The sequence below is a fragment of the Castanea sativa genome, chromosome 6 (genome assembly GCF_040712315.1).
Source record: "Castanea sativa cultivar Marrone di Chiusa Pesio chromosome 6, ASM4071231v1".
In the NCBI taxonomy this organism is placed as follows: Eukaryota; Viridiplantae; Streptophyta; class Magnoliopsida; order Fagales; family Fagaceae; genus Castanea; species Castanea sativa.
In genome coordinates this window covers 61,734,418-61,806,506 of record NC_134018.1, presented here as the reverse complement: position 1 = coordinate 61,806,506, position 72,089 = coordinate 61,734,418, and the positions used below count along the sequence as shown (strand labels likewise).

General features: G+C 32.6%; 4 protein-coding genes and 2 pseudogenes across 4 annotated transcripts; 2 read left to right on the top strand and 4 right to left on the bottom strand.

Moving 5' to 3' along the window:
• LOC142638882 (uncharacterized) overlaps positions 1–3,325 on the bottom strand; it is a 5,005-nt pseudogene extending 1,680 nt beyond the window's left edge.
• Positions 3,326–31,261: 27,936 nt separating this feature from the next.
• On the bottom strand, positions 31,262–38,313 carry LOC142640317 (MDIS1-interacting receptor like kinase 2-like; annotated as a pseudogene).
• A 1,910-nt stretch (positions 38,314–40,223) lies between these two features.
• On the bottom strand, positions 40,224–46,097 carry LOC142640316 (uncharacterized). Its single transcript, XM_075814378.1, has 2 exons — positions 43,202–46,097; positions 40,224–40,591 (listed from the first exon to the last, which is right to left on the bottom strand). Exons 1-2 carry the CDS (start codon positions 46,095–46,097, stop codon positions 40,224–40,226), a joined length of 3,264 nt encoding a protein of 1,087 aa, XP_075670493.1.
• Positions 46,098–53,867: 7,770 nt separating this feature from the next.
• LOC142638404 (phosphatidylglycerophosphate phosphatase 1, chloroplastic/mitochondrial) lies at positions 53,868–60,026 on the bottom strand. Its single transcript, XM_075812439.1, has 5 exons — positions 59,322–60,026; positions 59,154–59,231; positions 58,809–58,882; positions 58,615–58,722; positions 53,868–54,110 (listed from the first exon to the last, which is right to left on the bottom strand). The coding sequence occupies exons 1-5, from the start codon at positions 59,977–59,979 to the stop codon at positions 53,994–53,996; spliced, it is 1,035 nt and encodes a 344-aa protein (XP_075668554.1). The 5' UTR covers positions 59,980–60,026; the 3' UTR covers positions 53,868–53,993.
• Positions 60,027–65,346: 5,320 nt separating this feature from the next.
• Positions 65,347–66,643, top strand: LOC142641197 (xyloglucan endotransglucosylase protein 1-like). The gene is made up of 3 exons (XM_075815601.1): positions 65,347–65,638; positions 65,890–66,083; positions 66,205–66,643. Exons 1-3 carry the CDS (start codon positions 65,363–65,365, stop codon positions 66,599–66,601), a joined length of 867 nt encoding a protein of 288 aa, XP_075671716.1. The 5' UTR covers positions 65,347–65,362; the 3' UTR covers positions 66,602–66,643.
• Positions 66,644–70,005: 3,362 nt separating this feature from the next.
• Positions 70,006–71,410, top strand: LOC142640904 (xyloglucan endotransglucosylase protein 1-like). The gene is made up of 3 exons (XM_075815220.1): positions 70,006–70,362; positions 70,575–70,768; positions 70,868–71,410. Exons 1-3 carry the CDS (start codon positions 70,066–70,068, stop codon positions 71,271–71,273), a joined length of 897 nt encoding a protein of 298 aa, XP_075671335.1. The 5' UTR covers positions 70,006–70,065; the 3' UTR covers positions 71,274–71,410.
• The last annotated feature ends 679 nt before the right edge of the window (positions 71,411–72,089 follow it).

The window sequence follows — 72,089 nt, the reverse complement described above, 5'->3', positions numbered from 1 at the left end:
AAAAATTTGTGAGATATTTAGTTTACTGCTGTGAAAAATTTTGTGACTCTTCTATTGTTTCAGTGACTAATTAGTTTTATAGTAAAGTTTAATTATCATAAACTTGGTTGATTTTTCATACATATTGAAGATGTTGTAAGGTCTTCATAAATTGATCACTTAGCTATTAACTGGCCCATAAACTAAACATAGCGATATTAGGACTGAACCATGATCCTCATGTGATATATATATAAAAGACCTCTTATTGTGATACCATGTTACATTACTAATTCTCCCAAAAGGTTAAGTAGTTAGGAGATGGTGAATTTATTCATTTAATTTAACAACCACTATGCACTTTGATTGGCACATGATTACATGAACTAGAGGCAAATATTTCAAGAAGAATATGCATGCCAGTAGGAAAAAATTAGGAAAAGGTACAAATGAATTACCTGGAGCTGTGTATCCAAATGTTCCGGCAAATGAAGTCCAATTCAATGAGTCAGGATTTAAAAACTTAGATGTGCCAAAATCCGAGATGTGGGCCTCATATTCCAAATCCAACATGATGTTCTTGCTTGATATGTCTCGATGAACTATCGGAGGTGAGCAATCATGATGCATGTAGGATAAAGCATCAACCATGCCTTTTACTACATTCACCCTTTTAACCCATTCAAAATTAACTACCTCTTTTTTATTGCTCAATATCTCTTTCAAGCTTCCCCCTTCTAAGAACTCATAAACTAAAAATGAGTGTCGTGGATGTGAGCAGAAGCCATAAAGCTTTACTACGTTGCGATGCCTAATTTCTAGTAGAGCACGAATCTCATTTTCAAAAGCCTTTGCATTGGCAATACTATTATCTTGTATTGAATGAAATTTTTTCACAGCAACAACTTCGCCTGTTTGTAGCTCCACTTTATAAACACTTCCACACCCTCCCACTCCAACACAATGTTTGGAGTCAAATCCCTCTGTTGCTTCAATGATACCTTCATACACCATTTTCCCATCATAGCTCCAAAGTTCCAACATATCACCATTTTGAGCTTCTCTTAGATTGTTTCGCTTGTTCCTCTTACCTTGGTGCTTGAGAACATGGTAAAGAATCCCAAATACAATCAATGATAGAAACATTGTGCCTAAGATAGGAAAAATAAAGAAAATTACAACTTTATTTTGCCTTTTCTCACCATAATTCTTGCTCCAAGTAATAGAAGAGGGGCAGGCCTTCAAGCCACTATTATTTCTTAATGCTCCAAATGGAGCCTCACAAAAGGCTTTATTGTTGGGAAGAGGACCCTCCAATCGATTGTATGATATATCAACACTGATCAAGCTTGACATTTCACCAAAAGTGTAGGGAATGGGGCCAGACAGATCATTGTGGGAGAGATTCATTGTTTCTAACCTTTTCATATCTCCAAGTTGAGGTGGTATTTTCCCGATAAGTGAATTCTCACTTAAATCGAGCATTTGAAGAGAGTTTAAATTTCCAATCTCAGAGGGAATAGCCCCCCTAAGTTTATTTTTGCTTAAACTTAAGTTCAACAACATTGAGCACCCTTCTATTTGTTTAGGAATTGATCCGGTTAAATTGTTGGTTGAGAGAATAAGATATTGTAGATTGGATAGCATTCCAATTTCCAATGGAATACTACCTGAAAGTTTATTATCACCCAGATTAAGTAGAAACAATGACGTCAACCTTCCTAATTCCTTTGGAATCTGCCCGACTATATGGTTGAAGGAGAGATCAAGCAAATGTAGCTGGATGGATCCTCCAAGCTGAGGAGGAATTACACCAGAAATTCTATTATTGGAGAATTTCAAGCTTTGCAAACTTTGGCACTTCCCCCACTTTTGAGAAAGTTCTCCATAGAAATTATTATATCTCAAATCAATATATATCAAATTCGGGTAAATACCAAAATCTTCTGATATATTTCCTCCTAAATGGTTTCCCTGCAAGTTCAATCTTATTAAACTGGTGCAATTTCTCAGACTTTTATGAATGGAACCTATGAGATAGTTGTCAGCTGCTGAGAACTTTTGAAGTGATCCACCATAACAAACATTTTGAGGTATGGATCCAGAAAGTTTGTTTATGCTAAGGTGTAAGTTGGCTAAATTTCCCAAGTTTCCCATAGAAGAAGGGATAGATCCACAAAGATTGTTCTTCCATAGAAGAAGAGTAGACAAGTTGCTCAAGTTCCCTATAGAAGCAGGTATTGGACCAGAGAGATTGTTCCTGTACAGAGCAAGAAAACTAAGAAATCCCAACTTTCCAATTTCTTCAGGTATAGGTCCAGAAAGTGCGTTATTGCTGAGGCGTAAAACACTCAGGTTGCTTAAGTTTCCTATAGAAGTAGGAATTAAACCTGAGAGATTGTTTTTGCTTAGGCGTAAAACACTCAGGTTGCTTAAGTTTCCTATAGAAGTAGGAATTAAACCAGAGAGATTGTTTTTGCTTAGGCGTAAAACACTCAGGTTGCTTAAGTTTCCTATAGAAGTAGGAATTAAACCTGAGAGATTGTTTTTGCTTAGGCGTAAAACACTCAGGTTGCTTAAGTTTCCTATAGATGTAGGAATTAAACCTGAGAGATTGTTTTTATACAGATTAAGCCAAGCAAGAGATGTTAGCTTTCCGAGTTCTTGAGGAATAGACCCGGAAAGTTTGTTATCATAAAGAACCAGAGTGATTAAGTTGCTCAAGTTTCCAATTGCTACAGGGATTGAACCTGTGAAACCGTTACTAGACAAGTTTAGGACATTGAGCAATTTTAGATTTCCTACTTGATGAGGAATGGATCCAGAGAGTTGGTTGGTAGATAAATCAAGGTATATCAGCTTAGAAAGGTTTCCCAATTGGGAAGGAATGGTACCATAGAGTAAATTGTTGCTGAGATTAAGACTTATGAGACTGTGTAAGGATGAGAAGCTGAAAGTGTGGAGTGTACCTTTTAAACCAACACCTGGGAGGTTGACATGAGAGATGCTGCTAAAGTTGTTGCAAGAAATTCCAACCCAGTGGCAAGTGACGTTTCCAACCCAAGAAGACAACTGAAACTGGCTTTGGTTGTCAAGGCTGGCTTTCCATTCCAAAAGAGCCTCTGCTTCTAGTCCCATAATTGTTACTACATTGGAAGGTGAAGTTGCAGAGGAAGAAGAAATAGCAACATGGAAAGAAGAAGCCAAGGCAAGAATGATAATGAAAGCCGCGGTGAATAAGCAATGGGAAATCGGTCTCTCTATTAAGGACATCATGACTTTGATAAGTTGCATGCGAGGATATAGATTGTTGGTAGATGGCAGAAAGGAATTGCGTGATTAGAGAACAAATGGCTTTATGGTTATGTAGATCAGTAGGTGCATGAAGTAGTATATATAGACATTCTCCACATTAATTAGGAGAATCCTCTGAGGGCTTTAACGTAATTTTATTTGTTTTTGCCAGGTGTAACATAATTACTGTATACAGATGATAGAAAAGTTGAAAAAAATAGAACATATCTGTCTTAAAATAATAGCGTTTTAATTCACAAGGATAATTTTTGAAATCCACGGGAAAGGAAATGAAAAAACCTCTTATACAACAAATTCTGAATTATATATCATATAAATTATGACTACAATATAAATTTTAAGGAAATCATAGGGCGACTATGAGACCCTTGGGAAACCATAATAAACCCTAATTTACACACAATTATGCTAGAGAATAAGAAAAAGCTCCAAAAAGAAAAGAAAAAAAAAATTTGAGAAAAATTACAAAATCAATTCTCCCAAGATATAGGAAGAAAACTTATTATAAATAACAAATTCGACTAAACAGAACCCTAAATGAAACCAATTTGCTTGAAAAATCGAAGTAGGTTAATAAGTTTTGATGTTCATGACAATTTCCTCCATATTACTAGATTTCACAGGTTTCCATTGTTTGCTTCAATGGTTTATCTAGTATTTTTCTAGTTTTTGAACTCCTTAGCTCTAAAGAATTTTCTGTTTAAGAAAAGTCCATATTATCGTTTTCAATAATCACGATCAATCGGGACAGTCACGCTTAAAGACAATAAAGTCTGGACCCTATATACAACGCATTTGTTACGATACATAGACCCTTAGCTAGAGACTAAAATTAATGTCATATTCATCGCTGATCATAAACCCAGAATTTTGTACCAGGCCCTTCTTGCAGTTGTAAGGAAGCCAATAAATTGCCTAACAGTGTCTCAGCTCATTAATAAATCTGTAAGTTGGCTGCAGAAGTAGGTGGGAGCATAAATGGGTAGTTGATCTGGTTGGAAAGCATATTTTTCAAATGCGTACAAGGAATCGCAGAAATAGGTTAAGAAAAAGGACAATTATTGAATTCAAGTTGGCCCCTCTTGCAGTTGTAGCTTGTAGGGAAGCCAATAAATTGCCTAATATTATCTCAGCATTAAGACGAGTTTAAAGTGATACGATTTTAAAAGTCCAAGTTTCAATTTGAAACTAACAAAAGTATGAGTTTTAATTTGTAATAGTCCAAAACTTCATGGTTAGTTTAAAACTTTTAAATTCTAGAGTTTAATTTAAAACCACATTTATAGGATATGATTTGAAACAACCCTAAAAACATATGGTTTAAAGTGTAATTTTTCGTAATCTTATTCTTCACTTTTGCAACTTTAATCTCATTCTTGGATAATTTGTTCAAAATTTAATATATTGCTTAGAGGGTAGTTAGAGAAGAACTTTGACATAATTTCTGTTTATATATATAGTGGTGTCCATAGAAATAATTGAGTGGCTAAACTATCAACTTTTGAGCAAAAATGCACAAAGTGGCTGTATGTTTTTCCTACAACCACGCTATATGTAAAAAATACTTCGTCAATTTTTTTTTTATATATGTAAAAAAAAGCACGTAGTAGTAAGAATTGTTAACATTAAATATAAGGTTATCAGAAATAATATTTTCCATACAAAAATTCAAAAATTTTTTTAATCAAATAAATTGCACAAAGCTATTTTCTAGCTAGCTCAACTTTGTCAGTGATCGTGACAATTGAGACAGCCATGTGCTTGACTTCGTCAATACAATTAATGTGGCTCCTATCCTATTATTATTTGTAACGATGCATGGGCGAGTTTTAGTGTTAACCCGAGTCAGTACTCACTATTTCGGTCCCCTTGGACACTTCTAAGGGCCTTTGTAGCTAGTTGAAAGTCACATGTTTAGAACTTAGCATGGGTTACCACTGATTTTAAAATTTAATGGATAAAGACTTAAATCAAGTAGTTATTTAGTCAATATTCAAAATAAATATATACTGGATAATTAATATGGTAAATAAATCACCACCACACACACATAGAGACGAGCATATATTGACAAATAGAAAATACAACAGAGAAAACCTCTTCCAAGTCACATTGTAGTGGTGGAGCCAAGAATTTGTCTTAGAACTTTGAAAGGGCCAATAATATTATTGGCCCCTTCAAAAACAAATTCTATGAATTTGTTAATAAATGGGATGGCTAAATTTTTTTTCTTTCTATAAACTACAAAGACAATTCAATACAAAAATTTAGTACTTTATAACTTATTGAGTATTACAAAAAGTGTATTATTTGAAAGACATTAATTGGAAGTTGAAGTTTTAACATTAGAATAAAAACAAACAAAACCGTCCACCATTAAGATAGTTGTGATACAATACTACTTACAAAACCTCTAGTCTATCTCTCTCTCTCTCTCTCTCTAAAAAAAAAAAAAAAAACCTCTAGTCTATGAAAAAGTTCTTCTATGATCCCCTCAATAGGAACCACTGTGGCAGTAAAAGCATTCAAAATTCCCTCATCATCACTATCATCTAACTCAGTCTCAGGCTCGGTATCACTCAAGGTAGCATCAAGAGCCTTACTTTTCTCAATTGACTTGAGATATATTGGATATTCTTGTTATATGTGTCCGAGACCTTGACATCCAAAGCACTTTGGTCCGGAGAGAATAGTATATTGATCGCCATCCCTAGCATCCGTCTTCCCTTTGTCTTGACTTTTGAATTGAGAGGAACTTGATTGCTTACACTCCTTGTCAAAACTTTTCACATTGGCGTTCTTCATGAAATTCTCAAACTACCTAGTGATGTAGGACTTCATCTTAGAATCTTCATCATCTAAAGATTCATCAGTCTCATTGCTTTTGGCCTTCAATGCCATGCTCTTACTTTTGGTTCCTTTCCCAAGTCTAGTCAAACCAAATTCATAGGTTTGCAAGTTTCCAATCAGCTCTGTCAAAGGAATGGAGTCAATGTCCTTTGATTCTTCAATTGCTATTATCTTGGCATGAAATTTCTCAGGCGGAGACCTTAGCACCTTTGTTACAACCTTGGGTTCGGGAATGGTTTCCCCAAGATTAAAGGCTAAGTTGACTATGTCCTTGAGTTTTGCATAGAACTCATCAAATGACTCATCCTCCTCCATCTTTATCTCCTCAAAGTTAGTCGTGAACCTTTGGAGTTTTGAATCCTTAACAGCCTTGGTACCTTCATAGGTTGTCTGGAGGATGGTTCATGCTTCCTTTGCAATTTCAGTCGAGGATATTTTCTTAAACTCCTCATTCATGACCGCACTAAATATGACGTTCAATGCTTTGCTATTGAGTTTGCTATTTTGATATTTGCATCATCCCAATCAGTCGGCGCTTCCTTTGGCTTAATCCAGCCAATCTCCATAACTTGCCACACTTTCTCATCTAAAGACTACAAGAAAGATCTCATGCATACTTTCCAGTATGCATAATTAGTGTCATCAAATAAAAGAGGTATAATAAGAGACTGTCATCTATTCATGACAAACAAGAGTCAATAAATCTCACAGCAAATATTAAAACCTAATCAGAGTGTGCCCGCAAGTTAATTAATTAGTCAAATTACATGCAATAGTGTGGTAGCACAAACAAATTATCAAATAAAGTGATTTGTTTAAGAATGGGGAAAACCACCGAGGCAAAACTCCACCGGGTGAATTTAAGGTCACCACTCTCGAGAATCCACTATTATCAATCACAAGCGGTTACAAGTATAAGGAATCTTACCAAACCTTATGGCCTATCCCGAAATACCAACCTACAGTTGAACCCTTACCCTAATATCCAATTTGATGTGTATTGTAGTGGCAATCTCTCTGTTCAATGCACGAATCTCAGTACGTGACTAACCAATTATGCATGGATCCCAGTACGTGACTAACTCCTTTGCATGAATCCTAGTAAGTGACTCAGTCACCAACTTGAGGAAGATGTTGACTGCAAAGTTTTTCAGTTCTCAACAATGAAGATCAAGAAGCTCCTTGATCACAAAACCCTTGGCGTAAAACGCAGTAGCTTCTTCAGAGAGAATGATGAACTGGGTCAGCTTCTTCAGAGAGAATGATGAACTGGGTCACAATATGTTTGTATTCTATTCGCATACACTTTGCATATGTTGTGCATAATCCTATGCATAATGTGACGGCCTTTAAAATAAGCCTTATATATGTCTAGGGTTGTGAGAAAAGAAACCCTACACAAATATATTACAATATGCGTGTAATCAAATCTAGAAAACCTGATTTCGAAATTCTTAACAGATACAACCTGTGTCAAGCTTTTGTCGAGTTTCAACATTAAATCTCGATATAAAGAATTCTAATGAGATGGCCAAGTGCTATATCCTAACATCTATCTCAAATGTTCTATAGTATCAAATGCAGGATGTAGAACTAGCTTCGGACATAATGCTAAGTCTGAAGGAGATGTTTGGTGAGCAAAGCCGTTCTGTAAGACAAGAAATTATGAAGCAAATTTATAATACCAAAATGGCTAAAGGAAGTTCAGTGAGGGAGCATTGTCTTAGGATGATTGCTAATCTGAACACATTAAAGTTTTAGGTGCCGACATTGATGGAGAATCTTAAGTGGATATGATACTCTAGTCACTAACAAATTCATTCAAGGAATTCAGACTCAATTATAATATGAACAAAAAGATTTATTCTTTGTCTGAATTAATGAATGAGTTAGTGGCGGCGGAAGGCATCCTTGGTACTTCTAGTGTTGAAGTTAATATGGGTGAAGCTTCTACTTTTCAACCTAAGTCGAAAGGCAAATGTAAGAAGAAGAAGAAGAAGAAGAAGGTAAACAATTTGCCTTAGGAGTTGCCAACAAAGGAAAGAAAACCAAAGAAAAGTGTTTCCATTGTGATGAGAAAGGACATTGGAAGAGGAATTGTCCAATATCCAAGGCTGTCAAGAATAGGAGTATGAAAAGTTCCTTTGTTCTTGAAATATATTTGGTATAGAATCCCACAGATTCCTGGTGTGTGGATTCAGGTTGTACTAATCATATCTTTGCAGGGGTTTTAGGAGATCAGAAAGCTTAATGAAGGGGAATTGTTTCTTACTTTGGCTGATGGGAGCAGGATTCCAGTTGTAGTTGTTGGAGTATTTAATTTATGCTTTAAGTCTAGAGTTTTAATATTGGAAGACTGTTTGTATGTACCTAATGTTCGTAGGAATTTAGTTTTTGCAACTTATTTAGGTAAACATGGATATTGTGTTATCCTTAAAGACAATGTTGTAATAAAGAAGGATAAAATGTTTATCTGTTCTGACAATATTGTGGATGGACTTTATATTTTAACTCCTGACAAGCATGAATTATACAATTCTGAATTAGATAGTAGCTCTCATGTAAAATCATTAAAGAGAAAGTTCCCTTCTACTAGTGATGCATATCTATGGCACTTGCGTTTGGGTCATATTAATTCAAATAGGATTCAAAGACTAATCAAAGATGAACTTTTACAACCCATGGACTTTGATGGATTTCCAGTTTGCGAATCTTGTTTGGAAGGTAAGATGACCAAACGACCTTTTAATACCAAAAGTAGAAGAGCCCAAGAGTTGCTTGAATTAGTTCATACAAATGTATGTGGTCCTATGTCAACCCAAGCAAAAGGAGGTTATGAGTACTTCATCACTTTTACGAATGATTACTCAAGATATGGTTGTGTGTACCTAATGAGACGGAAGTCCGAAACCTTTGAAAAGTTCAAAGAGTTTAGGGCTAAAGTTGAAAATCAATTGGGTAAACACATAAAGGTCATTCAATCTGATCAAGGTGGCGAATACCTTCTTGGAGATTTCAAGGATTACCTAATTCAAAATAGGATTGTCTCCCAATTGACTGCACCTGGAACTCCCCAACAAAATGGAACGGAAAGAAGGAATAGCAATCTTTTGGAAATGGTTAGGTCCATGATGAGTTATTCAACTTTACTAATTTCCTTTTGGGGATATGCACTAAAAACTGTTATGCACATTTTGAATTTAGTTCCATCAAAATCTGTTCCCAACACACCTAAGGAATTGTGGAGTGGGTGCAAGCCTAGTATGAAATATCTCCACATTTGGGGATGTCCAGCATATGTGTTGAAAGGGATGTCTGATAAGTTGGAAGTTAAAATAGAAGTATGCATGTTTTTAGGGTATTCAAAGGAAACCAAGGGTTATTTATTCTATAATCATAAGAATAACAAAGTGTTTGTTAGCACCCATGCCAAATTTTTGGAAGATGATTATGTGAATAATTTTAATCCTAGAAGTAAAGTTTTATTGGCTGAAATAGATGAACCTGTAGTTGAACAACCAATGGATGAAACTAGGGATGATGTGACTGTATTAGATGCACCACAAGAAACTACTCATGAGATGTCTAGTGCACAGGTGCCTCGTCGTAGTGGGAGAATTGTTCGGCATCCTATAAGATTTATAGGTTTAGGAGAAACTTATGAAGTTATCTCAGAAAAGGCTAAATCGGATCCTTACACTTATGATGAAGCAATGAAATCTGAATTGGATTCTATGTATTCCAATCATGTATGGAATCTTGTAAAGGCACCTAACGGCATTAAATCTGTTGGTTGCAAATGGGTTTACAAGAGGAAGAGAGGGATAGATGAAAAGGTTGAAACCTTTAAAGCAAGACTAGTGGCGAAAAGATATACACAAAAAGAAGGTATTGATTATAATGAAAATTTCTTGCCAGTAGCAATGCTTAAATCTATTAGAGTTCTCTTATCCATTGCTGCTCATTATGATTATGAGATTTGGCAAATGGATGTCAAGACTGCATTTCTTAATGGCAATTTTGAAGAAGAAATATACATGTTGCAACCGAAAGGTTTTATAACAAAGAACCAAGAGCATATGGTATGCAAGTTGAAAATGTCCATTTATGGACTTAAACAAACATCTAGGTCATGGAACATCAGATTTGATCAAGGAATCAAGTCATTTGGTTTTGAAGAAAATTTTGATGAACCATGTGTGTACAAAAGACATCGAGATAAAGTAGTAATGCTCTTAGTGCTTTATGTTGATAATATTCTACTCATTGGGAATGATATAGAGGTAATGTCATCAGTAAAGGTTTGGTTGTCAAGTCAATTTGATATGAAAGACTTGGGTGAGACTAACTTTATTCTAGGGATCAAGCTTTGGCGAGATTGCAAGAATAAGATGTTAGGCTTATCACAAGCTGGATATATAGATAAAGTCCTAGAACGATTTAGCATGCAAAACTCCAAGAAAGGATTGCTTCCTTTTAGACATGGAGTTCCTCTATCTGATGACCAAAGGCCTAAGACTCAAGAGGAAGAAAATATGATGAGACAAGTTCCTTATGCTTTTGTAGTAGGAAGTCTCATGTATGCCATGTTTTGTACTAGACCAGATATCTGTTATTCAGTTGGCATGGTTAACCAATATCAATCAAATCTAGGACCAAAACATTGGCAAGTTGTAAAGCATATTCTCAAGTATCTTAGGAGAACGAGAGATTATTACTTGTTTACCGGTGTGAGGATTTAATTCCCATTGGCAATACAGATTCAGATTTTCAATCGGATCTAGATTTCAAAAAATCCACTTTAGGATGTGTTTTCACCTTGGGAGGTGGAGCCATAAATTGGAGAAGTGTTAAGCAATCTTGCATTGCGGACTCCACCATGGAAGCTGAGTACGTTACTGCTTTTGAAGCAGCAAAGGAAGCTGTTTGGCTCAAGAAATTCCTTTCTGATCTTGGTGTTATAAGAATGGAGAAAGTTCCCATCACATTATTTTGCGACAATAGTGGAGTGGTTGCACAATCCAAAAGTCCAAGGAATCACAAGAAATGAAAGCACATTGAGAGAAAGTACCACATCATCCGAGATATTGTTGCTCATGGAGATGTAGTGGTAGCAAAGATTGAAAGTGCAAATAATCTAGCAGATCCCTTTACCAAAACCTTGCCTCAAAGGACTTTCGAGTCACATTTGGAAGCAATGGGAGTTAGATTAGTGCACAATAGTCTTTAGGGCAAATGGGAGATTATTAGGATTAGTGCCCTTAAATCCTACTGTATGATACTATGTATAATATTATGTATGACATTGTGTATGACTTAATATTGTGATTAATAAAATTGTTTTATAAATTATCTAAAATAATGGTAACATGAATATTGGGACATTATCATATAATCCATGAGATGCATAGTATGTGATTTATATGATTTAGTCACAGAAGATATAAGTCACAAGTTCTTTGTAAACTCAGAATTTATAGTTCGTAGTCGGTGATGAAATTGGGCATTTCATCTGTGACGACTACAACGTATCAACTAAGATGATTTGTCTTGATCATGGAAGTGGAGACTTCTAGTTGATATATTGATATGTTTTAAGAGTTAAGACGTATTGAACTAGACCGCTATGAGATTTATTATTCTCCTAACAACTGTCAAATGAATAATAAATCTCACGATTTCTATTTGCATGAACTCTTAATCTTGAAAGAATAATGGACTTGATCATGAAGTGTAGGTTGCTTTGATATATCAAGAGTGAGATCTAAAGTAACGGTCAAATCCTCAGTATGTTGGGCTGCCACATTTAGTGTTGATGGAACATATATTCTCAAGATGGAATTCATAGTCTCTTAACGAAGATATAATATATTCCCTTGAGATAAGTTTGATGGGATCCGTTATTCAGAGAGTTAGGCCTAACCACTTTGGTAAGAAATTACTAAAGTTTATATTTATGAAAGTGGATTTCATAAATATATGATGAATAACTTTAAAGGATTAAACCGGGTACTCAAGGATAAGATGTAGTAATTTACAAAGTGGCAGTCTACATTCATGACTTTGTGTTACTACGAATATTTTATGAATGAGTTGCATGTATAATAAAGTCTTGGGATATAATTTATTAATAAGGCCTAGAGTGCAATTATATTTATATTGTGGTATTAAATATAATTAATGGTAACTTTGGACTTGTCAAGAGTTGACGAAAAAGCTCAAGGCCCATTGGAGCTAGTGTCTTATTGGTCCCTTTTGGCCTCACTCCAAGCCACACACTAAAACCCAATTAGAAAGGCCTAATAGGTCAGCCCAATTAGATAATCAGTTAGTTATAAAGGGAGAAATATACAGAATTTTTATGAGTAATATAAAAAATGGTGTGTATTTGAGAGTGAGACACACTTTTATTCTCCCTTTGAAACTGATTGAGAGATCACACTTCTTGGGCCAAAAGTGGAATTGAAGTGAAGATTAAAAGTGTTCCCAAGTGCTTTTAATCTTTATTTTGAATTTCTCCACACCAAGGTACGCTATCTTGTTCTTAAATTCTGAAATTTACATAGTGCATGTTATCAATCATGAATGAAATAGATCCTTGTTTGTTGCTTTCGCTAGGCCAAAATGGCCAAATACCACAATTTTCAGAAATTTGTAGCAAAAAAACACTGTTTCTTAACTAAATAGGGAAATACCACTTTTATGGTACTCGAGTTTGGCAAACTCGAGTACCATTTGGAACTTGAGTTTAAGATACTCGAGTTCCTAGAAGTTTTTCCATCGTGGCACTGCTGAGGTGGAAATTGGGCGATTAAGAAAAATAATGTGGTACTCGAGCTTGGTATACTCGAGTATTATGCAAAACAATACTCGAGTATGCCATGCTCGAGTACCTTTTATAAATAAAATGTTGTTTATTTTATTTCTACGGTACTCGAGCTCACCAAGCTGGAGTACCTTATAACTTTTTTTTTTTTTTGGATTATCGACAAATAAACATAAACATAAAATGGTGCTTATTTTTCTGCATTGATAAAATCTGTTTCTACATTAATAAAATTTGCTCTCTGCACATCATGTTTACTGTATATTCAAATCTGCTTACAATATTCATAAAATCTTTTTTTGGCAATAAGTAAAACTGTTCACTATTTTCTCATAAAAATTGTTCACTGTTTTCTGCATAAACTATTTCTAGCATTCTACATAAAATTATTTTCTGTTCAACATTATTTAAAAAATTGTTCACTCTCTTTTCTGCATAAATTATTTTCTGTTCACTATTTTAAAATTGTTCGCTGTTGTAAACACAAAATTCCCCAATTGCAGAAAATCAAACAATTGAAAAGAAATATGGTTTGCAAATATAAGTTTGTATTGATGAATAATGAGTACAATCTCTATTTCAATTCTTTTACAAAAGAATACCCTCTAATTCTATCTTCATTAAATTTGACTCGAACAATAAATCTTCTTGACTTTAGTTGGAAGATGGATTAAACGGTCTCCACAACAAATCTCTAGCTTTGAGCTTAATAGAGATTTATTGTTCTTCAAGTCTTCGAATGTGAAGGCTTTTGAGTTGAAGTTCTTTAGGGCTTTAGATGCTTGATCCGTTGAGCTTCAAAGATTTAGGGTTTGTTGAAGTTTATGGAGGCTTTTTGTAGCTTAATTCCAATAGAACTTCCAAGAACTTCTTTGAATGTTCTTCGTGTGTTCTTGAGGTAGAATTTCTCTAGAGCTTTGACGTCTTAGAAAAATTCCTAAAATGAGAGGGGTTGTCCTCTATTTATAGTGATTTCAGAGGATAAACTCCACTTTAAGTTGATATGCTTGAAAGTATGTAGTAGACTTTTGATTGGCCCAAATTCTTCTTAGAGATAATTATCTCTATTTATCTATATCATATTTTGATAAAGATAATAATCAACAAAGATAAATCATTATCTCTATTTAATTTATTTTAATAACGATAATTATCTATCAATTTTGAATAGAAAATTTATTTTTATTTATTTATTTTAATAAAGATAATTATCCATAAATTTTAAATAAGAAATTTATCTTTATCTTGTGGGCCAAATGACATGTGGCAAATTTTGATATGCCAGTGTGATGCCAATTTGGATGACACATGTCATCATCTAATTTAATTAATTTAATGACATTAATTTAGAATTTGCCACTAAATTTTGATGTGGCATTTAATAATTGGCTTAAACTTTTGCCTCTTACAACTGTTTTCTCATAAAACACCTAATGAAATCGTGTTTACGTCAAATCTGAATGCTTTTTAATGTTTGAATTTCATAATAATCGAATCTATTTTTCTGCATTGATAAAATTTGTTTCTACATTAATAAAATTTGCTCTTTGCACATCATGTTTACTGTATATTCGAATCTGCTTACAACATTCATAAAATCTTTTTTTTTTGCACTAAGTAAAACTGTTCACTGTTTTCTCATAAAAATTGTTCACTATTTTCTGCATAAACTATTTCTAGCATTCTGCATAAAATTATTTTTTGTTCAGCATTATTTAAAAAATTGTTCATAATCTTTTCTGCGTAAATTATTTTCTGTTTACTATTTAAAAAATTGTTCGCTGTTTTCTCATAAAACACCTAGTGAAATCGTGTTTTCTAAATTTAAACGTCAAATCTGAATGCTTTTCATGTTTGAATTTCACAATAATTAAATCTATTTTTCTGCATTTATAAAATCTGTTTCTACATTAATAAAATTTTCCATTGAGTTTACTTAATTTGGTATGTTCTTCAATTTTCATTTGAATTTTCACGATTTTACACACTCAACGAATTTGAATTTTTCAACAAATTCGTATTATCTGTACATCCAATGTACACTATTTTTCCTTGAGCTTTCACAGTTTTGTACATTCAACAAATTCAAATTTTTAAACAAATTCATACGATCTATACATCTAACGTACATACTTTTCTATTGAATTTTCATTATTTTGTACTTTCAATGAAGTCAAATTTCTCAACAAGTCTAGACTATCTGTACATCTTATGTACACCTTCACGATTTGGTACGTTCATTGATTTTCCATTGATTTTTCCCGAATTTCTACATTCAACTAATTCGAACTTTTTTAAAAATTTTAATTATTTGAGGCACTTACCATTAGGTGATTTATACAAATCACTCATTTTTCTTTCATGGAGTTTGTCCATTATTCATATGGTTACATATTTTTAAAAAAAAAACACAAAAACCATTTAAGTGCAATAACCACGCCAATGCTAAAACAGTTTATGCAGAAAACAATGAACAATTTTTATGAGAAAATAGTTAACAGTTTTACTTAATGCAAAAAAAAGATTTTATGAATGCAGTAAGCAAATTCGAATATATAGTAAACATGATGTGCAGAGTGCAAATTTTATTAGTGTAGAAACGGATTTTATCAATGCATAAAAATAGATTCGATTATTGTGAAATTCAAACATGAAAAAGCATTCAGATTTGACGTTTAAATTTAGAAAACACGATTTCACCAAGTGTTTTATGAGAAAAAAGCAAACAAATTTTTAAATAGTGAACAGAAAATAATTTACGTAGAAATGAGAGTGAACAATTTTTTAAATAATGCTGAACAGAAAATAATTCTACGTAGAATGCTAGAAATAGTTTATGCAGAAAATAGTGAACAATTTTTATGAGAAAACAATGAACAGTTTTACTTAATGCAAAAAAAAAAAAAAAAAAAAAATATTTTATGAATGTAGTAAGCAGATTTGAATATATAGTAAACATGATGTGTAGAGAGCAAATTTTATTAATGTAGAAACAGATCTTATCAATGCAGAAAAATATATTCGATTATTGTGAAATTCAAACATGAAAAAGCATTCAGATTTGACGTTTAAATTTAGAAAACACGAGTGTCTTAAACTCGAGTTCCAAATGGTACTTGAGTTTGCCAAACTCGAGTACTATAACAGTGGTATTTCCCTATTTAGTTCCGAAACAGTGTTTTTTCTACAAATTTCTGAAAATTGTGGTATTTGGCCATTTTGGCTGTTCAAACCCCGCCTTCTTGACCTGATGATAAAAAACATGCATTATAGATTGAAATTTTATCTTATCTGTTAATTTTTTTTTTTAAATCTCTATCTAGTTGGAGGAATTTTCCTGCTAACCTATTTCACACATTACTTTTCGGGCTGAACTAAAATAGTAAAATGGTAGATCACATTTTCAAATACATATGTAAAACTTTTATACATGTAGTTATGTACCATGTAGTCTCCCTCACAAATTAATGAAATTTGCTCCCACCTCTCTGTGTCAATTTGTTTCATTAAATGCTAGCATGTCAGTTTGTTTGTTTGTTTCTTTTATTTATTTATTTTTGATGGAATGTCAATTCGTTTCATTAAATGCTAGCTTATCAGTTTGTTTCATCAATTAAGGGACGTTTTCTCATTTTTGTAGGAACGAAGGGGAAACGCTACTTTCACAAAACCTGACTTTTTACTTTCTATGAAAGGAGGCTTCATCTCTTGAAAGAGATAAGATACGGGGCCACGTGTCAACATTTTACAATTGCAAAGATTGACTTCTTTGTTTTTGTGAACATAAAAATCTGTATGGTTGGACGGAAAGCATGTAAAAATATTTTTTTTAAGGAAAATATTTTGTGTGTTTCTGAAAAAGCTCCGAAAAATATTTCCATTTGACTGATTGAGTTCCTAAAAATGTTATAGAAAACATATTTTTACTAAAATTTTTATGGATTTTTAGGTTTTGTTTACCCATTTTTAATTGTTTTTTAGTTTTTATTTAAGTTAAAATAAGGTTCTTATATTGTAGTATATTTAAGATATATATTCTTAGGAATATTTTTACATATGAATTAAGTTAATATAGCATATAAATTGGTCATAATCTTAGAAACGAAAATTTTCAATTTTCATATCAATAAAATTTTCAATTTTTTTTTTCTTTTCATATGGTAGATTTTATAGTTAAATTCTTCTTTTGTGTATTCGAGAGGATCCTTCATGACTCTAGATTAAATTTTTCCTTCAAATGAATATCAAACAAGTCATATGAATATTTAAAAAAAATATTAAAATCCTTTTACATGTATTATTTAAACAAGTCACATGAATATTAAAAAAATGTTATGTGACTAAAAGAACATTCAAATTGTCTTTTCAACCACCACATAGAGGGGTGGGCTCTATTTAGTTTAATTGGTAAAACCTTTTGTCATCAAATAAGAGATCTATGTTTCGAATCTCACCTTCTTGACCTAATGATAGGGAACAATCATCATGGAACGTGCATTATAAGTTGAAATTCTATATTATCTGTTAAAAAAAATTGAAAAAATAAAACTTCTATTTGGTTGAAGGATTTTCCTGCCAACCGATTTCACACATTTCATTCTAGCCTGAACAATAATAGAAAAATGGTAGATCACATTTTCAAATATATATGAAGAAACAAAGACTTGGTCCTACTGACTACAACTGCAACAATGTGAAACGAAGACTTCCAGTTTTGGTCATGAATTAAGGGACCTCTATCATTGTCATTTGATTGATGGGGAAACGCTCCTTTCATAAAATGTGACTTACGTTCTATGAAAGGAGCGATTCATGTCTTAAAAGAGATAAGAGAAGGGGCCACGCGTCAATATTTTGCAATTGCAAGGATTGATTTCTTTGTTTTTGTGAACATAAAATTGTGTTTGGTTGGATGGAAAACATGTTAAAATATTTTTTTTTAAAGAAAATATTTTGTGCGGTTTTGAAAATGCTCCGAAAAATATTTTTATTTGTTTGGTTGAGTTCTTAAAAATGTTATAGAAAACATATCTTTCACTACTTTTTCGCATTGTCTCATCTTCCAAGCAAGTTAGTGGGGGAAGGTGATTGCGTGACTAATAATGATTATTGGGGGTGGAGGATTAGTTGAGAACAATGGTTCAACATGCATAAAGCCAACATCATTCTTCTCCTTATACACACATGCAACAATGGAGGAGCCCAAAATTGTCTCTATTACACTATTTCTTTCTCTTTGTGCATATATCTCTCTCAATAATTTTTCTGAACCACTCAAACAATGAGGTTGGTTTTATTTTACCCTAATGCAGTAATGAGTATTAATGATAGGGGTGGGCCCTGCTTTGCCACGAGTTCAATTACCTTTTTAGAATCATAGTGGAGATGTGTCAATGGTCTACTGTTTAGGCATGTTATCTGATAATCCGATAAATGGACCCATGTTCCTTCCTTCTGACACGTTAAAACGTTATCTGATTATCGATATATGGGGCCAAAATGGGGATATACCCTTTTTGGTGAAAAGTTTTAGCAAAATATCCCCTTTCTAAAACTATTTAGGGATATGCCCTTGTTTTGAAATTCAATTTTCTAAAAATCGAATTTCAATGTAAAACTTGATTTTTAGAAAATCGAGTTATAGCCAAATTAAACTTTAAAAAAAAAATTGCTTTTGAAAATCTCCAAGGAACTCGAGTTCCATACTGGAACTCAAGTTCCATTCTAAAACTCGATTTGATAAAATCAAGTTTCAAAACAAGGGCATATCCCTAAATAGTTTCAGAAATAGGGCATTTTACTAGAAATTTTCATCGAAAGGGGTATATCCCCATTTTTTCCTGATACATGGACCCATGTTTCTTCCTTTTGAAAGAGTTACTAAGGTTATTCCCTTGTGATTAGTGTTATGTATTGGGTGACATGTTTCGCATACATGCTTCCCTAGGTGCACTTGCTCTTCGACCGAATACCTTAGACATATTCACCACAGCGGATCAAGTCTGCGTTTGGCATTGATTATTTTTGTCAGCTTATTTTATTATTTAACTTATTTTTGCTACTATTCATGAGTCTCACTACACTTTTTGATACTATTCATGGGTCCCACTGTACTATTTCAGCTAACTTTTACCTTTATCTACAGTACTTTTGAAGAAAGTTTCAATTTTATTTAAATAAGCTCGTTATTTCTAAATGGACACCAAATTAGGTGATATTCTCCTTGGCAAATGCACTTAGGCGCATTGACCCTTAGCTTGATTTTGGATTCGATGGGCGCGGCCGGGGTGGACCTCTCTTCACAGCTAATAGACGTGACAAACGGGCAAGTCGGGATAAGTAAAACAAATACACAAGTTTCATTTCTACACAATATCAACATCCCAAAACATTTTTAAAAAAAAATTACAAATGCCATATTGGATAACTAATTTGACAAAGAATAAAAACATGTAAGATATGTACAAACTTGAAAACTAATTTTATAATCTATTATCAATTGTGGTTGACGCTCTATTTCAATTTGAGAATATATATTAAAGTTTGGTGATAAGCATAAACTTGACTTATGTTCAAAATAGAATGAAATGAAATGAACAATTTTGAACTTTTATACTTGGCTGGGTTTAGTTTGGTTATAGAATTCAATCATGGCTATCTTATTAATGGGGTGTGACTATGGTGTGGTTCCCTATTCATTGAATAACCAATGTTTGAGAAATATATACAAAATTTTTATTATTTATTAATATTTGATATTTATATACACTTTATGGATATTTAGGGCTTGGTTTACTCATTTTAATTGTATTTAGTTTTTCTTTTAAGTCAAAATAAGGTCAGTATATTTAGGATATATATTCTTAAGAATATTTTTCACTTATGAAGCCAGTTTGTATAACCTATAAGTTGGTCCTAAGCTTACAAAAGAAAACTGAAATTTTTGTATCAATAAAAATTCCAACTATTTTTTATTTTCTTTTCATAGGATAGATTTTATAATAAAGTTCTTCCTTTATGTATTCAAGTAGGGACAAACCCAGAATTTCAAGCTGGGGGACCGATGATAAGTGAAAATAAATAAATTAAATAAGCATCCATATAGTATTAACAAAACTATCAATCAAGACAAATACACAAATCAATATTTCTTAATATATTAAGGTGTAATCATCTATAAACAAAGACAAAAGACACAAAACACTATTGTTTCTTAATACGTTATCTATGAAAAAGGGAATTTGACGCTCTTTTAAATCTTCAAAATTATCTATAATTGAATCCAAACTAAATGTGAAAGATATGTCCCATTCAGTGTATCACATCAAAGAGTCTATCAAAAAATCATTTTTCATTTATCTAATTAAAAATTATTAGTTATAAAATTATGAGTTAGCTATGTGGGCAAGTCACAATTTAATTTTGTTAAATTTGTGTGAAATTGTTTTTATATTGGATGTTTTTGTCTTTGTCTCTCTACCTCTGTCAAACAGTCATTGTTATGTACCTCACTACTATGAAATTATAATGCACTACTTTTCTACTTTTCCAGCTTTACCTTTTTTTTTGGGCACCTGTTGCTTGTTCCCTATTATTGCCCTACTACCAACAAATATTCTCTACAAAGTTGTGGGCAAGTCGCAATTTAATTTTGTTAGGTTTGTGTGACATTTTTTTTATTTTTATATTGTGTATTTTTGTCTTTGTCTCTCTATCTCTGTCAAACTGTCACCATTACGTACCTCACTACTATGAAATTATAATGCACTACTTTTCTACCTTTCCAGCCTTACCTTTTTTTTTGGGCACCTATTGTTTGTTCCCTATTATTGCCCTAGTACCAACAAATATTCTCTACAAAGTTGTGGGCAAGTCGCAATTTAATTTTGTTAGGTTTGTGTGACATTTTTTTTATTTTTATATTGTGTATTTTTGTCTTTGTCTCTCTATCTCTGTCAAACTGTCACCATTACATACCTCACTACTATGAAATTATAATGCACTACTTTTCTACCTTTCCAGCCTTACCTTTTTTTTTTGGGCACCTATTGTTTGTTCCCTATTATTGCCCTAGTACCAACAAATATTCTCTACAAACTCTCTCTCTCTCTATATTTTAACTTTATTCACAACTCACTTCTCACTATCTCAGACATTAGTAGCTGCAAAAAAAAATAGCACAAAGACTCCCAAACACACAGATCCACATATTTAAATTTAATTCACAATCCCACTAAGAAAAAAGAAAAACACACACACACACACACACACACACCACAATCACATATGACAGATTCACAAACTTTGTGTGGAGATTTCTAGTATCGATGTTCAATTTTCAGTATTGTGAAAATATGTATTTGAGTGTTATAAAAATACGTGTCAGAAGTGTTATTATTGTTTAAACACTGAAAATTGTTGTTTAAACATCAGTACCAAACAGCCTTGTAACAGTGGAGAGAAAATCATATCAAAATCAATGTTAAGTTTTGAAATTGAAGGAAAGAAAAAATACTTAGAGTGGATCGGGATTCAGGATGGAGATCGGAGTCTACAGCAGCCGGCATCAAAGGAGTAGTGGGCAGGTTAAGCACCACAATTCAAGAGAATCCTTTATGGCTCTCTTGTTGGCCTTTTTATATGTACTTCAAATTGGTTTTGAAAAATCCCCTCAAAGGCTCAAACCCATTTAAATGAAGATTTTTAAGATTAATCATGTGTATAATTTAAATAAATCATGTATCATTTGAAAATATCATGCAAATAAAAGTACTCGTGGATTGTCTTTTCAATTACCATGTAGCATTCCTAAAATAAAAAAATTAAATAAAAAATTCCAGAGGAACTTTCCTCCAATCCAACTTGTTACTTAATTTTTTCTATTTAAATATAATTATTTCACAATTTCCATTATGTGCTAAACTAAAATGGTAGATCACATTTTCAAATACGTATATAAAACTTTTTTATATGTACCATGTAGTATCCCTCACAAATGAAATTTGCACCCACCACTTTGTCTCGGTTTGTTTCATTAAACGCTAACATGTGAAGAAACAAAGACTTTTCCTACTTGAGTAAGTCTATTACCACAATAATTTTAACAATTTTGACCACAATTCGTCTATGTGGTGAGTTGTAAAAAGTGAAAAAAAAAAAAAAAAAAAAAAAAGGTTCATGCAAATCCACAATTTTACTGCTAACAAGTTATCATATGAACAAACTATAGTAAAATTGTGAAAATAGTTGTGATACTAAACTTACTCAATCCTACTAGCTACTGGCTACACCTACAAGTTGCAATTGCAACCATGTGAAACGAAGACTTCTAGTTGATTTGGTCATCAATTATAGGACCATTGACATTTTTTTTTTGGCTGAAAAAAAAAAAAAAAAAAAGACATTGACAATGGTCCTATATCATGTCTTTTGATAGAAGACTAAAGATTTATGTTGTGGTGTCACTATACTCACTCAATTCTACGAAGGGGAAACGGCGAAACACTCCACTCACAAAACATGAATCAAGCTCTATAAAAGGAGCGCTTCATCTTTTACATTAAAATAAATTTGTGCATTCTATGAGCTAGCCACACACACACAAAAAGAAAGAAAGAAGAGAGAGAGAGAGAAGAGATAAGGTGCCACGCGTCAATATTATGCAATTGCTAGGATTGGCATCTTGTTTTTGTGAACATAAGTCACAATTAAATGTGAGTTATAGTTCTTATCAAAAAAAAAATAAAATAAAACAATTGTGGGTTTTAATTAACTCATCTGGTAAAGTCTCTTTTCATAGAATAAGTGATCTACCAACACCAAAAACTATCTGATAATAACGAACAATCATTAGGAGTGTACGCCATAAGTTCAAACTATATTTCCAAAAAAAAAAGTCATAATTAAATTAAATAACTAACCCTTTCATTTTCAAATAAATAAGATTTTTATGTACATCTCAACTATCAAGAACCATGAAGATGTACAATGGAATCTCCCTCACTACTGACATTTTTAATATATTTTTATTATTCTATTGAAAATGGAATCTGTAGGCGTTTTCCTTATTTTTGGCCCACTTAAACCCCGTTGTGCAGGGCATTGGACCACCCCAACACGAGGTGAGACATACCACTGATTGAACTTACAACGTCAAACTTTCAATGTGATAAGTCGTGAGGAATTCCTACCATCAGACCACTGTTTGGTGTGGTTTTGACATTTCATTGTAAGACAAAGACTTGCTATAGATTGGTCATAAGAAGGACCATTGTAATTGTTGTTTACCAAAGAAAAGATTAATTTTTGGTCCACTTAAACCCTATTGTGCAAGGCATTGGACCACCCAACACTAGGTGAGACATACCACTGATTGAACTTACGTCAAACTTGCAATGTGATAAGTTGTGAGGAATTCCTACCATCAAACCACCGTTTGGTGTGGTGTTGGCATTTCATTGAAAGACGAAGACTTGCTATAGATTGGTCATAAGAAGGACCATTGTAATTGTTGTTTACCAAAGAAAAGATTAATTTCTAGCCCACTTAAACCCTATTGTGCAGGGCATTGTACCACCCCAACACTAGGTGAGACATACCATTGATTGAACTTACAACGTCAAACTTGAAATGTGATAAGTCGTGAGGAATTCCTACCATCAAACCACCATTTGGTATGGTTTAGGCATTTCATTGTAAGACGAAGAGTTGCTATAGATTGGTCATAAGAAGGACCATTGTAATTGTTGTTTATCAAAGAAAAGATTAATTTATGGTGTCACTCACATCTTATGAGCTGGGTAGAGAACAACGCTTAGATAGAGTGCCACAAGTCAAAATCTTGCCATTGCTAAGATTGACTGACTTGTTATTATGAATTCAAAACTAATAATAATCAAATCAAGTCAAATAAGATAAGGCTAAACAACAAGGGCAGAGGTAAATTTTATGAATACGTTGCTTCTTAATAGTCCAATATTCAAAACCATAAAGCAAAGCTAGTCATATAGTAGTCTTATAAAAATTTCCTTCAGCTTAATAGGTATTCTACAATTGTACAAAATTTTTGAGATATTTCTCCATTTCATCCACCTTGTTCTTATCCTATAATTCAAATTCTCATCAATCTTTCTATATTTATGAATTAGTGATCTAAGATTTTATCTCTCTTTAGTATCTCTTAACCATCAAGTCTTATCGAAAGCCTTTAAATTCTAGAGCGCTGCGCCAAAATTCTAATATGGCACTACCTTCACTTCTAATTTTATCCAATAAAACTATATCATAAGCTAAAGGCATACACCAAAGGGCTTCCTATTAAATTGACTTAGTGAGCTCATCCATCACTATTAAAGAAGATATGGACTTAATGTTGATCCTTGATACTAACATATAGTGATAGGAAATTCACTTGTGATTCTTCCAATTGTTCTCACACTAATTACAACTTCGTCATTTATATCCTTAATCAACTTAATATACTTCAGATGAACTCCTTTCTTTTCCAAAACCCACCACTTAACCCTTTTAAGGATCCTATCATTGCTTTCTCTAAATCAAAGAAAACCATATTAAAATTTTTACAAGCCTCTATGTATATTTCCATTAAACATCTAAATAAGAAAACAGCTTCATGGGTAGTTTGTTTTGGCATAAAACTAAATTGATTCTCCGATATTGTTGTTTCATGTCTTAACCTATACTCAATCACTTTTTTTCCAAAGTTTTATAGTGTGGCTCAAAAGTTTAATTTCACAATAATTTGTACAGTTTTGAATCTCCCTTGTTCTTGTAAATAGTTATTAAAGTGCTTATTATGCTCCACTCAGAAAACATTTTGATACTAATCTGCTCAAAATCCACCAAAGCAGGACCAAGTGCCTCATGAGAGATACCCTTGACACTTAAATTCAGCACCACAGGATAAATTCCAATGTGAATGAATGTGCACCATTGCCATAGTTAGAAGAAGATGTATGACCTATGCAAGAGCATTAACATCAGCCTCATAACAATGTCTTAGTAAAAATTCTAGCTAAAATTTTCGTATTTGCTATTCTAATTAACATATTGTTTGTTTTTTTAATTATTATTCGCCTTATTACATTGATGGTTAACTATGATTTTGGGGGAAGTCAAGTTCAGAACTCTTGTCAAATGGGTCACTAGTTGGATGCTACCACTGTGTTTTCTTGAAGCAACGATGGATCAACATACTCACTTCATAAAATTTTCTATCGTAACTTTCCAAAAGAACAAGTCCACTTAAATAAAATCACCCTCATAGGCGTTCTTTATCTCAGACAAAATTAGTCTTTTAGATTCCCCAATTGAATTCAACTAGGCTAGAGTATTGATCAATGCAACAAAAAGATCGAATAGGTTCCACCAAATCTAGAATCTCCAATAGGCAAGGTTCCTTTGAGTTAAGCAATGCAAGGAGCTATTTGCAAACTCGATAACCATCAACCAGGTCCACAATTCTAATATCTTGACTGAAGTTCAAGGCTTTCAGTGATAAGTAGGTTGCCATCCGTAGTTGATCACCCAGAGAGGAAGCTGGTCTCTGCAAGCCACCATAACTACTCCATTGCTGTCTATAATAACAATCACAAAGCTCACTCAGTGCCATGTTCATTTCAAAATGATGAGGTGGTGGTGGCTTCCATTTCAATGGAACGGAGCTTGTGCCCGCTGATTTGTCTCTATTCTCCACTGAGCATTTCTATTACATCCATATAGCCACGAAAAATGTCTTCGGATCCAGTGTGTGAAGTGTTTGCAACACTCTTCCCACCAGTTCAATGAAAGGCATATGCCGATCCAACAAGAGCTTTTTCAACAACCATGATTCTAACCAACATTTCTGAGCACTGGTACATTCCCAAAACATATTAGTTCCTTTATAATGCCTCATAATACAAATGAGCACTAAAACAACCATTTTATTTAATTTCTGAAACACCTTGTCCTCCACACCCATACTGATCCAAGCTAAGAACACCACCACAAAGAAATTAGTCCAATTTTGAACAGGCCTCAAATGGATTCCAATGCATTAATCACATCCATATATTCAAATTTCAAGCATCATAACATCTTTATTTGCAACTAGCTAGAATAGCTTAAGAAATAAAGGAACCAAATGACTAATACCACTCCAAGCATCATGTCAAAACCATCCATACTTCATATCCAACAAAACTATACAAAGAGTCCCACCCTGCACTGATGGCCTTCCCAACTTCCAACCCATGTGTTGTGCACACAGAATTAGAAGGCCAATTGTAACTTGCTATCCTCTAATTGAGTAGGCAAAGATTTACCTACATAGAAAAGATGATTCATTCAAATTGACATCTACTTTTTCAGTACTTACTAGGAATGGCAACGAGACGGGTTTTTCCATACTCGGACCCGACCCGTAGGCCTGGACCTGCAGCCCGGACCTGGCCCATTTATTAAACGGATTTTTTTCCCGGGGCCCACACCAGCCCTACCGGGCCCCGTTTAGGCCAACCAGATTTGGGCCCAAATGGTGGCCCAACCAAGAAAAAAGAAAAAAAAAAAAGAAAAAGAAAAAAAGAATTGAAGCCTAAACAAAGCCCTAACGAAAATCTAATCACAGTTTAGTAACTAAAATTATTCAAAAACCTCAAAATCAAACTAAAAACCAAAAAAATACATGAGAATTGAATCAAAGCAACGAATAATTAACTCCAAACTCAAGGAAATTTTACTCAATCAAACTATTCCAAAAAGCAAAAAATTGAACAGAGCTAAAGAACTAATCTCGGAGTTAATGTCGAAAATGCAATCTATCAAAACTCTAACGATTCCTCTTTTTTCTCACACTTTCTTGGTAACCAAACAAAGCCAAGCCTAACTAAAATCAAATCACAATTAAGTACAACCAAAATGATTTGACATCCTCAAAAAATACACTAAAACACTAAAGGAAAATGATCATTGAGATAAAAACAAAGAAAAATTAACTAGAAATTCAAAGAAAAGTAGAGAATTACAGTTTCAAATCGGAACGAAATGTGATCGATTCGATATAAATTCAAAGCCTTGCTATCATAGAGAATGATTGAGTGTGAGAGAAGAAATTGGTGAAGTGAAACTGAGTTCGATTGAGAGTGAGTGCGAGTTCGATTGAGAGTGAGAGTGAGAGAAGAGCTGAGTCCGAACTTGAGATGAGAGGCGGCTAAGGTGTGATCTGAAGACTGAAGTGCAAAGTGTTAGGATATATATATATATATATATATATATATATATATATATATATATATATATATATATATATATAACGGGGTACTTCAGTAATTTAGGAAATAACCGGGTCCGGGCCGGGTTTCGAATTTTTTTGATAAAATCCAGACTCAACCTGAACCCACATCGGGTTTTTTTTTTTAAACCCATACCCGACCCAATTCTTTATCGGGCCGGGTAAAATCCGGCCCATTAGGGTTGGGCCGGGCTAGGTATCCGCGGGTTGGATCTAAATTGCTATCCCTAGTACTTACCTCCAAACATACTTCTACTCTCGCTGTCACCTAACTCCTAATTTTTTATCCTACGCAAACATTATTGGAGGGTGTAACCATATGGTTTTACACTAAATTCTTATAGAATTTAAATCCATATATTAACTCAATGTAATCAGTGGTAGCAAGCTTCTTATCATGGATTATCTAAGAAAAAGAAAAGGAAACCCAAGCATACAGGAAATTTCTCACCCATTTGTTCATCATGGACAAAGAGCACACAACATATTACTTTTGGTTTGAGAGAAGCAAGGACGGTTCTTAATAATAGAAAAATCTTCTGCTAGCTTCTCTTTGAAAAGAAACAGAAAAGTGTAACCATGAGTGTGCTTTTACGCATGCATGATATCCATTCTCTGTAAATGAATTTGTTTTCATTAAAAAATATAGACAATGATCTTCAAAGAAGATGGCCAGACAAAGCTACAATCATTCTCAGAAATAAAACTCAGTGCCTAAAAAATAACAAAAATATTCCAATTTATGTAGACAAGAAGTAACTTATTCATCTCGTGCTCTTGGACGAACTCCAAGTCCAGTTCTTATATTTGCACCCACTTCCAGGAGGTCTTCCACCTATATAAGATATGCAACATTGAGCACATTTTCAAGGATTCAAAATACAATTCAAAAGGATAATTATGTCGACTTTGCTACCTTTAAAAGGTCATATATGAGAATAGAAACACTTATATTTCTTTATAAATGCCACTCTCCATCCCATAAATGAAAAGAAGGAACTTTAGACATGCATAGACACAAGCTGACAGCTGACACAAACACAAAGGGTGGCGAAGGAAACAATAATTAATAAATAAACCAAACACTCGCTTGAGAAAAGTTCTTCACTTTTAGATATAGTGAGAGATTAATTATTATGCCAATGTGCTCTAGTTCAAACTGTAATTGGGTTCAAAGCCCGGCCAAAATGGCCAAATATCACAATTTTCAGAAATTGGTAGCAAAAAAACACTGTTTCGGAGACTATGATTCTGTCTTTGTGGAGCTTAAGTCTCCAACCTCCTTGCCAGGGAGTTGACAACCAAATGCTTCAATAAATGCACTGGTGTTAACAAGATGTAATTCCAAAGCCTTTCTATCAATGTCCTTTTGTAAAGTCCTTTTAAAATGTTTTATAAGAAAATCATCTTTAAAATTTAAAGCATATATAATAAAACAAAATTTTTTTTGTACACCTTTGTGCTCTTGCTGAGTAGTGGTATAAGAGTAGCCATGATGATCAGGGTAACTGGAATTCAAAAACTTTACAAATTATACCATGATTCTATCTATGTGATAGTGAACAATTTATGCAGTGAACAGAGAATAATTTATGCAAAAAAGAGAGAGAACAATTTTTTTAATAATGCTGAACAGAAATAATTTTATACAGAATGCTAGAAACAGTTTATGCAGAAAACAGTGAACAATTTTTATGAGAAAACAATGAATAGTTTTAATTAATGCAGAAAACAAATTTTATGAATGTAGTAAGCAGATTCGAGTATACCGTAAACATGATATGCAGAAAGCAAATTTTATTAATGTAGAAATAGATTTTATCAATGCAGAAAAATAGATTCGATTATTGTGAAATTCAAACATGAAAAAGCATTCAGATTGGCATTTAAATTTAGAAAACACGATTTCACTAGGTGTTTTATGAGAAAACAGTGAACAATTTTTTAAATAGTGAACAGAGAATAATTTACACAAAAAAGAGAGTAAACAATTTTTTAAATAATGCTAAACATAAAATAGTTTTATGCAGAATGCTAGAAATAGTTTATGCAAAAAACAGTGAACAATTTTTATGAGAAAACAATGAACAATTTTAATTAATGTAGAAATTAATTCATATTTTGAAATTAAAATCCCTATATTTTACAATGCTTATATTTAAATAAATAAAAACATAAAATAGCTACTTATTGTTATGTTTATGTTTATGTTTATTTGTCGATTACCCAAAAAAAAAAAAAGTTATAAGGAACTCGAGTTTGATAAACTCGAGTTCCTTACAAGGTACTCGAGCTTGGTGAGCTCGAGTACCATAGTAATAAACATAAACATAAATATTTTTATAATAGGTACTCGAGCCTGGTATACTCGAGTACTGTGTTGCATGGAACTCGAGTTTACCAAGCTCGAGTACCACATTATTTTTTTTAATCGCATAAATTCGAGCTCAACAGTGCCACGGTGGCGGAACTGATGAAGAACTCGAGTTTCATAAACTCGAGTACCATTTAAACTCGAGTTTCTGAAACTCGAGTTCCAAAAAAGTGGTATTTCCCTATTTAGTTCCGAAACAGTGTTTTCTTGCTACAAATTTCTGAAAATTGTGGTATTTGTCCATTTTGGCCGCTTCCGCTATGTGTTTTGTATGAGATACAAAACCAGATTTTCCAACAGTTTCTTGGTCAGACTTGCATAGTTTCAATACTCAACTTGAACACTTGTTTCTTGAAGTACTAAACTCATCTTAGATCTACCCAATTACAAGTAAAGTACGTTTTGTCAAAGAATTAATTAATTACATAAACATGTCCCTAACAAAGTCTAAACAAACAAACAATCACAATTAAAACTCATTGTAAATACTAATAAAAAGTAGATCAACCCAATATAGGACTTATCACAAATCCACAACACATACTCAAACAATATATCCAAGAATAGTGTGTATATATGTTGGTACAATCTAATCTTGTCAAGTTTCTATGTGACATGAACAAATTGGTAAATCTCTGAAAACTTGAATCATAATGAAAAAAAGCAAAAATCAAGGACCAAAAAATTTGAAATTCCCATGACAAGTTAATTGACATTTGGTTGTGGTTTCTCTGCCGTAACTGTGGTTTGTGGACAACATATGGAACCCATTATAATGGTGATTGTTTTCAAGATCCACTAAGTTTCAATCCAAGTAGATTTAAAGAGCCCATCCACCATTTGTTTTTATTCCCTTCGGAGGACGCCCAAGAGTACGTGCGTGCAGCGTACCAACTGGCCAAGTTGAGTATCCTCATCTTTGTTCATTTTATTGTAACCCAACTGGCCAAGATTGCAATGCTCTCTAACTTGTAGCATTGGACTCTCTTGCGGTTTGTAAACTTTGTAGTGCTCTCACATTGCACCACACAAACCACGACCTTATATAAAGAAAAAGTTCCCGCCTTACTTCCATCCTATTTCTAATAGAATGATATGGCGCAGAGACCTTGATCAAATCTTTCAAGTGACGTTGAAGCATAGAAGAGATCACATTGGTGATTAGTGTTTCAACTTTATTCCGTTTTGGAAACTATGAAGAGAAACGGACGGGTTTTGGTATTCTCAAAATTTGCTAACTAAATATAGGTTTTATTGCCGTTTTTATGTTGAGTACAATTATGGGTTGGTTGGCTGCTAATATAAACGGGAAAACTTGATATGGAAAGTTATGGTAAATCTCGCTCTACCAATGTTATTGATAACTGAATTTCAATCACAATAATCTCGCTTGTCTTCTCACATGTTCCCTTAAAGCTTGCTCAATCAAGTTTCTCAACGTAGCACTTTGAACTTCTTTCAGCTTAACCTCAAAGACAATACAATTACAAGTTAAATAAAATGAACATAGGAAAATATTGCAATTACATTAGAAACATTGACACCAAATTTTCCAACACGCTATTAACCTTAACAGATTACCCAAAAACAAAAAAACAAAGGAGAAAAGATGCACATAATTACTACATCAAGCATTTTTAAATCGTAAACCGAAGGTAAGTATGTCAACCACCTCTAATGTAGGTGCTTTTTCAATAGATAGCTTCTTGGAAACCTCTTGCACGGTTGGCCTAGATTTTGGATTGGTTGCCAAGCATGCCAATGCAAGCTTTGCAATCAAGACCACTTTGAATGCAACTTGATTTCTAGGAGATTTGAGGCATTGATCTAAAATGTCCTTCAATTGGGTGGTTGAAGTCGTTGCTGATGATGATGATGACGATGAGAGAAATGAAACGAGGTCGATCTCCTGGATGATTTCCCATGATCACTTCCAATGTTAACATTCTAAAGTTATAAACATCACATTTTTCATTCACTTCTATTGTGTATGCAAGCTCTACAAAATAGAAGACTCCTGAATGATTTCCCATGATCACTTCCAATGTTAACATTCTAAAGTTATAAACATCACACTTTTCATTCACTTCCATTGTATATGCAAGCTCTGCAAAATAGAAGAATCTAACTTATTCAACACTTGGTATGATACCATGTGAACCTCAAGTGTAGTTCATTTTTCCTTCCTATGTAAACTTTTTTTTTTTAATTGTAGCTATACACCCTAAATTAAAACACTATTTGTAATGTGTACCCTAAAAATCATAATATTTCAACCAACACCTTGATTCAAGAATAATTTGTGATATTCACCAACCATCCAAATTAATGGTGTAAACTAATGATCTCATTGCATAGGGTGCACATTTCTAATGCTATCAAAGTTTGGCGTGGATATTACCCAATAGAGTTTTAATTTAGACAATTTGGTGGAAAATGCATTTTAATGTCGAAACAGTGTTAATTGTAAAATTTTGAAATTTAGGATGCATATATTCATATAATTTATGTGGAGGCTTTTAACTAACTCTTATTTTTATTGTTCCTTTTGAGCTAACACACCCTTTTTACTTTATATTTATACACAATTACTTTCAATGAAACAGTGTTGATTGAAAAATTTTGAAAGTTAGGATGCATATACTCATATAATTTATGTGGATGCTTATAATTAACCCTTATTTTTATTTTGACAAAATTTAACTACAAAATTGGTTGTAACTTAAGGTTACAACCTTAATTACTCAATGAAATAAACATTACTACATATTTTGAAATTCTAACCATTAAATTGCATATTCTTTATTCTCTTAATACACTTGTCAAATTTTGTGTCAATCGAATATTATTTACTATATGATTTATAAGCTTATATTTTATGCATAATTTTAAACTACAAAAACTTGCAATTTAAATAATTTATTAATAACATTACTATTGATCTTTAATTTTTTAGAAATTTTGCAAGTATGGAGAATATAAAAAGAATATGTAATTCAATGGTGGATTTGTCAAAATTCACATCTGACAAAAAGATATTGAGTAAGATTGTAGTGTAAGATTACAACCAATTTTTGTAGCTAAATTTTGTCCTTTTTATTTTTCCTTTTGGGCTAACAATCACTTTTTACTTCATATTTTTACACAATTACTTTCAATGCATGGGGTAAAAGAAGGGGGCTTTTCAAATTCCTCACTTTTATCTCTATTTTTTTAATCAAAAATTTGATATATATGTGTGTGTAAAAATTTTATTCATTAAGCCTTTCATCTTTTTTTTTCCCCCAAATAGATAAATTCTCATTTATGGGGAAAAACATATATAACTCATTAATTCTAAAGGCAATTAAAGCATAACTTTCAAAAATATAGGGGAAAAGCAGTATTCTCCTTTTATGTTTAGAGTAGTTTACATTTTCCCCATTTATATTCGAAACCAATCAATTTCTCCTCCTATGTTTTAGAAATGAGTAAATACCTCAATTCCGTTACTCTATTAATTCTAATAAAATCTTCTGAGTCCTAAATATTATATTTTGCAAAGTCTAAAATCAACTATAAAAAAAACCTCCAATGCTCTCTCTCTCTCTCTCTCTCTCTCTCTCTCTCTCTCTCTCTCTCTCTCTCTCTCTCTCTCTCTCTCTCTCTCTCTCTCTCTCTCTCCAAATCTAGATCTAGTAAAGCCCAACAACATAGAAGCTTGATTTGTTTGTTTAGTGGCCATGGGAAACATTATTCAATTCGTTTTGTTGAACATGTGCCTTGGGTTTTGGGGGAATAGAGTGTGGATTATGATGAGGTTCAACACAATCCTTCATCAGAGGACCAATGCCAATCTCGACAGCAACGCCAAGTTATACAATTTGTTTTGTTGAATATGCCTCTGGTTTAGGTGGCATTGTTTTACGGTGGTTGAAGACACTCAAAGAGTTCAGTGTCACAAAGCTGGTTGATGTGAGTTTACAACAATGAACTTTTTATTTTTCAAAATATATTGTTAGTTTTTAACTCTTAGCCTATTTTAGTTCTTAAAACTTAAATTGATCACTTTTAGTTCCATATAAACTTTAAAATTACTGATTTCTGTAACAAATTTATAAGTAATCTTTTCTATTTTCTATATAAGTGATTGATTAAAGTTCCTAATGTGTCTATTGGAGTGATGACATGTCAATTTTATGTCAGCCATGCCATCTAAGGGACTAAAAGAGATTAGTTTAAAATTTCAATGACTAATCAGGGCTATTTGGTAAGGTGTTTTGAGCAATAGTTTTCAGTAAATAAACAACATTGCACGTATTTTCACATATTTTTTCACCCACACGTATTTTCAAAAAAACATAAATAACATTACTAGAACAACATTACCAAACGGCCAAAGTTTAGAACAACAATGTATTTTTGTACAAGTCCTTTTTCCTTATGTATTTAAAGACTTAGGGCTACGTATGCATTAATTATTTTATCGTTTTCCATTAAAACAATAGATGTAATGACGTTTAACAAGTTGGAACAGGTTCTAACGTTGTCATCCATCCACATACAAAAAGTTTTATATAGTATTGTTAATATTATATTTATTTTATATTGTGTTGTGTGGGTTTCAGTTAGCTAAACTTGTAAAGTTTCTGATAATTGAATAAGAAATCTGAGTTTCAATCCTGCCTACACCAAAAACTGATTAGTGTCTTGGTCTGATGATAGCTCTTTATCATCAGAAGCAGACACCATAAGTTGAAACTCTCTCAAAAAAAAAATCTTATATTGTGTTGTATAAGTGAAGACATTTAAAAGACACACTTATTATTTAATTTATTTGCAATTATTTGATGTTTATACGTTTTGTGTTTTCTGAAAATATTATTATAATATGTAATCTTTAATTTATTTAACTAAAAATAATTAATTTATAATATTCAAAGAATATTAATTGTGAATACATTTAATTAAAGGAAAATTATTCATAACTAGTGAGATAAATATTTTTGTCTTGCAATATATAGAGTTGATTGGATGAAATTTATTTTATATAAGTAATACTATATATATTTAAAAGAAATCATATTAAAGATATGCTTTAAATATAGATTATACATTAATTAATTAGCTAATTTATATATATGTTATTTTGTTGATTTAAAAATTATTGATACATACAACTTGACCCCATGATAAAATTTATGACTTCGTTACTGTTTTGTAAATTATTAATTTCATAGTAATTTGTAATAATTAAAAAATTATTTTGAGTTATCATTTCATATTGAAAATGTTGGTAAAGTATTCATAAATTGATCACTTAGCTATTAACTAAGCGATAAATATTTAGAGTGTAGCAATAAATATTTAGAGTGTACTATGATCCTCATGTTTACCTTCATGACGAAGCTTCAAACAAAAATGAAAATTTGGAGAATGAAATGGCTACAACATAGAATATAGTGAAAGAAAAAGTTTAGCTATAAACTTGATTACACTTTCTTCTTACATCCTCCATAATTGCAAAATTTCTAGAAGATCAAAGATTAATATCTATGTCATCAATCAAATTGTTAAATTCAAGTTTTTGTAGTATATTACGCATAAAGAAATAAGTTTAAAGATTGATAGTAAATAATATTCGATTGGCACAAAATTTAACATGAATGATAAGAACATAAAGAATATATAATCTATCAATTAGATTTTCCAAATATGTAACCATATTAATTTTTATATTGGGAGTTGTAACCATTAGTTACAACTAAGTTTGTAATCAAACTTTGTACTATTGCAAAATGAAAAGCATATTTTACTACTATGTAGTGTGATTGTCACTACATTAAATGAACTGGAGACAAGTATTTCTAGAGGGCTAAGCATGTCAATAAGGAAAAAATTATATTACTTGGAGCTGTGTATCCAAATGTTCTGGCAAATGAAGTCCAATTGGATGAGTCAGGCTTCAAAAACCTAGTTGTGCCAAAATCAGAGATATGTGCCTCATATTTTGAATCCAACAAGATGTTCTTGCTAGATATGTCTCGATGAACTATGGGTGGTGAGCAATTGTGATGCATATAGGATAAAGCACCAGCCACAACTCCAACAACATTTACCCTTTTGATCCAATCAAAACTAACCACCTCTTCTTTATTGCTCAATAAATCTTTCATACTACCCTTTCTAAAAACTCGTAAAACAGAAATGACAGTCATGGATGTGAGCAAAAGCCAAAAAGCTTTACCACATTTGGATGCCTAATTTCTAGATGAGCACGAATCTCATTTTTGAAACCATTTGTGTTGGCAATCTCACCATCTTGTATTGAATGAAGTTTTTTCACAGCAACAACTTGACCTGATTGTAGATCTGCTTTGTAAACACTTCCACACCCTCCCGCTCCTACACAATGTTTGAAGTCAAATTCCTCTGTTGCTTCAATGATGCTTTCATACACTATTTTCCCATCGTAACTCCAAATTGCAAACATATTACCATTTTGTGCTTCTCTAGTATTGTTTAGCTTTTTCCTTAGTCTTGGGCGCTTCAGAACTACATAAAGAATCCCAAATACAATCATTGAGAGAAACGTTATGCTTAAGATAGGAACAATAAAGATAATCACAACTTTATTTTTCCTTTTCTCACTAGAATTCTTGCTCCAAGTAATGGAAGAGGGACAAGCCTTTAAATTTGAAGAATTATCACACAAACCTTTATTATTTCTTAATGCTTCGAATGGAGCCTCACTAAAGGCTTTATTGTTAGGTAGAGGACCTTCCAAGCAATTGTATGATATATCAACATTGGTAAGGCTTAACATTTCACCAAAAGTGGCTAGAATGGAACCAATAGCTCATTATGGGAGAGATTCAATGTTTCTAACCTTTGCAATTCTCCAAGCTGTGGTGGTATTTTTCCAATCAACAAATTCACACTCAAATCAAGCATTTGAATAAACTATATATTGCCAATCTTAGTGGGAACACTCCCCCTAATTTTATTTTTGCTTAAGTTCAAATTCAATAATTTTTTGCACACCAATATTTGTTTGGGAATTGATCTAATTAAATTGTTGGCTGAAAGAATAAGAAATTGCAGATTGGATAGCATTCCAATTTCTGATGGAATACTACCAGAAAGTTGATTATCACCCAAATGAAGGAGAAACGATGTCAACTTTCCTAATTCTTTTGGAATCTTCCCAACTAGATGATTGAAGGAGAGATCAAGTACCTATAGCTTGGTGGATCTTCCAAGCTCAAGAGGTATTACACTAGAAATTCTGTTATTGGAGATTTTTAAGCTCTGCAGACTTTGGCACTACCCCCACTTTTGAGAAAGTTCTCCATAGAAATTTTTAAGCTAAAATAGCTACTGAAGATAGAGCTGTTCACGCAAGGAAACAGGGGCAAGCAAGAAGGAGGAGTGGACAGAACAGCAAGTAGTTTAGCTCAGTGAAAAACTTGTAGTTTAGCTTCTTTGTATATACTTACTTAGTGTTCACACGTGACACGTGTTAGTTTTTTTGTTAGCACCTTTTCTGCTTGTTAGTTACTTGCTCAGGCTTGTATATATAGATTAGCTTCTCTGTAATTCTTATTATTCAATGAAATCATTTTTCCAAATCTAGACAGAACGGCAAGTAGTTTAGCTCAGTAAAACGACTTGTAGTTTAGCTTCATTGTATATACTTAGTGTGCATTTGGCAAAAATTATTTTTACCAACTTATTTTATTATTCAGCTTATTTTTGCTACTATTCATAGGTCTCAGTGCACTTTTTGATACTATTTATGGGTTTCACTATACTATTCCAACTAACTTTTACCTTTAACTATAGTACTTTCAATTAAAAAATTTCAATTTCAACAAAATAAACAAATTACAAACAGACAGTTAGTGTTCACACATGACACACGTGTTAGTGTTAGTTTTTTTGTTAGCACCTTTTCTGCTAGTTAGTTACTTACTCAGGCTTTTATATCTATACTACTATTTAAGGAACTTCCCTGTTTAGATTCCTATTTTTTTAGTTCAAAAATGCCTCTGCAGTCCTATGTTTAAATAGAGACAAAACTAAAGGACAATCTGGTAAAAACTCATTTTTTTAGTTCAAAGATTCCCCTACAATCTTATGTTTAAGTAGAGACAAAACTAAAGGACAATCCGGTAAAAATGCAACTCTAACTCCCACTAAAATATTGCCTAAAAAATAGGACCACTCTCCTTTAATTTTTAAATTGATTTATTCACTTATAAATTAGATTTTTAAAATAAAAATCATATATATATATATATAATAATTAAATACAGTTTTTTTCTACAAAATAAGACCACTAAAAAAGAAAAGTCTCATAGCACGCGCGAAGCGCGTGTGATGAGACTAGTATAGATTAACTTCTCTGTAATTCTAATTATTCAATGAAATCATTTTCCCAAATCTAGTTTTCACGAGAGAGAGAGAGAGAGAGAGAGAGAGAGAGAGAGAGAGAGAGAGAGAGAGAGAGAGAGAGAGAGAGAGAGAGAGAGAGAGAGAGAGAGAGACCCAACTGATCCGAGATAAATCGAATTGGACCTACACTTATGGTACAACATCCTCCAATTGGTCTTCTTTAGAAGTTAGAACATCGATATCGCACACTTCATCAACTTTTCTCTCCTCCTTAAGGACTAGAAACCATCTCGCCATCGCCATTTTTGGTTCCCATGACTACTTCACAATAATAATTGAGTGTAAAAGAAATGAAGGATTTCAAGAAGGCACCGATTTGCAAGAATTAATACCTTATGACTTTCTAGCCCAGATTGCTTAATTTAAATAACAACACAACACATAAAAATTGAGTGTAAAAGAAATATAGGATTTGAGGAAGGCACCGATATTATGATCACGACTTTCTAGCCCAAATTGCTCAATTTAAATAAAAACACAAGAAAAACAGCTGATCATATTTGTGCGATACCCCAAAAGGACTAATTCAGTCAAAATTAAGGCTCATTATAGTTGTTAATAAGCCTAGATCAACCTAGTATATGTCAAATTAATATAAGACTCAGCACACACACATAATACATTTTCAATCAATATCTAATCAATTAAAGGCATCACAATCACCCTGCTTAAATCTTTGACATCCTTATTAGTGCCCACTTTGTGGTTTAATGTCTTTGAGCTGACATGGGATTACTGGGTTGGCTTGATAGCATTTACAACGACCCAAGGAGAATTGATTGCCACATTCTAAGTTATATTCTAATTTTCTAAATAGAAAAACCTTTCCCTCAGTGGAATATATACACCTATAATAATAACTCTTTTATGACCTTGAGCTATTAGGCAATTACTATCCCATGTACCATGTCATCTGATTGTAAGTAACACAAAATTTAAGCACTCTTTTTCTTGAAGGAAGCATAATTGTTTCAACTTACACTAAATATAAAACTATATATGCATGTTTATCTTATGAGAGGTGTTACGTTCACAACATTTTTACAACAAATCATAGGTGGTTAGTTGTTATTGGTTCAAATTTGAACCAACACTAAGATTACTTTTTTGCCCCAACAATAACAACCAGTAACATCCTGCCACTTAGGATTTGTTGTAAAAATGTTGTAAAAATGTTGTGGACATATCATTTCTCTTATCTTATCTAAGTAAGTGACCTAAGATTTTAGCAACTAACCAAATACTTTATAGTTACAGTATGAGAATCAAATAAAGAATAGTCAAAATATATCTTTGCTTAAAGTGGAGCAAGTCTTATTATTTGGTGTCTCTCAGATGGATCATGTGATCAAAATTGTGTCATATTTTTTATATATATATATTAAGTTCGTAATGTGATACCTTAGAAATATGAATATGTCATTGGATATGAAATTTTAAATACAAAAATAAATACATTTTTCTTGAAAATTTCAAGAACACAGACGGTTACAACATTAGGGTACGCGCGCATTTCCCAGACTTAAAATGTTGCTCATCTTGCTTTCAATGAATCAAGGATAAAACTACCAATAACCAATATTATGTTATTATATATTTATGAATTATGGCTCTATAATTATAAAATTAATGTACATATGTGTGTGGTTTCCCTTAATTACAATAACTTGTTCCTCAAACAAAAATCCCTCATTTCATATCCCTGACGCGCGCCTACATATACTAGTTGAGGCAAGGGAAAAGTTTGAAATAGAAAAAAAAAATTATAATAACAAAAAAAAAAAAAAATACAAACCTCTGTGCACCCAAAAAGATCACTCTTGCAACGCGACTAGATAAAATAATTTATCTTTGCCGAATTCTCTAGTCAGACACAATAAAGGAGAGTGGGTGTCACTATTTAAAGTGTATTCATGTATATATAAGAGCTTGGAGTCAGTGCAAAGTATGTGTAGGTATGCATCTTAAAGTTATAAATTGAATATATTAACTCCAAAAATAAGCTATTCAGTATTACTTTCTGATGCAAAACAAATATAATTAGATTCAGATTGGTTTTTTTGGATTAAAATGCAATACATTTAAGCAAACTGGCGGTCTGTGAACAATGTAAGATCACAAAAAACAAATAAGAGAAGCACATAATTGCCATATCAAGCACTGTTAAACAGTGAACCCACGGTAAGCGTGTCAAACACCTCTGACATAGGTGCTCTTTCAATAGATAACTCATGGGAAACCTCCTGCATGGTTGGCCTAGATTTTGGATTGGTAGCCAAGCATGAAAATGCAAGCTTTGCAATAGAGACCACTTTCAATGCAACTTGATTTCTAGGTGCTTCAAGGCGTTGGTCCAACATGTCCTTCAACAATATATTATGGGTAGTTGAAGCTGTTGCTGATAATGACGAGAGAAACGAGATGAGATCTCCTGGATGCTTTCCCATGATCACTTCCAATGCTAACACTCCAAAACTATAAATATCACATTTCTCAGTCACTTCCATTGTGTATGCAGACTCTGCAAAATAGATGAATCTTATGTATCCAACACTTGGTGTCGTACCATGGAAATCTTGGGTGTTGTTCACCATAATCACTTTTGTAAATTTTCTTTTTTCCTTTTTAATTGCAAGTATCCATCCTAAACTATAGCAAAATTTGGAACGAGTACTCTAAACTTCACAATTTTGTCATCAACACCTTGATTTAAGAATAATTTGTGATATCCACCCACCATTCAAATTAGAGTCCAAGTAATTGGTACATATTGCAAATGGTAACATAGTTTAGGGTTACACATTACAAATGGTCACATAAGGTTACACATATCTAATAGTGCTATCATAGTTTAGGGTGAATAGTTGCCCAAAAAAGGGTTTTTTTAACACTAATTTAGCCAATGGAATGGAAATTGCGTATTAACATTGAAATGCAGTTTTGATCGTAAAATTTTGAAGTTTATGATGCATAATGCATATATAATTTACGATGCATACTTATATTTAACCCTTTTTTTTCCATTTCAGACCAAGACACCCTTTTAAGTTCATATTTAAACACAAATTTTTTTGGTGCACGAGTGGAGGTGGGGTGCAATGGCCCCTGGCTTTTCAAATTCCTTCCTTCCTCCTTTGTGTATGTGTGTGTCTATATATAGAGAGAGGATAAATTTTAAAGGTACAAATACTCATTTTACGTACTAATTAATGTCTCAATTTTTTTTGCTTTCAATAATTTTTTTTTTTTTTTGCTATATATAACTCATTAATTTTAGAGACATTTGAAGCATATGTTTTTCGAAACGTTAGCATATGACTGATTTTAGTCCATTAAGTTTAACGTGATGTCTTTCACTCCCTTACAAACTTAAAATGATGGTTTTAGTCCCGAACAAACTTTTAAGTCATTGTTATTAGCTTCTAGCTAATTTAAAGTGATTGATTTTAGTTCCTATTGTTTCTAGCAAAGTGATCACATGTTAGTTTTTAGTTTGGCCACATAATTAAGAGAATAAAGGAGATCACTTTAAACTTTAAGGGCTAAAACCAATCATAAAATAAAGCTTAGAAACAAATAGTGTATTTTTTCAACTCTTTTTTATTTCGTATTTAGAGAGTTATTGATTTAATATTTATTATTTATTATTTAAAATTTTATTTATTTTTTTCCATTAGAAGAATAGATGCTATGATAGTTAAAAGTAAAGCTTAGAAACGAATATTGTATTTTGTCCACCTCTTTTTTATTTTATATTTAGAGAGTCATTGATTTAATATTGATTTTTTTATTATTATCTCTTTCCATTAGAGGAATAGATGCTATGATAGTTAAAAGTTTTGAACATCTTCTTCTTTGTCATCTATTAACGAAAGAAAAGTTTTTCATTTTGTTGTTATATTTCTTTTAGGAAAAAATTTCTTAACACCCCCTGTACTTTAGGGTCGTTCAATGTACACCTTTGAACTTTTATTTTAGTCATTTAATATACAAAATTTGTTACTGTAGCAAATAGGCCCTCTTAGCTTTATTTTTCACCCTTTAAAGGGTCTATTGATTACAATACCGAAATTTATGTATTAAACTAGCTAAAAAAATATGTAAGGGGGTCTATTTGTTAAAATGCTAAAATATATGTAATAAATTATTTAAGAGAAAATTTCAGAGAGTCTAACTATAACTATCCCAAAGCTCAGGGTGTCAAGGCATTTTATACTATTACCCTTTATTTTAGATTACATTGTAAATGTTAAAACATATAAAAGTAATACTTAATGTTTAATATATATATGGTTGGGTTCAACTTACACTTGGTGTAACTCTAAGTAATGTTACACCACTCAATTACTTGTTATTGAATTCATATTTTGAAAATCTTACCGTTGAATTACATGTTCTATATGTTTTTAACATGCATGTCAATTTTTATACCAATAAGATATTATTTACTATTCGATCCATAAATTCATATTTTATGCAATATTTTAAACTACAAAAACTTGAATTTAAACAATTGATTAATGACATGGCTATTGATCTTCGATTACCTTGAAACTTTGCAAACATGAAGAATATACAAAGGTAATGTAATCCAACAGTTGATTTGTCAAAATTCGGATCCAATTAAAAAATATTGAGTGGTATAATATAGTTTAGAATTACACCTGATGTAACTTGAACCCTATATATATATTAATGTGTATTATTTGTAGATTTTAAAATTATTGGTATATTTCATTTGGTCTTCCTGAAAAAGAATTGTGACTCTAGTACTGATTCAATAAATTAAATTCATAGTAAAGTTTAATTAACATAATGGTATTCAAACAATTATCACTTAGCAATTAACGATCTGATAATATTAATATTTAAAAAAAAAAAAAAAAAAAAAAAAACTAGAACTAAACACATAAATTTTTAGAGTAAACAGTGATTTTTATGTTTTCCTTTATGATGATACTTCAACAGAAATGAAATTTTGGAGAATGAAATGGCTACGGATGATAAACCTATTTTACCACTATAAACTATGATGGGCACTTAATTACACGAACTAGAGAGTTGCTAGAGATAGACAAGTATTTCAAGAGAGAAAAGCATGCCAGAAGGGGGGGTGGGGGAGAGAGAATACCTGGAGCGGTGTATCCAAATGTTCCGGCAAATGAAGTCCAGTTGGACGATTCAGGCTTTAAAAGCTTAGCTGTGCCAAAATCGGAGATGTGAGCTTCATATTCCAAATCCAACATGATGTTCTTACTTGAAATGTCTCGATGAACTATTGGAGGTGAGCAATCATGATGCATGTAGGATAAAGCATCAGCCACGCCTCTAACAACACTTGCCCTTCGTATCCATTCAAAATTAACTGCCTCTTCTCTGTTGCTCAGTGTCTCTTTCAAGTTTCCTCCTTCTAAGAACTGATAAACCAAGAATGAGTGTCGTGGATGTGAGCAAAAACCATAAAGCTTTACCACATTGCGATGCCTAATTTCTAGTAGAGCATGAATTTCATTCTCGAAAGCTTTTGCATTGGAAATCCCACCGTCTTCTACTGAATGAAGCTTTTTCACAGCAACAACTTGGCCTGCTTGCAACTCTGCTTTGTAAACACTTCCACACCCTCCCACTCCAACACAATGTTTGGAGTCAAATCCCTCCGTTGCTTCAATGATGTTTTCATATACCATTTTCTCATCACAACTCCAAATTGCCAACATGTTACCATTTTGTACTTCTCCTTGACTGTTTAGCTTGTTCCTCAGCCCAGGGCGCTTGAGAAGAGTGTAAAGAATCCCGGCTACAATCAATGAGAGAAACATTGTGCCTAAGATGGGAATAATAAAGAAAATCAACACTTTATTTCTCTCTGTCTCACTAGAATTCCTGTTCCAAGTAATGGAGGAAGGGCAAGCCTTTAAACTAGAAGCATTACCACACAAACCTGTATTACTTCTCAATGCTTCAAATGGAGCCTCGCGAAAGGCTTTATTGTTTGGGAGAGGACCATCCAATTGATTATATGATATATCGACAATGATCAAGCTTGACATTTCATCAAAAGTGGTTGGAATAGAATTAGAGAGCTCATTGTGGGAGAGATTCAATATTTCCAAGCTTTGCAATTCTCCAAGTTCTGCTGGTATTTTCCCGATCAGTGAATTCTCACTTAAATCGAGCATTTCAAGAAAGTGTAGGTTGCCAATCTCAGAGGGAACACTCCCCCTAAGTTTATTTTTGCTTAGGCTCAAGTTTAACAATTTCGAGCACCCCTTTATCTGTTCAGGAATTGATTTGGTTAAATTGTTGGCCGAGAGAATAAGATATTGTAGTTCGGATAGCATTCCAATTTCCAAAGGAATACTGCCAGAAAGTTTATTATCACCTAGATTAAGGTGAAACAATGATGACAACCTGCCTAACTCCTTTGGAATCTGCCCAACTAGATGATTGAATGAGAGATCAAGCAAGTGTAGCTGAGTGGATCTTCCAAGCTCAGGAGGTATTACACCAGAAATTTTGTTATTGGAGATTTTCAAGCTTTGCAAATTTTGGAAATGCCCCCACTTTGTAGAAATTTCTCCATAGAAATTGTTATCACTCAAATCAATATACGTCAAATTCGGGTAAATGCCGAAGCCTTCTGATATATTTCCTCTTAATTGGTTTCTCTCAAGCCTCACTCTTATTAAGCTGGTGCAATTTCTCAAACTTTTTGGAATGGAGCCTATGAGATAGTTGTCAAATGCGATGAAGTTTTGGAGTGATCTACCATTACAAACATTTTGTGGAAGATATCCAGACAACATGTTTTTAGACAGTTCGAAATGCTCGAGATATGTAAGATTATTAAATTCATAAGGGATTGAGCCATTTAGATCATTCATGGACAGGTATAGATTGGTAAGAAGATTGAGCTTTCCTATTTCTTGTGGGATATAGCCAGATAACTTATTTATGTGAAGCCTCAATTGGGTGAGCTTAGTCAAGTTTCCTACAAATGCAGGGATTTGACCATAGAGATTGTTGTCAGTCAGAGAAAATACAAGAAGAGATCTCAACATTCCAATTTCTTGAGGTATGGATCCAGAAAGCTTGTTACTGTCAAGGTATAAAACATTCAAGTTGCCTAAATTTCCTATCGAAGCAGGAATTGAACCTGAGAGATTGTTGTTATACAAATTAAGCTTAGTAAGAGATGCAAGCATCCCAATTTCATGACAAATAGATCCAGAAAGTTTGTTTTCACTAAGAGCTAAAATGGTTAAATTGCCCAAGCTTCCAATAGACGCGGGTATTGAGCCCATGAGGATGTTGCGGTGCAAAGAGAGTCTCCTAAGCGATGTTAGATTTCCAAGTTCATGAGGAATGGAACCGGAAAGGCTGTTAATATAAAGGCGTAGAAAGATTAAGTTGGTCAAGTTTCCAATTGATACAGGAATTGCATCTATGAGACTGTTACTAAACAGATTTAGCTCATTGAGCAAGTGTAGCTTTCCAATTTGATGAGGAATGGATCCAGTGATGTCATTTTCATTGAGATTTAATATGACAAGGCTTGTTAGTTGGCATAATTCAGGTGGAATTATTCCAGAGAGTTGATTGGCAGATAAATCAAGGTAGATTAGCTCAGAGAGGTTGCACAAATGGGAAGGAATGGTACCGTGGAGTAAGTTGTTGCTGAGATTAAGACTTATGAGGCTATGTAAGTTTGAGATGCTGAAAGAGTTGAGTGTACCTTTTAAACCAACACCTGTGAGGTTGACATGAGAGATGCTGCTAAAGTTGTTGCAAGAAATTCCAACCCACTGGCAAGTGATGTTTCCAACCCATGAAGACAACTGAGACTGGCTTTGGTTGTCAAGGCTCGCTTTCCATTCCAGAAGAGCCTCTGCTTCTTGACCCATATTGGAAGGTGAAGTTGCAAAGGAAGAAGAAGTGAAGGCAAGGATGATAAAGACAGTGGTGATCAACAAGACTCGACTTAGACCAATGCAATTGAAAAGCGTTGTCACTGCAATGGATATCATGACGTTGCAATGATATTAATTGTTGATAGAGAACAAAAATAAAGAAATTTGATGATCTGAAACTGAAAACGATTGGTTATATGGTTACGTATGGGTACGATAGTAGTATTTATATACATACTCCACACTCTGTGAATTTCTTATGAGGGCATTAACGTTATTTTACTTTACTTTTTCCTTGTAACTAGGTAGCATGATACTGTAGACTCACTTGGTGGGTTCAACATTCTCATGCATAAATTTATTAGTACGTGTGTCAAATACTTCTCACATGTTCACATTTTAAACAGTTTTAATGCGCAAAATACTGGATCCATGTACGCCTTACCTATAGTACATAGTACACAGATAATAAGCCAAAATCCTGTCATTTAATAGGATTGCAATTGAGTGTTTGGTTTTTTTTTTACCTCTTAGGCCAATTTCCAAACATATTAATTATGTATCCAATTTGAAACATTTTTATAATATAACTACTTTTGAAACTCAAGTTTCTGAGTCGTTTCAAGGGGGAACTTGAGTTTATGGAGAAAATCATAAGCTAGATGTTAAATATTTAAAAGTTTCTAGTGAGACTCGAGTTTTAAAGACTCAAGTTAGAGCTCTAATTTTTAAGACTCGAGTTTTTAAAGTGGTCACATAACTAATATATTTGAAAAATTAGCATAATGAAAAAAGAAGAAGAAAAAAAGCATGTGTTTTACTATCTAATCTTCAGTCGAAAAAATAAAGTTCACACTATTGTGGTTTTACACCAAATCCTTATATCACTTTAGAATTATATTATGTTAGGATTCAAAAAAACTCTCTATTACACCCTCCAATAAAATATTCTCACATCAAAACTATCAAATAAAAAAATATGGTTTGCCACACAACAATAAATCCTATTATAAGCTTATTATTCTATGATTATTTCCATGTTAAGGGGAAAAAAACCATTTGTGAAGAAGAAAAACTGTTGGAGAAGCCACACTCAAACGCACACGTCCTGTCCTTTTGGTAGTGGACGAAAGTACCTTTTGGCGATGGAGGAATGTATATGGAAGCTCAAGAGGAAGACATCATGGGGTCAAGTGTCTGCTATGTATTGCATTCCCTCTCCCATCATATAAAATATTAAAGTGGATGTGCTTAGTCAAGAATGTAAATTATATTCCAATTTCGAGTCAAGCTTCCTTTTAATTGTTTTATGATTTGATGCCACTCTACAGATTTTAAATACGCTCCAATATCATCTCAAGTATCGGTCCTTTTAATCATTTATTAATTATATTTCAATTAGTTTTACATGCAAATTCATGTATCTAATTTAGAAGAAGAAAAAACCAATCTAAATAAATTCTATCTCTATGTAATATTATGAATGTGAATAATTTATTACTTTTATGTATATACATATATAAGGGCTATAACGTTGTGATAATACAAACAATGCTATGTATAAAATGAAAGTTTAAGCGTAAAGGGGACATTTTAAGTAATGAAGAAGATCCTAATCTACTTTCATATAGATGTACTACTCACGTTATTTTATTATCTATCAATTCTAACATATCTCACTAACACGTCATGTTAACCATCATAAAGTGACGCTCGTATTTGCATGCTAAATATATACTCTTTCCATTTCAAATTGTTGATTCTGTATTTTATTTTAGGATATCTCCAAAATGTTGTCCTTTATGAAAATTCAATCAATAAATTTTCTAACTTACATTTAACTTTATTTAAAAATTCAATATCATTCTTTCACTAAACTAGGGTTTAAATTAATGAGAATAGTTTTTAGAACTTCTACCTTTTTAAATAAAATATAACACAAAAAAGGATGTTCTTTGAAAAAAAAAGTTATATTTTTAAACAGGAAATAATATGGAAGTAGTATATAGGCAAGACAACTACCTATAATGTCCACCATGCCTTGAGTATTTTGGTGCATGGCAGGGTATTTACAATTAAAAACCAATTAATTATGCCACAAAATAGGGTCATAGTGATAACCATGATTAAGAACTAGACTATGGTCAGTGGCTATTACTCCCTTTAGGTGGATATCTTGTGTAATCCCAATTTTTTAAGTATGGTCAAAATGCCTTATTATAGATATGTGCAGTGACTTGTTTCCTCTCACCTCTACAGTTTGACTAGAACTCACTATTCACCAACAGTTACATATGTGTGGTGACTTAATTGCTTTCACCTGTACAGTTTGACTAGACCTCACTATTTTCCAACAATTATGAATTTTATTTTTCTGATTTATTATGACTAAAGACTTTATACCCTTCTTCTCACTAAAGATATGTGCTTGTGAATAACGTACAAGGGTGATATTTTTAATTTACCATGTTTAAGATAACAAGTTAAGCATGTAAAATGAAAATAAAATAAAATAAAAATGATAAAGTTTAGCTACAATTTGGTTTAGCTACAATTTGGTTTAGAGGAATCTATTAAAGAAGCGTTCTCAACACGAGAAAATATCTTATGAGACTTCTCTTTTACAACATATTGAACTTTTACAACATGTGAGATCAATCTGTGTAGGACTCACACATTGTGGGAGAAAAAAAAAATGTTTTATGAGACAGTCTCATAATAAGATGAACTTTCCTTTCACATCCAAGAACAATCAACATTGATTTTAAACTTATAAGCATCACCACCATTTTCTTCAGTTGTCTCAAGCATTGTTTTCAGATCCGGACCAGACCAGAAGGTTGAACGGTAAAAACCAAGAACCAGGATGAAAATTGATTTTTTAAGCAAAAAGAACCGAATGTTTTGTTAATTCCGTGAACCCCTAAAATCGGGGTTGGACTGCACAAACCGGTGGCAAGAACTGTGCGGTCCAACCCCTTAGCAATTTTTTTTTTAATTTTATAAAAACAACTTAACACAATTTTATTCTACTTAATTAAATTATCTATCTCTTACAAGGAATAAAAAAAATTATAATTAAAATCCTTCAAGGATATTCAACTTTACTTCAAAAATTAATCATAAATTCTAATGTTTTCATGGTTATTATTTTATTTTATTAAATTTCTTATTTAATTATTAAATATATGCTTGAAAATCATTAAATTTTCCCCACATATATAGATATATTAGTCAATTTTGCTAATTTTATAAATTTAATATTTATATTTATGCTTTAATTAATTATTAAATTGATTATAACATCATCATGGTTCGACCTCGGTTTAACCTCGGTTCGACCTCAAAAACCTTGAACCTCTTCCTTTTATGGTTCAATGAACAGTTCGAGTTTCAAAACCATGCCTCCCTATGCACAAAGTATTTAAGGGTCTAGGGAGGAAAGGGTTCGAACTGCGAGGTTAGCAGCATGTTGTAATTATCTCTTTAAAAAAAAAAAAAAAAGCTTTTAGAAGATAATACTGTGAAAGTAGGGGACATGGCCAATTGAATTGCCTAATCCTTCTAGGTAAATAACAATCTCGTGGTAGGAATCCTTGAGACCATGGTTTTAAAACCCACACCGTTCATTGAATCATAAAAGGGAAAGGTTCAATATTTTTGAGGTCGAACCGAGGTTGAACGGAATCGAACTGTAATGATGTCATAATTAATTTAATAATTAATTAAAGCCTAAATATAGATATTAAATTTATGAAACTAGCAAAATTGACTAATATATCTATATATGTGAGGGAAATTTAATGATTTTCAAGTATATATTTAATAATTAAATAAGAAAGTTAATAAAATAAAATAATAACCATGAAAACATTAAAATTTATGATTAATTTTTGAAGTAAAGTTGAATATCTTTAAAGGATTTTAATTATAATATGTTTATTCCTTATAAGAGATGGATAATTTAATTAAGTAAAATAAAATTGTGTTAAGTTGTTTTTATTATAAAAAAAAAATTGCTAAGGGGTTGGACCACACGGTTCTTGCCACAGGTTCATGCGGGCCAACCCCAGTTTTAGAGGTTCACGGGATTAACAAAAACATCCGGTTCTTTATGCTTAAAAAACCGATTTTCATCCCAGTTCTCGATTTTTATGGTCCAACCTTTTGGTTGAGTCCGGATCTAAAAACAATGTTGGGAGGTGTCAATTTAGCTATAAAGCATTTGGCATCTTCCAAAAGCTTGATAAATTGAATTTGACATGTTGGTATTGTTATTGACCATATAACTGTGGTCGATCTTTTCAGGTTTACAATAATAATCCACTTGCTGAATTAGTGATGAAGGCAGAGAGGATAACACGTTGTGGCTTGCACTTTGGTGCTCGGTGCGCTTGCGATTTGACGATGTTGGTATGCTATTTAAATCCCATGATTTGACGATGTTGGTGTTTGGGCGGTTTCTCCAATGGATTAGCAGCACCAATGACATGTTATTCTTCTTCATAAATGACGTGTTTTTTTAATTCCTAACACTCCATTGAAACTGGTATGCTCTTTAAATCCCATGATTTGACGATGTTGGTGTATGGGCGGCTTCTCCAATGGGTTAGCAGCACCAATGACATGTTATTCTCCTTCATAAATGACATGTTTTTTTATTCCTACCACTCCATTTGTTTCAATATAGAATCTTATGTGAAGATAGTTTTCTGTATTTTCTTATATTTGATAGTATCATAAAAAATAGATCAGATGAAACCTATTTCTTAACTTCTTATATTTAGCTTTAGCGGAAAATAATTTCCCTTATTTAGCTTTAGCGGAAAACAACTCTATCTCATGCTTAGCTAAATATGAAAATAACTCTCTCACACGAAATTAAATAAGAAAAGTTAAGAAAGGGTTTTCTAACTCATGTTAATGTTGCTACAAAACATAAGAAAATGAAATATTTTTCTAGAAAATACTTTTTGAAAAAATGATTCATTTTTAAAAAAATGTTAATGTCAAAACAAACAAAATGCGACGTACAATATTTATAATCATAGAATGAATAAGATTTTAATAGGATTGTTATTGTGTGTGGTAGTGGTACTCCTCCATACTTTCTTATTTGAAAATTTTGATGTAAAAAATTTTTGGTGGTTTATGTAAATGGGGAAGTTTTGCACTAAATCCTTTAAGAATTAAATATCAATAATCTTCTATGTAGTGATGGTTTTTCAATTAGAATAATGTTACAGATACAAAGTTTTCACAATATTCTTCAAAGAAACATTTAAATTGACAAATTTTTATTGTTTTTCTATTGTTGAGTGAATGGCACCGTTATGGCCCAGCCCACATTCTATAGGAGACCACATTAATAAGGTTGTTGGCAAGACACAAGTTTTCTTGCTATTATTTGGGTAGAGGTTCTAATCATGTAAAACACGCTATAAAAGAAAATGGAGCTTATGAAACATTTAGGCCATTCGGCCATTGTGTGAAGTCCAAGAAAAGTGAGTAAGAGAAACACATAGTGAGAAAATTCCGAAAATAAAGAGAAACACACTGAAGAAGTGAGTGAGAGTCAAAAAGAGAAAAAGGAAGATTTTTTTTTTCTTTTACTCAAGCTATACAAAAGGAGCATTAACTATTTTTTAAAAAAAAAGAAATATAAAAAGTTGTTAAGAAATTAATTACTTTTTTCTTTTTCTATAAAAAAAGTTTCTAAAAAAAATACTTCCAAAACTAATGCCCACATTCTTTATTTTTTTCACTTTTTTTTTCTATTGGGGAAAATAAGAAGATGGGAGTCTCTTTTGTTTATGAATCCAGTTAAGGGTACCCTTAAAGCATTTGTTGATGGACAATTTTAGAAAAAAAGAAATATAAAATGTTGTTAAAAAATTAATTAATTCTTTCTTTTTCCATAAAAAATTTCTAAAAAAAAATACTTCTTAGACCAATGCCCTTAAATCATTCTTTAACTTTTCACTTTTATCATTAAAAAAAAAAACTGCATTAATTAAAGCTTTGGCAACTGAATTATTAAATTGGTCGTGTGACATATCCAACTAGGTCCAAAACCACTGTTTGTGTGCACTTTCAAACTTAATGCTTATTCCTTTTGCTACAAAGTTGGATCCTTCATGTCTCGCTTGACTTATACACCAACGCCTAACCCCTCCAACCCGCCTGATTGTTGTGAAACACGAGTTGGTAATAGTTGTTTGCACTTTGTATTGTGATAATCTCCATTTCTATGAACACATTAAATAGTTCTTAGAGTTGGCAATGTGGTTGTTTGCTTATATAAGCTTTGTTGAATGATGGGTTTCATTCAACACGTTGGTTCGCGTTGTTTAATAATATATGTTTCAACAAGCAAAGATAGTAAAGATTTAGGATAGATGGATTTAATATAATATAGTCATCTTTTGAGCAATAATTTAGTGAACAGTACAATCTAGCATAGATATATTAGATATTAGATTGCTTATCTACTAAATATTCCAACAAAGATGAAATTCAATGTAAAGACCAACAAAGATGAATGTATGAACATACCCTAGCAAAGCAAGTCAATTATTCGATGTTAATAAAAATTATGAACATCAATAGGTTTTTTATTTTATTTTTATATATAAAATAAGATTGGAGTTGGGATTTATGTAGATGTTACCAAAATTAAATATATTAGGTCTGTAAAAAGGTTTTTATTTTGTGCATTCGACTTCAGCAAGTGTTATAAGGCACGTGTCTCATATTCAGCAAGTATTATAAGGCCTGTATCTCGACAATGGCTTGTAATCTTGATGTTTATATAATGTACTGCCTAAGCAGTAGATAGCTATGTTGTCTCTAAAAATAACACATGCACTTCCCTTTATTCTTTGTTTTGTTCTTTTTTTATTAATTATCATTATAAGGAAAGAATGTGATGTTAACTTTCAATGTCCAAATGTGTGGTTCACTATCTTCTAGCAACAGCGTGCATGCCTTACCAAAGTTTTGTATACGTGCAACAAATTAAATTGTTACACCGTTTACTTCCAAAAAATCTTGAAACAAGAATTAAGAATGGATTTTTTTCAAGTCATGGTAGGGCTAGTGTTAAGAATAAGGAAAACAGATTGTTAGATCCTTTAAGAATTAACATCGGATTTTCTTATTACAAAATAGTAATCTCATCAAAGGGATCCAATTGAGCCAACCAAAAGCTTATGAAAGGATTCAACATATGTTTATTGTGTCAAAATCTTGGCTCTCGCCCGACTATAAAATCCATGCAAACTAGCTTACGTTTTAGCTAATGGGCTTCAATGCCTATTACATCAAGAGTCATGTAGCTCAATTGGTATATTTTAGTGTTTCCAACAGAGACATTAAGAGCTTGTTTGGATCACCATGATTTTGAGTTATATCACTCAGTTTTTATAAGAGTTTCCAAGACACGTGAGTCCCACCGAAAAAATATTGTATGGCTTGGTTTTTGGGTGATGTTTCTATCACTCAAAACTCAAAATTTTGAGTGATGAATGATGGAAACTGAAAACAAAATTTTGGTGTTTTTAATTTCTGAAATATGAGTTATGGTGGCAAAAGGTGAGTTATGTAATTGAGTTATGTGACCAAACAAAAAATTTGGAGTTTTTGAATTGAAGTGAGGTTTGAGTTATGAGTTATGGGTTTTGAGTATTGAATTACGAAAATTGAGTCATGGCCAAACCAAACGAGCCCTAAGGTTCAAATCCTGAATCATTTTTCCTTTTGGACTAGCAGCATTGCACATCCTTTTCTGCAATACGAGTTGCCCATTATAGATTAAACCTATTTGGTACCACGGCATTTTGCATCACATTTTTAGCATCCCCTTTCTCAATATAGACTTCGGCCAAATAATACAAAATTAACTTCTATAAGGAAAAAATTAATAATAATAATACAAATTTATAGGACAAAAGCGTTAACTTTTCATGCTGCTCCAGAATAATCTCCCTTTTATATATATCCACACTTGTTTTCTCACAAAGGTGGGAGATCTTTCACACAAAGCATGGGATCTGACAATAAACTATGACTAATTGGCTTCAACCCTCTCCTAACCCAGCGATTGACAAGGGATGTTTCAAATTTCCTCACCTGCAATTATGATCGAAATGTATTAGATAGAAGTAAAAGAAACTATCTCATCAGCTAGTTCTATATATCAAGCATCAAAATCATCTCATTAACATTTTCACTTTGTTTTCTGTGACAATAGAAGGCATATACCATTCTTCAGATCATGGGCCAGAGAACTATAAATAAAATCATCACAAAAAATTGCATCCCTCACCACTGGTTCAACAATAGAGCGCATGATTTCATTTAATGAAATCCTAAAGATGTTAGTTAAACTAGCACACCTCAAGAGCTCAACTCTATTGCATTTTTAAGGAACTTACACAGCAAAATGCAGTAAGATAATATTAGCCAAAACCAAATAGAAGTCCCTCATCTACCAATGAACACCTCCTCCCCATGCGAGTGTAAGTTAAAGGATGAGATTGTAAGTTAAAGACCCAACAAGTGCGCATGTAATTACAAATTAAAAAGTAAGTCAACATCCCTTATCTTTAAACAGAATGAAATGGAATGATCTCACATCTACATAGCAATATCTTTCTCCTCGCACTGCCTACTCCACATCAACCAACTTCCTTAGGTTCAAGTTGTCTCTAATCTCATTCAAACCTCAAATCATGATAAGTATGATAATCTAAATACTCCTACTGCCCTTCAGAAGGGAGTTAGTTCTTGCACACAATATCCCATATCAAATTACATTTCTTATCAAAATCTTTTACCTATATATCATTCCTTTGTGTCTCAATAATCTTCTATTTCTATTCATCACAACGTACATGATGCAGGACAAAACCAAAACGAATGGACCAACAAATTGAAGATCAACAATAATAGCAAGAGCCTCATAGCTCAATGGCATGGTCTAGTATGTCCAACAAAGATGTCCAGGATTGAAATCCCTCTTCCCCCACTTAAATAATAAATAAGTATAATATATATATATATATATATATAATTTTAAAAAGTACAAAACAAATTTAATGTGTGGAATTAATCTTACAATGACAACCTTATCTTGATCCACAAAAAGTACCATTGTATCAATCCTTTCCACTTCATCAACCTTTTTAACTTCATGCACCATAGAGGAGGTGGATCAATATATGCGTTAAAGTCACTTTCACAATAGGTGTACCCTCTTATTTGTTGCTCAGTAGTTGAACTTTCTCCTTATCAGGTAATGTGAAATCTTGCTTATCAAGAGTAAACTAAATATTTGACTCTTTAACAGGCCAAATTAAATCTACTCCACATGGTTCAAATATTTCACTTGTTGTTTAGGGTCTACAATATGTTCTTGCTGCAAAAACATTTAAGCAACATATGCTGACACTTGTACTTCTCTATCAACACAAGGTTTTGGTGGTTCAATGTTATTGTCTCCAGTATGTAAAGCTTTACCTTCAAGGTTACTAAGCAACCTTTGGATAGAATACTCCATGGATCCTAGTCGGGCATCCAAGGCATCAAACCTAGAGTCCAACTTCTCAATTTATGTTGACAGGATCTGGACAGTCATTGGAACTTCAACAGATTGTGCCATGGGAGACTATGCAGATTTGGTAGGGTCTATTACTTATAAAAGGTCTACCTTAGAGTATTGTACCTTTGTGAGGAAATTTAGTCACTTGGATATGTAAGAAACAGGCAGCTGTAGCCAGCTCCAGTGCAAAGGCCAAATTTTGTGCAATGACTCATGGTATTTGTAACTCTGGATGAACAAGATGTTGAAAGAGCTGGGGTTTAACACGCAGGAACCTATGCAATTATATTTTTTTTTTTTTGATAAGTAGAAACCTATGCAATTATATTGTGGTAACAAGGCAACTATTAATGTTTCTCACAATCTTGTATAATATTATTGAACTACACATGTTGAAATTGATTGACATTTCATTTAGGAGAAGCTAGATGGTGGCATTATTTGTACTCCAACTTTGAAGACCAGAGAGCAACTAGCAGATCATAAGCAAAAGAGTCTCACGTAGAGTTTTTAACACTATTTTAAGCAAGCTGAGCATGTTCAATATCTTCACCTCAACTCAAGGGGGGTGTTAGAATACATATTACATAGTATAGACACTATCTATGTTTGTAATTTTTTCCCCTTGTTGTGAGGGCATACTTGTAATTTATATATTATTATCTGATTATAATAAAAACTTCTCCTGTGTCCGTGCTTAGCGTAATATATTTGTTCACAACCAATCTCAAGCCCGAGAAAAGAACAATTGCAATAGGCCGACAGCAAGCGTAAAATTTAGTCACTTTATTATGAATGGAGTTTGACTTCAAATAGAATAAAATGAAAGAAATACATGAGGCCAACCCTGACTAATTTGATGAGGATCAATAGCCAACCCCAAAAATTTGGGCTTAAGGCTTGCTGTTGTTATTGTATCCAAGTACAATAAAATTGGTGTTAAGGTAATCAAATTAACCTAACAAACCAATTTTTCTCCAAAATTGAACCTAAAATGGAATGAATTCACTCTAAATCAGAAGGTCTCTCTCTCTCTCTCTCTCTCTCTCTCTCTCTATGTAACAGAATTTTATTGATGCAAAGAAACTACCTACATATCTTTCTAAGTTCGTGTTCTTGATTCACATGATTTATGATACAAAAATGCCAATGCATTACACATGCAGGGCAATTTCTCCAACACATTATATCAGTTTCTTATGCTCCCATAATTGCTCCTATGGTTTGCCAATGGCTTTTCAACAAAAAAACATGTCCTGAGTAAGTATTTGCTCAATTTTCTACACATTGAAAAAAATCCAAGCATTGTGAAGAAGACCCTCAAGCTAAGAATACCTCACTCTAGAAGATTGTATAAAACACTGAACCAGAATTCTGTACTGCTCTTTCTCCATCATGGTCAATATCTTCTTCCTTTTTATTTCTGGTAACAAAATTTATTCATCAGAAATATATCACTTGTACACAAGGTGTACACCACAGATATATCAAGCTTCAGGTCGAAGAGTACAATGATCAAGCATATCTAATATGGTGGAAAAGGAAAACCAGTCTAAATCTAGCAACCACTCATACAATGATTTAAAGAACAACTTCAGATTCGAACTAGTCCTTTCACATCCCTCAAAGTGACAATTATTCCTCTCCTGCCAAAGACACCACATTAAACAATGTGGAACCACCAGCCAAATTTCTATATTCCAATGTTCTCCAAATCACCCTTGCCAACAAGCCAACAATATCTTTTGTACTTTTTAAGTGAACAACCAAATTCATGTATTACTTTTCATGTAAAATGCAATTTTAAAACCTTTTTTTTTAATAAGTACTTTAAAACCACATTTTGTATAGCATATTTGAAAAGGGAACAAAGAACAAGGCCGTTAATAATGCTTTATTTCTTTTTCTTTTTCCCTGGCAGTGTTGGTGGGGGGGGGGGGGGTGTGTAGTAACAATAATGTTTAGCATTAAGGACAAAAAAAAACTACCATCAAAATAGTAATCACAAAAATTTTGACTTGAAGTCTGTAATGTGATTTGTGAAGATGTTGAGTAGGATCAACCTCAGAAATTTTGAAGGTAATTCATTTAGTGAAAACAGAACACCAAACACAAAAGGATGCAATACATATACTTAACAAAAATAGGATGAAACGAAAGTGAAGGGAAATATGTCCAAATGGTTTTCTAATACTCCCTTTATTGAGGAAAAACAATACAAACAGGAATCAAATGCTGTAGGCCAGGAAGCATAGGAGCCATCAAGCAAAGACAACAGCAGTATCATTTACCACTCTTTTTGAAGCACAATCAAATGTGTATTCTGTTTGAGTATATGCTTTCCTACTTTTGCGTTCTTCTCATCTCTTTCTTCTACTTCTCTCATCCTCTATTCCCATTTAATTCTCTGCACTCTCCAATTGTTCCAAAATATCTAGTTCCTTTATTTTTAAAACTTGAAAATCCAATTTTGATACCCTAAAACATCTCTCCACCTCCAGGGCAACTCTCAAACAGACAGTCCTAATTTGTTTCAGCACAAAATTTTAAAATACCTATTTCTAATTCCAATGACCTATCTACTTCAAAACCCACTCACAAACCCTTATAACTGCTACCTTCCATTTGCGAGAGAGCATAAAATCAAAATTCCAAGGCTGCCCTGCAGTACAGGGAGACGGAACTCTAATATAAGTCTAATAAACAGTCAAGTGGAAATTAATTACTAAGAAAAAGAGTTTTGTAAAGGAATGTGGCCAAGGACACTGCAAACTCAAGACTTACCGACATGCTGATACCAAAGACAATGAAAGAAATCAGGGGTTTCTAGAGCAGGATAGAATAAGCAGAGGCTCATTCCCATCTTACACTCATCCATGAGGCAATGTATCAAGCTGTCAAGACTCAGTTGAGCATATCTCAAGAATGACACTACATTCCAACTTTATATCCCATAAACTTTCTTTTTCAAGAATGTCATAGCAATTGCCTTTAGTGCAACAAAGAGGAAATGAAACTATAAAAATAACCAACCTGCCTAACAATGAATGGCTCCTCAGCAAGACTTAAAGGTCCAGTCAAAATAGTCAGAAATCCATTTCTATTCCCATACACAATATCCGTTAACGGTCGATCACCAACCTGCCACAAATATAATTATAATACAAATATTTTTACAACAAAAAATAAAACCATATATTCAAGTAGTCCAGAGAATTCTTATCTACCATGATAAGTTGTGAAGATTTACAACCAAAGTGCTTCTCGATTTCTTCAGCCGTTCCAGCTGGTTTCTTCACCCCTAAAGCATAACATATAGAACATGAAATCAATGCTATATCGCATAAATTCATAGTGACTTAACATCAATAGGCCACATTATCTAAGTGAATTCAGCAAGTAATAAGCATGGAACTAAATTTTTAAGGCTAAAAATACACCTAATGTTTTGACAAGGAGTTGCTACTATTTTGCACAATTAGCACAGCATTTTATAAAGCTATTTTGCACAATTAGTCACTGTATAACATTTTTGCAAAATTTAAATTTAACAAAAAGAAAGAAACACTCACTATGCCTTATTACTTTAATTCCAATAGCCCCTTCGAGTGCCCTAGCTTTTGAGCCATCAAGGTCATATTCACACAGCCCTAAAACCATAACAACAAGAACATAAGACAAAAACAACACCACCAACAATAAAATAAGCAAAATTTGCAAATGGGTTATGCCCAAATTACCAGCAGAGTTGCTGAACACGGCAATATCCGGGCCAAAAACTGATTTACACCGCTCCAGAGACGAACCAAGAGGCCCCCACAAAGTCAATGAGTAAGGTACAGTGATAGTATTATCCTTATCAAACACAACACCCCTAAAACCCTTCCTATGCAGCTCAGCCCAATCAATGTGCCTTATATCGGGCACCGCCACGTGCGGCAAAGCCAAGTGATGGTCCTTTACTACAACCATAGTCGAACTAGCAATACCTTCGAAGTTAATTCTCTGGCCCATTGCTGCTTTTAATTCTGCCCACCACATGTTCGTGAAAATTCCCCTGCCCTTTTTGGCTTCTTTATCTCTGTGCTTCTCTTCTTTTCTTTGGTTTTGGGTATCTGGGTTTTGGTTATTTCCCTTGTCAGTGGCAATGCAAGAGTAAAATTGTGGAAAGAGTGAAGAGTTGAGATCTGGGTCAGGGTTGCTATTAGTATTTTGTAGTGGTTTGGTGGCAGTGGTTGTTGGAATTAGAGTGAGGGCAGTGATGTGTTGGTCATTTGAGAGGGAGAGGTAAGTAGTGGGTTTTGGTCTCTTGAGATGGAGAGGTTGGAAGTGTAAATGCTGGTTTGGAATAATGGGGTAACAGCAGTTGGGGACTGAAGCAAAGGTGGTTGCCTGCATTTCTGTTTTTGTTTTTTGTTTTTTTTAATATTGTCTAATTATTACTAGTAACTAGAAGCATGTAGTAAGTCTTTTATTAGCTAAAATAAAAAAATAAAAAAATAAAAATAGTAACCATATGTTTGGATATGGATGAAAAGCAGCCCGTTTTTGCGTTTACGTTTTTTGTTTTTTTTTTTTTTTTTTGTTTAAGAGCCGTCATTTTTAACTTTTTTGTTAATGTGTTGTTCACATCAGTGTTTTGTATATCGTTTATGGGCTTATAAACTTTATTTTTTAGTAATTTTTTTATTAAAAATAGATTTTATGATATTATTTATGTATTTAAAAATTATTTAATTACAATATTTTTAATTTTTTACAAAAATAAGTTGTATTTAAAAGAACCTAAAAAGTTTTTTTTTTTCTGGGGTGAAGAAGTGCATTGTTAATTTTAGTACCACTGGCCTTTTGGGCCTGGGCTGGACTAACCGGCCCACACGTCCAGACCCGGCGTTTTTTTTTTTTTTTCCTTTCGTTTTCAGTGTTTTTGTTTGGCGCGAATTTTTTACATCCATTTTATTTTTTTTCTCAATTAAGGTTTGGCTCTAGAGTCTAGCCTCCAACCACCTATAAGAAAAAATAAAATGAAGACTTTTTTTTTTATGGGAAATAAAATGAAGACTATCGTATATAATTATATGACCGTATATATTTCATCTTATTGGTGATTGGCTTCAAAGATATTTTGAGTTTAAGCTTTTTCCTTTTTTTCTCCTCTTCTTTTTAGCAACTGCTATGGTATGTTTAGAAATGAAAATTTTCTTTTTATGTTAAACAGGATAACATTTTAATTTTTGAACTAAAATTATGACTTCAAATCATAATTTTTATTCAAAATTAAAATATGCGTATGTAAATCACGATTTCAATTCAAAAGATAAATTGTGTATACCATGTGTGCACTGTACACTAACAATTACATATAATTTATGGAAGAAAATAAAACAACAATAATATGAAAAAATCTCCTTCATAATAAAAAATTAGCCTCATCACACGCGTTTTGCACGTATAATAAGACTCTTTTTTTATAGTGTTATAATTTTTCATTCATTCTAATTTGAGGTTTACACATTTTCTCATTAATATTATGCATTTAAAACAACTAATACAACCAGGAATGTCATAAGGCTAGCCTCAAAAATGAACAAATATTACACGTTATTTTGTAGCAAAAAAAAAAACCAAAAGAGTGATCCTATTTTTTAACTAATGTTTTAGTGGGGGTTAAAGTTGTATTTTTACCGAATTATCATTTAATTTTGTCTCTACTTTTTTTGAAGCCTAATTTTATTTCTACTTAAACATAAAGATATAAGAGCATTTTTGAACCAAAAAAATGAGAATCCTAAATAGAAGAAGCCCCTTAAACAGTAGAATAGATACTATCAAAAGTAATTATATAGTTGCCAGTAGACTATTATATCTTTGTTGGTTAACCTGCCATTTGCAAGTAAGATTTTTAGTTTAAACTTTAAATTTAAAAAAATAATATATAAAAGCTTAATAATTCAAAATATTTACTAAAAAAATACAAAATCTAACCACATATTTGAGACCCACATAACATTTCATTTGTATAATAATTTGACACTACAAAAATGTGAGTCCCACAATTTCTAGAAACTCTTAGCTCTGATCAACTGAGTGTGGATCTAACACTACGTAGCCTGCACACTGGAATTCCTTGTTAGTGACACTTGAGAACGGATCTCGTGAATTAAACTATTCAGTAATTCAAAAGTGATTATAAACCAAATTCTTTTAATTTAAACTGGGATCTGTAAAGGCCAAAATTAATCTCAAACGTCAAATATGCCACAAAACAATGTCATTCTTATGAGAAGTAATTGTTTGAATTAAATAGCCAATTGATAGATGCATTTGGAACATGAAATTATTTAGTGTTTTCGAAGTATAATTAATGTGTATTCCTCCCTTTCATATAAATAATAAATCTCACTATAAATTTAATTGGTAGAACTTGGTATATATTATCTTGAAAGGAGCAAGTATTTATTATGCTCCCGAAATATTAAATAATTATCCATCCCGTATGCATATAATCCCACAAATCTCACAAAATGTACCAGTAAACTACAATTTATTACTTTATCCATTTCGTTCTGTCAGTGTCTAATTAATAGTAAATTCTTAAAATATTTTCTAGTTTTAAAAATAAAAACTAGAAGCTTTCAAAAATATTTATAAATAAAAAATAAAAAAAAAGTTTTGAAGTCACAATTTGGTAGGGAGTTTTTTATTTTAATTTTGAAAAACTAGTAGCCAAGATCACACTGTAAATAAAAGAATATAGGATAAAACAGTTCCAATTGGCAATTAGTTTAATTGATAAATTTTATTGTAATCGAATAAGGGATTTTAATTCGAATCTTGTTTATGCCAAAAAATGAAATCTATCAAAAAGAGAAATGATATGTTCACAACATCTTTCAAAAAGACAAATGATATGTTGTAAAAATTTTGTAGACGTAGTATCTCTTAAATAAAAAAGGTAATGCATAAAGTTTCAATCTTTATCATATCTACGTAAATTGTACATTGTTTTCAATTATTTCAAAAACAAGTTTAAAACATATTAACTAGTGAGGGTAACTATGACTAGTTATCTGTCACTTTTACATATGTCTAGCATCTTTTTTTTATACCAATCACAAGCAACCATACGGAGAGTTGTTGCAAAAGTTGTCATATCAGCTTTTTACTTAAAATTTAATACATCCTACCATACCATAACACTTCATTAGCCTTTTACTTAAACCTTGAAATATAGTGTTTATTAAGATGTTATCTTGTGTGATCATATGCATTTACATTTTAGTATGATGATGTGACATGTTCTTATTAAAGATTGTGAACCAAAGGGTTTACACCAAGTCCTTGTAGAATTTAATCTCTTTTTGTTTAGATTTGTTAATTAAAGATGTCATAGAAATCATACTTGGGAAAGATGAAAGAGTAATAAAGATTTGATTTATATATATATTTTTTGAACCCTTGTGTTTGGTATAAAGATTTGATTTTTGACATATGAAATGTGGGATTGTTGACGTTTGGATTGGGTTAAAGTATTGAGGGAATGAAATTAGAAATTAGTTCTTATGTTGTTGTTGCATGAAATACACAGCATGGGTAGCTGAGAGCTTATGTAATTGTTGCATGAAATTTATGCAGTTAAGTTAATGAGGGAAAGTTCCTTAGTAGTGAACTTTGTTTGTAAATTAACTTGTACGGATATCAACAAGGTTTCGACCTTTATTCCCCACACCCACCCCCCTCCCCCTCCCCCCCAAAAAAAAAGGTTCTTATCAAATTCATTCTTGCATAGTTATAATCTAAATAGTTCTCATCAAACTAGAATTTATTCTTATCAAATTAGTTATGATCTGTGCACCTTAAGAATTATTTCATACATATGTCTTACCTGTATAGTTCTTATCAAACTAGATCCAACACCATGTTTATAGAAATGGAGTTTTTGTTTACTTGGTACATATCGTATCTTTTTCAAATAAAATATATTGAAAAAGTTGACAAATAGAACTCTTTAACAAATTCATTTTGAGTATTTTGTTAGGGATAACAATGGATGCCTCAATGAAAGTACTTGTTCCTCTTAATATTAAGTCCATAGAATTTAATGGTGTACACCATTAAATTAAAGAGATGGAGGTCAAATGAGATTGCATTTTATTTTTATAACGAGTACAGAAGAAAGACATGTTTTAATGCTAGAAAAGAGTACGCAAACAAATGTAAAAAGACCAGAATAGTTACTTAAAGAGATTTTTGTGCACCAAGGAGGGAATTCGAGACGTAGACAAGCGATATCATACCATAAATAAAACTCACGCATAAACAAGACGTGGTTGTGAAGTGCATTTGGCATGGTCACGCATTTGGCATGGTCACAGCCCAAGGACTAGTCCAAAGCTCCCTCTACCACACGATGGATCATACAATATATGTCCTATTTAGAGGTAGAGGTTTAAGGGATTTGAAAATGCTTATGGCTAATCAATATAACAACTGTCACAAGATCCAAGATGTGTGTCAAACGCAACACGTAAGTTTCTTCTTGATGTAGCCTCTGTGTTATATATGATGTTTCTTGTTTTGAATTCAAGTTCAGAACACCCTGATCCTTGCCCAATATAAAGCTGACAAAATCACTTGTGCTAGGATGAAGATTGTAACAAACAATCTTCATATCTAGTTGCCTTCTTGATCGAATTCTTATGTTTCTTGTCCTAGAAATGAAAGACTAACTAATGGCTATTCTGATAGAAGGTATCATTGCTAATAGTGGATCGACCAGCAAGCATTCAGGCACTTGAAGGCACCTTTGTGATCAGCAAGCAACCTGGCCCGCGGGTAAGCCTTGAGGAAACACCATTAAAGGTGAACTTAATTAGATCATTCATTAACATTCAAATTTAAAGACGAACCTATTAAAGCTTCGGTTGCTTTTTCCAAACTAATGTATCAAATTTTTTAAACCCAAAACATAAAAGATAATAAAGATTTTTATTTTTTAAAAAAATTTGAAATTTGCTAGAGAAAACTGTAAAAATTTGAACTCTAGATATCTTTAATGAAAACATTAAGAGATACTAACAAAATTGGCATTTAGTTATTATTAGTTTTTAGATTTAACTTCAATCATTTTCATTATGATATCAATTAATTTGTAAGTCTTTTATGGTAAAATTGATAGTAATGTTATCATTTTCAAAAAAAAAAAAAAATTTTTTTTTTTAATTTCCTATGTTGCTTCCTCATGCCTCATTTAAATTTGAGAGCAATGTATTTTTTTTCTCCCCCCACTTATGTCATATTAATTCAGAAACCCAAATGAATTGAGTTCACAATTTCACATAGCCATAAAGGCTGTAATGCCAGTGAGGCTAGCAACAACCCACCATAGACTAACAACCTGGATTAATTTCTAGTTCGAGTTCTCTTTTTTTTTTTTTTTTGTTAAGAAATTGATTTGTAGTTAAAAGCCAACAGCTTCCTAATTCAAGGACAACCTATTTAAAGACATTATTACTAGGAGCAAGAATATCCATTCCATTGTTTACTAATTTTATCGATCACACAAAACCATGTCTTAATTTTACTAACCTGTTACCAGTTCTGAACTTTGATTTTTGCCAGCTATAATATTCAAAGGCTATCTATTCCAAGGGCAACCATACATACATATATCTATATATATAGGCTGCATAACTCAAATTTCTACCATCAAAACAACCTCATATTTCTCTTAAGCAAAAATCTCTTCCTTTTTACAGCTCTATGTGTGAAAATAGAGAAAATGTCTTCCTCTTCCCAGGCTTCATTGAGGTTTTTGCTTTCCATCTTCATGAGTGTTGTTATGGTCACTTTCGCCAGCAATTTCTACAACGACTTTGATCTTACATGGGGTGGTTACCGTGCGAACATACGCAACGGCGGCCAAGTTCTCACGCTTTCTCTCGACCAGGAATCTGGTTCTGGTTTCCAGTCCAAGAATGAGTACCTATTTGGAAGATTCGACATGCAAATGAAGCTAGTGCCTGGGGACTCAGCTGGCACTGTGACAACATTATATGTGTGTAACTCTCTTTGCATTTCATTTGCCTTTTTTTTTTTTCTAGTGCTTGGGTAGCTAATATAATTCTAGGAATATTTTTTATGTGTACAAAAGTTGTTCACATGTATATAACCCTATCTATCTGTCTATATACGTGGCCTACTTTTCTTTATACAATTGAGATAGAATTTATATACAATATTTTGTGCACAACTCTTATGCAAATAACACAAATCCCTACTTATTAGATTTATGATTAACGCATGCAGTTATCTTCACAAGGAGGAGCCCATGATGAGATTGACTTCGAGTTCTTGGGGAACTTGTCTGGACAACCATATATACTAAGTACAAATTTATATTCTCAAGGAAAAGGAGACAGGGAACAACAATTCTATCTATGGTTTGACCCCACGAAGAACTTCCACACTTACTCGGCCATTTGGAACCGCAGAAAGATAATGTAACATAAACTATTCACCTTCAATCTTTTCAAAACTTTCCCACTTCTCATTATGAAGATTAATTTCTAAAATATATATATATGTGTGTGTGTGTGTGACTTCCTTTTTGCCTTATTTCAGATTCCTAGTGGATAACATACCTATCAGAGTGTTCAGCAACTTGGAATCCATTGGTGTTCCATTTCCCAAAAGCCAACCAATGAGAGTTTACTCTACTATCTGGAATGGTGATAGCTGGGCAACAAGAGGAGGACTTGTGAAGATTGACTGGAGCAAAGCACCTTTCACAGCAACTTATAGAAACTACGTTGCCAATGCTTGTGTTTGGACATCTGGGAAGCCATGTCGCAACAAGTCCATCAATGCAGTGGAAAACGTTTTCGCTGAGGATAAAGCAGTACTTGGTCCTAAGGGCAGGGAATTACTTCGATGGGTGCAAAAGAATTACATGATTTACAACTATTGCACTGATCTCAAACGATTCCCTAAAGGTCTACCACCAGAATGCAAAAGATAAAGCTTCCTGTGGTGCATTAAAGTGCTTGTTTGTTTTATCTTAAAAACTCAATCTCATTTTTGTACGTCGATTTATGTATAGATATTTAAATAAATAAAAAAAGAATTTAAGTTTCATTCTTTTTTCCTTTTTTGAGTGTAATAATACTTTCACAAGTATTATTTGTCAATAAAGTTGTTTTTTTCTATAGTTTGTAACGTGTTATTTAATGATAACGAAGAATGTTTATTCTTTGTCCTTACTAAATACAATAACAACTAAGTTTTAGTCTCAAAATTAATTATAGATTCGATTATATAGTCTCAACAATCTAATAAAAATAGGCAACATGTATTTTTTTTTTCTCTAATATATTCTATTTGAAGTCATGCTCTTGAAACTGCTAGAGCTTGAGAATTGATTTCATTAGCTCCAATTAAAAATAGAAGCATAAGAGCTACCATTTATAATTAAGGCTATAAATGAACTAAGTTGTTTATGATCAACTTGAACTTAGGTCCAAAAAATATTTATTTATGTTTGTTTGTTTAGAAAAGCAAGTCAAGTTCAAGCCTTAAGTTTAGGCTCGATTGTTAAACGAGTCAAACTCAAACAAAATAATGTGTTTGTAAACAAGCTTGTGACTATAGGAGTCCGATTTAATTATACATACTATTATTTTTTTATATGTATACCTGTCTAAAAATATATTTATTTAGACTTAAAATTGGATTGAATAAGTTTGTTAACAAGTCAATATGATATTAAATAATTATTTATCGCTTATTAATATTATAATATAACCATTCTATTCATAATTAAAATTTATAAAATTGTGAAGAGGTAAAACATTTTAGTCATGGTTTCATACTATATAGGAAAAATAAATAAATCAAGTAGCTCATAAACAAGTTCAAGCTTACACGACTAGAAAGTGAGCCAAGCTTAAATATAAAATCTTGTATAATAATAAGTTTTAATGAGATCTGGTGCATTAGTGTTGGTATTATTATAAAATCTTATATAATAATAAGTTCGATCTCGACTCATGTTCAAAAAAAAATTAAATGAACAAGCTTGACCATTTAATATTCATGTAGAGTTATTTAGACCCCTTAAAACACAATTGGGTTAACCTAGTTAACAAGCCAAATTATTACTTAATCCAAATTTCAAATTCAGGTTAACACAATCATATAATCATATCAATGTAAAGTGCGGAATATAAAAACACAAAGATATGATGACCCAGGAAAGCCAAACAGGTAAAAAACCTGGGGAGGATTTAACTTAGCTATCCTCAAGGTACAACCGAATCCACTATGAAAGAATCGAAGTTTTATAATAACGACTTAGACCACTAACATCCTATTACTACACACCAGTAGAAAACTTACTGACACAACCACGTGCAAGCTCCGAGACCACAGACTCCTTCTTCCTTGGATTCTCCAGCAAGTACAAGTACTCCCACTTGTGTATCGTTAAACTCTTATGACAGCAACTGAATGATCATCAAGTTCTCAAAGAAATCTCCTTCTTGATAATCATAAGCTTATATGAAGGCAAGTACCTCTCAGATCCCACAAGAGATTCACACAAACAGCAATATGAGTAACCTCAAAAACGTGGCTAAGGTTTGCCTTTTATATCTAGGGCAAAATATAAAACCATGCACGTCATATGGGCTTAGGGTTGAATTGGAAATTCTGCAGAAAAAACAATTTGCATGACTTTCGATCGGTCGAGTCTAATTCTCGATCGATCGAGCCAGGCAGAAATGCACAGTAACTTCTGCAGTTAACTCAATTCCAACTTTACATGAATGACATACTTTAAGCAAGTCTAAAGCAAGACTAAACATCTGTTTTGATCATGGTTTGCCAACAATACACATTAGAGTTTTAATACATTAGTTCCTAAGTACTTAGAACCTAACAACTCGATTCTGCTCAAACCCTTTATAATCCAAAAATCTAGTGACGTCCCAAAACTAATCCAAAAATCTATTGACGTCCCAGAAGAGGAGCACAGTTCAATTTCAATCTTCACTCACCATATTGGAATGGAATGTGAGACTATATACGAGGTTGAAGAAGTATAATTAGCATTAAAGTAAAAGATTTTTTTTTTTTTTAAACCTTAAAGGAATAAAAAGTACACTATTAACTTAGCATTGCCAAAAATCAAGCACACGGCACCTAAAAAATATTTTGTAGTGATAAGTTGATTACTTATGTTTTGTTATTTCCATTTTCTTATTATATGAAAATTTTTCTAAGCTTGTGTATAATTTTTAAAACTTACACCTTTGTGTAGGTACTTGTAATTTTTCCAATTTTCCACAAAATACTGATCCAAACACACAAAGAATTGCTAGGTGTTTGGAATAAAAATGCACGCTTGTACCTAAAAAAAAAGATGTCCAGCTTTAATTAAAAGGCTGTAATATGCTAAATAAAATCCAAAAATAAAAATAAAAATCACTCACTATCATTATGTTAATGGGAAACTGCATAGAACGTCAGTATTTATCTTCTTTTTTTTTTTTTTTAATAAAGATTTAGAATTATATTCTTAATTTTAAATAAAATAACATGGGATAAGTGCAACCAGCAGATATGGTTCCAGCAGGGGTAGGACCAGGTATATGTATATCACCACCAAACGCGTATATCATCTTTTCTGTTCAAAAATTGCGGGGGGACTCAACTTTGCCAGCTCTATGCAGCCTGTTTGGTACTCCAACCACCATGCCCTCTTTCACACACCCTGGTCTAGTGATCCTTTTTTTCAATGGATTATAGCTTTAAATTTCCTTTGGCGGACTGATTATAGCTTTGAATACATGATCAAATATATATGACAAATTACCGATTGTTCTAAAAATTTAAGTTATTAGAAAATTTAATAAATTTGTTGCTTGTAAAAAAATTTGTAAATAATAACACTACTCTTAGAAAATTGTAAATTTAATTATTTAACTATAACATGTGGGCCTAAACTCTTCTTTAATAAGTGAAGCTTTTTAATATTTTAAATGAGAGGTGAAATGTTAATTTGTGGAGAAAATGAGAGATAGAGTGAAGACAGTGGTTGAACTCAAAATATCATATTCTTTACCGTGATAAATTACAAATTATTCCAAAAACTTAAACTAACAAGAAATTGTGAATTTTATCATTTAATTTAATTATAATTCTAATGCTAAAATATCCCATCTCAACCATCACACCAACTTCCTGGTTTCATATGCTTCTTCTTCATCTCATCATTGTGCAAACCTGTCTCCAGTTTTGAGCTGACTTTTGCCAAAGCGCCTTTAGTCTAATTGATAACAACCTGGTTTTGCCAGCACTACTCATCGGCTTACAGCTCCAATTGCACCTATATATAGGCTTCAAACTTGAACTAGTTTCATCACAACCTCACCTCTCTCACAAGCAACTGATCTCCTCCTCTCTAGAGCTCTTAAAGTGACAACAATGTCTACTACAACCTCTTCTTCTCTCCAAGTTTCATTGCTGCTTTCATTGTTGCTTTCATTGTTCATTCTTACTTCTCTAGTGGCTGTCTCAGCTGGCAACTTCTATCAAGACTTTGACATCACTTGGGGAGATAACCGTGCTAAGATACTTAATGGAGGCAATCTTCTCACTCTTTCCCTTGATAAAATTTCCGGCTCCGGTTTCCAGTCTAAGAATGAGTACCTATTTGGAAGGATTGACATGCAAATCAAGCTTGTAGCTGGAAATTCTGCAGGCACTGTCACTGCTTATTACGTAAGTCTCACTTCCTCTTCAACATAACTAATTCACTTGGTTCCAAATTTGTAAAGTGGTTTCAAATCGCACTATTTCAGTTTTTTCTTCAGTACATTTTTTAAATAATCCCTTTTTTTTTTTTCGAAAAGTTGACAAATAAGTTGCATCAAATGGAAACTTAATCCTATTATTTAAGTTTTTCATAGCTCATCTATTGAATTTCTCTGCAGTTATCTTCTCAAGGACCTACACACGATGAGATTGACTTCGAGTTCTTGGGAAACGTGTCTGGGGATCCATACATACTCCATACCAATGTGTTCTCACAGGGAAAAGGCAATAGGGAGCAACAGTTCTATCTCTGGTTTGATCCCACAATGGCATTCCACACATACTCCATCGTCTGGAACACTCAACGCATCATGTAATATATAATCGACACTATATATATCCATTAAACTTTCATTTTACTTCATTTAGAATAAGTAAATTAATAATACATTTGCAACTTCTTGCTTTTCAGTTTCTTGGTGGATAACATTCCTATAAGAGTGTTTAACAACTTGGAATCAATTGGTATTCCATTTCCCAAAGGCCAACCCATGAAGATTTACTCAAGCCTCTGGAATGCTGATGACTGGGCAACAAGAGGTGGGCTTGTAAAGACTGACTGGACAAAAGCTCCATTTACAGCTTCTTACAGAAACTTCAAAGCCAATGCTTGTGTTTGGACCTCGGAGTCATCCTGTGTCTCCTTGTCCACCAATTCTTTGCAGACCAGTGAATGGCAGAATCAAGCTCTTAATGCAGCTGAAAGGAACAGAATCAGATGGGTGCAGCAGAAGTACATGGTTTACAACTATTGCGGTGACTTTAAACGTTTCCCTCAAGGTCTCCCAGCTGAATGCAAGCGATCAAGGTTCCTCTAGAGAGGCTAAATTGGCCTATATATTCAATTGTTGATTCCTCTGTATCAATATGAATTCTTTATTCTTTGTGCAAAAATATGTTGTAAGCAAAATAAATCAGTTTTTTTTTTTTTTATGAAAGGAAATTAAATCAGTTGTGACCAATTCTAAAGCAAAGCTTCGGTTTGATTCTAAAGATGTCAACAGGGAGATGAAGAAGGAGATAGAAAAGCACATGGCACAACATGTAGTGCCTTTAGAAGTTCTTATTGCATCATCAAAAGTAACATTTGATTATAGAACTTAAGCTCAAATCTTGAAGTAATTAGACTTGGTAGACATGATTACAGATTGAGAACTAGAGAAGATTATAGCACAGGACACTATCCACCTCTCTCTGCTGGGCAAACCTAGTAGAAGAACAATGAAAAACAAAATCAAGAACGGGAAAAATAAAATAAACCTCAAATCCCGTGCTTAGGATTGCTTGAAATTAGGCTATTAGCACCAAGTAGGATAAAAATTTGGCAAAAATGCACTTTTGGTACCTGCATTTTGGGTCAATTCCCATTTTGGTCCCAAAATTGATTTCGTTACAAATATCGTCCCTAAAAAAGGAAAATCGTTTTTAAAATAGTCCCTGCCGCCAACACACTAACGGAAACTTCCTACGTGGCAGACGGAATGACTTGTGGCGATGACGTGGCTATTAAAATATTATTAAAAATAATTATTTGGCAATTTTAAAATAACACGTCAGCATTTTAATATTTTAAACAATGCCACGTCAGAAAATTTATATAAAAAAAGAAATTAAATTAAAAAAAAAACTTAAAT

Excerpts from the sequence above, each read along its gene's own strand:
- LOC142640904 (XM_075815220.1), top strand. The coding sequence starts at position 70,066 with ATGTCTACTACAACCTCTTCTTCTCTCCAAGTTTCATTGCTGCTTTCA. Across the intron at positions 70,363-70,574 it reads GCACTGTCACTGCTTATTAC|TTATCTTCTCAAGGACCTAC; the intron begins GTAAGTCTCACT and ends ATTTCTCTGCAG. Across the intron at positions 70,769-70,867 it reads TGGAACACTCAACGCATCAT|TTTCTTGGTGGATAACATTC; the intron begins GTAATATATAAT and ends CTTGCTTTTCAG.
- LOC142638404 (XM_075812439.1), bottom strand. The coding sequence starts at position 59,979 with ATGCAGGCAACCACCTTTGCTTCAGTCCCCAACTGCTGTTACCCCATT. Across the intron at positions 58,723-58,808 it reads AATCTTCACAACTTATCATG|GTTGGTGATCGACCGTTAAC; the intron begins GTAGATAAGAAT and ends TATTTGTGGCAG. Across the intron at positions 54,111-58,614 it reads AGCCATTCATTGTTAGGCAG|GTGAGGAAATTTGAAACATC; the intron begins GTTGGTTATTTT and ends TCATAATTGCAG.
- LOC142640316 (XM_075814378.1), bottom strand. The coding sequence starts at position 46,097 with ATGATATCCATTGCAGTGACAACGCTTTTCAATTGCATTGGTCTAAGT. Across the intron at positions 40,592-43,201 it reads ATTTGGATACACCGCTCCAG|AGTCTGCATACACAATGGAA; the intron begins GTATTCTCTCTC and ends TCTATTTTGCAG.
- LOC142641197 (XM_075815601.1), top strand. The coding sequence starts at position 65,363 with ATGTCTTCCTCTTCCCAGGCTTCATTGAGGTTTTTGCTTTCCATCTTC. Across the intron at positions 65,639-65,889 it reads GCACTGTGACAACATTATAT|TTATCTTCACAAGGAGGAGC; the intron begins GTGTGTAACTCT and ends TAACGCATGCAG. Across the intron at positions 66,084-66,204 it reads TGGAACCGCAGAAAGATAAT|ATTCCTAGTGGATAACATAC; the intron begins GTAACATAAACT and ends GCCTTATTTCAG.